The following is a 71,092-nucleotide window of genomic DNA, read 5'->3' on the forward strand; positions in this document are numbered from 1 at the left end:
TGTCAATCAGGCCCAAGTGCCCTCACTAGTGTGTACCATGATATAATTTTTATCATACAATACGAGATCAAATGTTACGTGACAGTTATCGCGACATAATTTTGCCGTAACTTTGTCATTGTATTCAGATGTTTAGTTTATTGTTTTTGCTCTTCGCTGCTCCAATCATTACAACCGTATAATCTATGTTGCTTATAACGCACAGTACACTACGAATAATTATGTATCCTGAACTTTTTTCGCACCGTACGTAGCCAACCACGCTAATCGGAGGTGCAGGAGAAGGACAACAAACTAAACACAAAGAGCAGTTCTAAAGAAATTAGTTTTTCATCTGGATGATTTAAAAGTGCGCAGCTCCCAGTGATTTCCTAATATCGAAAGGAAGAGTGCTCCAGACGGCTATGAAATGATGACATCGCATAACTGTTAAGTCACCAATTACTCAGAAAAACATTTTTCTAAGGCACGCGATTGAATGGGTAATAGCCATGTAATGATATTGTACAAAACGGATGACGTGGTTTTCTGTTATCTCTATATTTTGTGATATATTGTAAAAGCTTCATATCGTGGCAACTGTAGTACACTAACCGTTTAGGTATCCATTGCCAGTATGATTTAATAATCGATTTTTGGGTAATGATCTGAAACAATTTGTGTCATTAAGAGCCTCCATCTAGCCAAGCAAATTAAATGGTCACGTTTCAAACGTTTAACAACGCGCCAATTATAATTGTTTCAGCACACTTACTGGAAGAGTTAAAGAACAATCCTAGCAACTGAATTTAGCAGGAATGATACTAAAGATTCGCTTCAAACAAAACATCAACCATCTTAAGGACATCCAGGAAGTCGGAATCAAATGCTGGAAGTCAGAATCAAGTTGAAATTACTTCCTGAATGACTTCCAAGAAGCTAGAATGACTTCCCGGATTTTATTCTCACCTGGAATTTTGACATCGTTTCGAACAAAATGGCCCTCATCCAATTGTCTGATTTGATTGTGACAACTGGTCTTAAAACTATCCATTGAGATGCAACAACAATCGGTGCATTGAACGCTTGTGGAAGTGGCAATTTAGTTTTTGTCTACGACGTGTTTGCAAAAGGGTCTTTTGTAATGCAAGTCTTGCCATTATTTATTGCGTAGCCTAACCCAACAAAATGAAATTCACTAATAGGGTTTTTCCCCTTTTTTCTGGCAACAAAACTAACACCTTTAGCAAGGAATCATGTTTACATTAACCACAATACTTGCAGTCAAATGCAAACAAAAAACAATACTCTGATAATGTATGCATTGTCCTTGAAACTGATTGGTCCACACCAGAGACAGCCAAAAGGCATCATCTGGTCGAACACCATATGAGACTAGGCTCTAAAGAAAGCTGTCTCTGGTGTGGACTAATCAATTTCAAGGACAATGCATAAATTATCAGAGTATTGTTATTTGTTTGCATTTGACTGCAAGTATTGTGGTTAATGTAAACATGATTCCTTGCAAAAGGTGTCAGTTTTGTTGCCAGAAAAAAAAGGGGAAAACCCTTATTAGTATATATTGGTACTGGCAAAGGAGGTCCCATGATGTAAAAAATGAAATTCGTCAGCGGTAGAAGATGAGTACGGATGCCTCCAACAACTTCTTGGAGCAGCTCCAGCTGATCTGCGTCCCGTAGCCGTCCCAGTCGAAGGCGGAGAAGTCGCCGCACTGTCTCGGAGACTGCTGGGGAACGTATCCTGCACCGCCGATGCAGTACTGCAGAGAGACAAGCACGGATTAGAGTTCTCGGCTGAAGCAAAGTCACACATCGACATGGCTGAGAAATTGGGGAAGAGCGGAGTCTGAGATCGGCGTTTATGTACGGTGAACCTCTCGGTTATACGGTTAAACACTCGGTTATCCGTGAGCAGGTTTTCTGGGTTGTACCATGTTTGAAAAATGTGTAAGAACCATGTATGCAGATATCGGTTCGGTTATTATCTGCGCTTCACTCATTGAGGGTCGGTGACTCAGCGTCTACGTTTCTTTAAATAAATGTAAACCGTTAATTTCGTGTGTGAAGTGTTTTTAATGGAGGCAGTTGTAACTATTTATTTGCCATCCACTGCAGCAAGCCTGCCTTTTGTTGTCACTCGTTAAATGTCAAATGACGTGTGTGCTACCCAAAATATTCAGAATTTTAGGACACATGCATAAAATTTGGTAACAAAAAAAATAAAAGTTATCTGCCTTCTTCTTTAATATGCCATTTTTTGGGGGATTGCAACAGATTACAAATTTGATGTTGAGATTTCATATCCATTTGACTGCTTCAGGAATAGCCACCTGGATTTGTTTCAGATCGCTGTTGAATGATCCGATTGGACAATTGTTCACGACACGTTACATGGTCTGAGGTATCCAGTTCTCTGTGATCAGAGAGATATATATACATTTTTGTGTGCCCTTAACAGTTTTTCGTGAGTGGCCATACTCATCACCCACTCCTAAGGCTTCGTCTAAGTAGACTCGATTATCCGCGTGCGGTTTATCCAATTTCTGGATTAACTGTGCACCTGAGATTTTGACGTAAATTAAAAACTCATGGATTCTCCCTTAAGCACGAATTAATCATCTAAAAACAGGCCCACTCTGTCTACTTGACGGACCTGTTCTCCACCTGAGGACGGCTGCTTGCGTTGTGGCCGAAACGTCGTGAGAATTATTTTACTATGTTTTATTTTTATTATTTTATTATTTCCCTGTGTTATTCTTGGAAATGTTTTTTACAAGCCACGTGCTTAAACCGAACAAATATGTGCTCCGGTTAGTCCGAAATCCACGTGATCGCCTCTACAGTACAGTAGTAGCATATATTTACAACAGTGGGCGGAGTTTGATTGATGTTGATTGGCGTGGCTCTGCTATCTACTTAGTGAGCTGAGTCTTCTGCGATCGTTAGTATTCATTATAAGTTGAAAGAGTAACAGTAGAAATCGTCAGTTGTGCTTAATTTTGAGTGCTTTATCCGATCATGTATTTGTGAGTGTTAATTTGTGAAACTGTGCGTGTGTTTGTGTATGGACTTTTGTAATTAAACAGGTGAAGGAGAGAATGTATTGCTCATTTTTGGTTCATTAGCATACCAAATTTCATAATTTATACATATACTCGTGTTTTTTTTGCAAAGAGATCCTCGTTAAATAGTTCTATTTTGGATTATCCGCGGCCATCCTTGCCGTCGTTAGCGTGGATAATTAATCGAGTCTCCTGTATGTGCAATTGCTATACAGCAGAGGTGGTGGAGACCCTTTTCTTTACTACAGAATAGGACTTTCCACCGCCTCAGTTGATCCAACCGCACATTAACACGCAACTTAGTGTTATCCAATAACAATGCAAACAAAAAAACTGAAATAGGGCTCGCGTTCACAGACGGACTGAGTGAGCGCTGGCAAAACTCACAGAACGCAAAGTGCTGCCAGTTGGGGCATTTACGTTACCAACGACAAAACCAAAGAGTACGTTACCAGTGATGGATGCGTGCCTTTCACAGGCCTATTTTTGAGGTGTTTATGGCCCTATCAAATGAGGTGACGGGGGGGGTTAGTTTCCCCGGGCTCTGCTTTACCGTATGGGGCGAGTGTAACATGACATCACTCTCAACACCGTGTGTCGGATGGTGCAAATGCTCCTCTCACATGCTCGGTGTTGCACTTGAGAGCCATGACCCCGGAGCAGAGGGCGAATGGGGCTTTCTCCGTGTTGAACACTCGGAACTGCACAAACCCTGGCCGTGTTTCACCTGTAGTGGGGGGGGGGGGTGAATCGTTGTTCGGTCGATCTACTGCTGGATGAAGGAGTCCTCAGTCACCCGCCCATATTTCTACGACGCAATAATCCACCTCGAACCTGATTTCATATTCTCTACAGTCGAACCCCCTCTCAACCACGGTACTTGGTTCCACGAAAGCGGTCGCTAAGCGATTTGGTAATTAAACGAGAATAGGAGATGCACGTTAAAGGCTTAATTCGTTCAGATCGCATCGAAAGTTATCATTTTTCACCGAATTTTTTTTAATTTTAGCTATTTAAACAATGGATATCAATACATAAAGATACCAACAACATTATAAACACATAGTATTAACATTAACACGGTTAATCAATGCATTAATTCATATTTACTGTACCTACAACAGCCCGTCGTTAACAAGGGAATGGTCGGTAAGTAAACACATTGGGCTCTATGGAGGCACTACACATTACACTTCTATATACACTCCACTACTATACACTACACATTGGGCTGTATGGAGGCCTGTCGTTAAGTGATTAGTCGTTAACAGGGGTGGTCGTTGAGAGGGGTATTTCCTCAGTGGATCACCCCTCGTTCATCCCAAGACCCCCTAATCTCTCCCCATTATAACCACGACCATTACTGTTCTTCCTTCACATTCTCTCTCCATGGCGACCACTCATTCTCCGTCCATCCAATGCGTTCATCGTCATTTGCTCTCGTATAAAACAAGGTTTCACTTAATTCACGCATCACCGGTCCGCCCATCACTTCCTCTCGTCTTATTGTATTCACCTCGTCTTCACCATTACGTTCATACATACGGTTGTTAGTACTCAAGGCGCTAAAAAAATATGACAAGACGAGATGCTCCATTCCTTGCCTATTACTCAGTCTTCATTCGTGACCATCGCTCTGCCGAACTAAAGTTCCGCGATTCTGTTAATTAAGTACGACCGATCGTTCACAAGTCGTATGATTAAAAATAATAACAGTCTATCTTATTGGTTCTTTCGGCAAAGTCACGTAGAATGGAAATAATAAAGTAATAAAATAAAACATAATAAAACTTCTTTTATTTTATTATTTTATTTTATTATGTTTTGTTTTATTTTATTATTTTATTATTTCCATTCTACGTGACTTTGCCGAAAGAACCAAGAAGATGAACCCCTGCAGTCACGAAAGCTTTAAATCGAAAAATAACAGTCTAATTGCGGTTCGTTCATAAGTATGGATATTCGTAAGCGAGACTTTCGTATCTCGGGGATTGCCTATGTTCACACTAGCAGCATGGAAAATGGAGGCTTGCTGTAGACCTGCTAAGCGTGATATACTGTACATATTGTTGTGTTTTACAGACATTACAAGTAAATGTGGTGCCATCAATGTGAAGTCCCTCCTCTCTTCATTTCGAACGTGCAACATGTTTCGTGCGTGAACCCAATTTTGACGAGTTAAACGCTCGGTAAAAGTCACTCACCTATACAGTTAGGGCAGATGAGTGAGTTGACAACATTGTTGCTTCCAAAATCGTAAACTATTGGGTAAAAAGGTCCATTATTGATTTGACAGGTGCCTGAACCGAACGTCAATGGGTAGAAATTCTGAAATATAAACAGTGCAAACAATTAGATTTTAACAAGGGCGAGACTACTGTCCCTGCAGATTTGTGTGAAAAATAGATTTTTGGTATAACAAACCTTAAACCCTCACCCCAACCTTAACTCTAAGGCCTATCCCCTAACCCGTAAACCTAAACCCAACCCCTATCCATTTCCCTGAATGTTACCTGTAAGCATGAATCTCTTACTTTATGCATGAGTTAAAATGTATTGTAGAGACATTGGCGCATTTGACCATGTTTTTTTAACAACAACAACAACAAAGATCAAATTTACGTAACTGTTCAGCTATTACAGCATTTAGAAGCGTTTTAAAACGTGCTATTAATTACTAGTTACAAAGCAACACTAAATAATTTAACAGTGGGCAATACATGGATTGCGTTCCGTCCGCGAATCGCGAAGATACTTTTTTGTGAATCTCGGGGAAAAACAAAATTAGATCATGAGCATGACGTCACAGTGGCATCCAGAGTGCTGCTTGGTCGTGATTGGCTGAGGGCAGGTGGGTGACTGGGTGGTACTTTCGGCCCCCTTCCTCCAGACACACGTACGCGGACACGTGACTTGCAGGTGAGCGTGTGTGTGTGTATTGGCACTGTGTGTTGGTACATATGGGGAGCGGTAGTGTAGTGGTTATCGCACTGCGCTACGGAACCCGGCGACCCGGGTTCCCGCTCACGGCTGACACCAGTGGCGATTTTCTGAACCAGTTCTGGGCCTTGCCAAGGTCAACTCAGCCTCAAATGAGTACCTTGTGATGTGTGTAAACATCGCCACTTGGAAGAGAAAGGCGGCCGGGCCTGGTGCTGGCCACCCACCCATGTGTGTGCTGTTCCGGCCTTCATAGGTGCTTGCTAACAGCACTTGCCCCAACAGTATGTTAAGGATATACAGGGGATCTTTGTCTTTGTGTACACCCGGAGCTCAGATACATGCTGCACATGTAACCCCCCCTGCCCCCTCGCCCGAAATCCACAACTGCCCAAAACATCATGGGCAATCGCACACGAGCGCATGGGGCCATGTATGTGTAATGACTAGTGGCCACGGGAGGTAATGACAGAGGAGTCAGTTGTGAGTGCGAAGGGACTGGTGGCCACGGGAGGTAATGACAGAGGAGTCAGTTGTGAGTGTGAAGGGACTGGTGGCCACGGGAGATAATGACAGGGGAGTCAGCAGACAGTGTGGATGCACTAGTGGCCACGCGAAGTCATGACAGGGGTGTCCGCTGTGAGTGCGAAGGGACTGGTGGCTACGGGAATGATCGAGAAGGGAGCGGGGTCAAGTGACGGAAGAGGACGGTGGAGTCTGCTGGTGAAGCGAGCGTCCAGAGTCAGCGAGAATGGTCGAGAAGGGGGGCGTGGCCTCGGTCCGTATATAAGGGAGATGCGCGGGAGACTCGGGGATGTTGCAGTGGGGGTCTCCGCCTGTGTCAAGTGAACGTGACTTCACTAAAGTTCCATCTCAAGAAAAGTGTGTCAAGTTGTCATGGTATATGTATGTATGTTGAACTTCTTTCACACCGTACATACCTTGTATAAGGAGTAAAGGTTCCCCCCGAGGGGTTCCAGAAAGCCGACTTCCGTGTGGTAGCGCAGGATCGCCGACTGCTTCCACTGGTGCAAAGGTGTCCCATTTGGGACGTGCCATATCGCGATATCGTCCGAGTCAAGGTCATAGTATCCCTCGTTCTGAACGCACACATGTGCGCGCCACACAAAAACGGCATTAGACGGATAAAAAATAAACATTTGGGAGGCTTAATCTGCATACAGGGGCTCCTCTACTTAAGAACATTCAACTTTCAGAATTACAAACAAACCTGTCCAGTCGTCTGTTCGGATGGAGAGTCGTTCAACCGCTGAGCATTAGATGGCGATGGTGGCATCTACATCTGCAGAATGCGAAGAACCAGTGGAATCTACATCTACAGGAGATTATTAAACGTTTGAAGCCATTCTCCGTGTTTGGTGTACATGCCGTTCAACGTGTTTGGAATCGACGGGGCTAAAGTTGGACTTACGAACAAATCGACTTACAAACAGACCTCTGGAACCTAACTCGTTCGTAAGTAGAGGAGTCCCTGTACATTGTGAGCTGCCAGCCACTCTCTCTTTAAGTCCCGCCCACTTTCACATAGTCACACCCACTCCCCCCACTAGCCCCTCCCCCACAGTGAGTAGCTCTGCCACTGACCGCCCCGTCCCCACCTGCTGTTCAGATAGCCACTTTCATGGCTCCGCCCATTACTGAGATAGCCACGCCTAGTAGTCAGCGTTTCCCCCTCCCCTCTTTGTGTATGCTGTCGACCATGTGGTTAGAACAAAAAAAATCAACTGAGAAAAAAGTTTAACCTATGACAAAATTATTTTGGGTTTCTTTTTCTTTGCAAACGCTTCAGTACACCAGGACACACCGTCCGATTATCAGATCGTCCAGGGAAAAAATAATACAACGATGTTATTATTGTTGTGTTTTTCTAATGCGCCTGGACCCATCCGAGTGGCAGCTGAGCCTGTCATCAAAACTACAATCTCGAGGAGAAAAACTAAAACAAATATCGGTGACAAATACACCAACTTAAAAAATTCCGCTCCACTACGATCGTTTTAAATGGACAATATCATAAATTCCATATTCCCATGGTAGTTGCCAGTCACTCTATATCACAACCACTGTTAACTTTCCATACTGCGGTATTTATTGTATTGACCCCGAGTAGGACAAAGGGCATGTGGACACTCAACGAGGATTTGAACTTGTGTGTTCTGTGCTGTTAATTGTAAATTAATCATTGTGCAGCATCAATGGGGTGTCGTTGGAATTAAACATAGAGGGTCTGTGGCACAATTATTTGTGTATTAAAGTCACTCCGTCCATTTGAGTCAGTAATTCCTGGGGTTGGTCACAGACACTGACATTGGGTTAACAACTCGGTGGTTATAGGAGGCCTCAGGCATACTCTCATGTGATACAGCACACAGATATATCTACTTTGAATGTGGGTGCTGTAACACTGGATCTGTGGCACAATTTTCAGATTACTAAAGTCACCCAGTCCATTTGGGTCAGCAATTCCTGTGGTTGATCACAGACACTGACCTCGGGTTAATAGATCGGTGGCTACAGTAGGCCTGGGGTATAATCTCATGTGATACAGCACGCTGATAAATTTGCTTTGAATGTGTGACATAACGTTGAACATTTTCAAGAAATAGATTAAACTTACGGACTAGGCAGGACATTGCTGCGCCTGTAGGGTCCTGGAAAGGCGTCGGCGTGAAAGCGTGTCCAAAGTGGCTCGTAATTAAATATTGGCAGGAATCCCGGGACTGGGTTATTAGACCGCTTTACATTCCCGTTACAAGTCAGTTACACTTGTTCATAGGCCCCGGCTGGGACAGATTGCCTTGGATCAAGCTTAATCGACTGGAATATGGCTACGGTCGATTTGGTAGCTACTGCGTAGCTGTCCAACAAAACAGCTGTCCACATTAGCGAGGGAATTTTTCCCCTTACAGCGGCGGCCAGAGTGTTTGATTTAACTCGACGGCGTGGCAATAAAAGGTGGTCGAGTGATTTTGATTGTGCGTGTGTGCGGTGGCTTGGGGAATAGCAACTTAAATGTCGATATTCAAGTTTGAAAGCCAAGCGATGGCCATTGGTGTCCCTCCTCCTGCTGCTGCTGCTTCAGTTGTATTTGCAAAGTTGGCAGGAGTTGACAATGTGGTCCACGTCTGGCAATGCGCTCTCCGTTTGAAAATGCGTCCTGCGGCTTGCAATGCGCTCTGCTCTTTACAAATGCGCTCTCGGGCATAGAATGTGCTCTAGGGTTTGGTCAGTATTCATATTATTGGTTCTTTCAGTAAAGTCACGTAGAAGGGAAATAATAAAATAATACAAATTTTACATAATAAAATTCTCACGACGTTTCGGCCACAACGCAAGCAGCCGTCCTCAGGTGAAGAACAGAGCTGTCGGAAAGACCGCGTCCTAATGGTTTGGTCAGTGTTTCCTCTGCTGTACCACCTTTAAAGACGATGAACGGATCCGGGATGAAGGGTCATGCCGGAATCTCATTGAGTCATGATTCTCCATTTGTTTTCGGAGAGCCGTGACACCAAACGGCTTCATCAGTGGCATCCAACAATAGAAACGAGTCCGGGACGTCGCCGTAGGACGTCCGTTTGATGCCTTTGCTGGCAAACGCAAGAACGGCGAGCAGAACTGACCTTATTCTTATGTTTTTTCGGTAAAATCACGTAGGTAAAAAAATTAAAATAAATAAAAGTAAAATAAAATTAAAATAAAATAAAAATCACGACGTTTCGGAGGCAACACAAGCTTCCGTCTTCAGGTGGAACCGTCACAGCACGATTGCTGTATCAAGTAAATGAGAGATTCCAAGAGATACTACCCCGTATATATACTGGTTGAGGGGGGGGTGAGCCAGGACAGGCCCCCTTTTTATTATTATGGTCGTGATTTTTATTTTATTTTTTATTTTATTTTACTTTTATTAATTTAAATTTTTCACCTACGTGACTTTACCGAAAAAAACTAAGAATATGAATCCTTGCAGTCACGAAAGCTTTAAATCGAAATAGAACTGACCTTGTAATCGGTGTCGGTGGCGGAAAGGATCTTGTTGAAGACATTGAGGTTGGTCCAGTTCTCGTCACCATCCACGAAGATCGGCAACGGGTTGCTGCCTTGCTGGCTGGACCAGCGGTCTCCGATGGCGCACTTGGCCGCGATGTTGTTCTCGTGGACGCTGGCGACCAGGGTCCAGCCCCCTCCCTTGGTGTGCATGTCGCAGAACGCCTGGTAGAGCTTGCCTTCCTTCGTCTGCAGCGAGTAGATGCCATCTGTGCGTGAATACAATGCGCATCGGGAGAGAGAGATCGTGACCAGGGGCAAGGAGTGCAACCATGGGGGGGGGGGCCCGGGGGGTTATGTGGCAGCAGCGTTATGCGACGCACACATGACCCCAGTTGGCTACAGATAAACAAGTTACACACATTTTATGAAAATTAAGAATAGAAGTTTCCATGATAGAGCTGCTCACCCCAAGCTATAAATGCTCTGACAGTGCCTTGTCTTTGTGCTGTTCTCCTCTGCGTTGTTCCCCGCTCTAACACTGCTGGTGAGACAAGGCCATGAACGAGGCTGTCTCTGGGGTAGGCCAATCAGTTTCAAAGACAATACTATCAGAGCATGTGTGTTTGCATATTCACCACAAGTACGTGTGGTTACTAATAGGGTTTTCCCCCTTTTTTCTGGCAACAAAACTGACACCTTTACATTAACCACAATACTTGCAGTCAAATGCAAACAAAAAACAATACTCTGATAATTTATGCATTGTCTTTGAAACTGATTAGTCCACACCAGAGACAGCTTTCTTTAGAGCCTAGTCTCATATGGTGTTCGACCAGATGACGCCAAAAGGCGCACAGTTCAAAGACAACGCACTACCAGAGTAATGAGAGCTCGGGTTGATCAGCTACATCATGGGACCAGAAAAAAGGGGAAAAACCCCTATCAGTATATTTTGGTACTGGCAAAGGAGGTCCCATGATGTACGTGTGGTTAATTAAGACTTGATTCCTTGCAAAAGGTTTCTATTTGGTGTTTGAACATCTGAACCACCTGTGTTATTGCCAGAAAGGATAAAACTTATTATTATTCTTTTGCATGTGTAGTAGAGTTCACGACTCTTGGACGCCGGAGTTGGAGGCACACGGGTTTATTCACACAGCACGGTTGTGGCATACAACACTAGAGGGGGTGTCGGCCCCCTCACCCGGCTAGCTGGGGATACACGCGCTAGCTACTCCTAGCCTGCCTCCTAGTCCTCCACTAACGGGCTAGGGGAGGCTATCTGGCCCGACACTGGTAAGTCGGGCCCGGTACCCAGAGTCCCAGACCAGCGCTGACAAGAGCACCGGCTCTGGATCTCGGGACCACGCCGCTGGCTCGGTCCTGTTCGGCCCTGATAAGGACGGCGAACCAGGGGAGTCCAGGGCTCTAGCTAAGACGTCTTCAGTCTTCACTGGTTAGCTTAACAGGTTCCCTGAGCCCTCCGATACATCCCCTTTTATACCCAACCCCCCGCTGAGGGGTGGGGCCCCGGGGGATCATAACTCCGAATCAGCCCCCCCCCCAGGGTGCCTGGCGCGGACGTCGTAGAGAGCACCTCCCCGTGCACTCACGTAGCCCCGCCCACTGTGTTTGTTTGCCATAAGCTGCCATGCATAACGGGCTCTCTCTCTAACACCCCTACACATGCATTGATTCTGGCAAAAAAGGTCCCATGATAAGTAAAAAATATATATATACACGTGTTTTGAATTGTTTTTTTAAATATAGGAGAACAATACAATTTAGTTATAGCCTATATATTTATTGCAAGGAGTTAAACAAAGAAAAAAACCGTAGGGATTTCAGTTCAAGTGAGTCGGGAGAAAGAAGGGGTCGGCGAGCACAGTCGTATCTTGCATAGCCACCAACTTGCATAGCCACCCACTTGCATAGCCACCCACCCCCGTTGCAATAAGTCGTTGTGCCCCCTGTGCAGGTGCTTCCGATAGCATCGATGTGCAGAAGGCCTGGGACGAGGAATGAGTTGGCAAAGAGGACAAGAAAGGGAGCCCCAACCATTCGCGGGGAGAATGCCAGGACATGGAATTGTTACCGAACAGAACAGCCACGTCCTCGACGCCGAAGATAAATGGATGTGATGTTTTTCAGGATTACCTTTGGTTGTGCCTGTCGTCTCTTTTATCTCCAGGCAGGATCTCGGGTACTTTTTGCAGCACGCATCCGCTAGATTTTTGGCACAGCTGGTCCAGTCGTATGAATTGTCGCATGTCTTCTTGGTAATCGTAATGCCTGCAGACACACCTCATGCAGTTTAATACGTAGGCTTTCGCGACCAATATTATTAATAATAACAAAGCACCAAATAGGTTACTACTCCAGCCTACCGGTGTGTTGGAGAAGTAGTCACTATTTGGCGCTGTGTTTACGTGACAAATCCCTTACTAATTGGCTGTGTCGGATGGTGGAGGGTTTCGACACATTCATACTTACGCGATCTAAGTTAAAAACATTTACACCTCATGCAACCCGATTTCATACTCAAGCATTCTGATTCCACTAGTCAGACCACTCTTATGTTCTATTAGAAACTCGCTGATCATTTTTAAACCGACAATTCTCGTTTTCTGAGTTCGGAGAGTAGTGAGGCAGTGGTTAGTGCGCTACATTATGATCCCGATCACTTTCAATCCTGGCCGCGGCTAACAAGTGCTGATTTTACATCAAAATCAATCCAGCTCCCCACACCCCCCCCCCCCCCCCCATTTTTGTATTCAGCTCTCCCCGGCCGATGTGGTTACTGTGGTGAGAAACCACATTAGCCAATCAACCCCCATGACCAACAAGGCAAGTGAGAATGCACGATTTAATGCCATGAACCTCTTGGGCGACAGAACATCGATCGATCCCCTGGTCTCTCCGGGCCCAACAGCTCAATACTTTGTTCTCCTGCCCACTTTGTGGCCCAAGCGTGGTGAGATTCTGCAGTGGCGAAATGTTAACTAACTCGCCTGGTACACAGGAGGTCGTGGGTTTAATCCCGACCCGAACGCCTGCTGCTGCTGTATATTTGGAGTTTGTATATTTCACGCCGTGGTCACGTGGGATTTTTCTCTGGGTCCTCCCGTTTCCCCCCCCACATTTAAACACACGGGTTTAGAGCATTCGGTAGCTATACATTTCCACGTGCTAATCCACTTTGTTGAGCTATCATTTGTGGCCAGGTCGCTTCTGAAAAAAGAACTGTATAGCTCAGTGGGCCTTACATGGTAAAAAAAAAATAATAAAGTTTAGTGGAGTACAACACGCGGAATTATAGCGAATCGTTGGAGCGTGCTGACCTACCACCGTCGTCAGAAGCACTGAAGAAGTTTGGGTACTTGACCGGTCCCCTCACCGGGGTGACACCATTGGTGGGGATTATTTCGACGGCAAGGCCGCTAATGGCTTGAGTGACGTTGTCCGCCCGTGTCCATCTGCCACCGACAGCCGCAGCTGGAAGACCGCACGGACGTGCGCCGCATGATCCGTGAGCACGATTGGCGGCGACGTACGGTCAGATTCGCGTCCGGCACTGTTAGTCCGACCCCCTCCGTCTAGCAACCATTGTTTAAAAAACAAAGAGGGCAGTCAGGGCCAGTCCTCGAAAATATGGTTGGCTGTCGGACAGCGCTGTTAGGTTTAAGGACATCAGTGTATGAACTTCACCGCTTACGCTGTCAAATCCGGGGGAAATGATCAAGCATGCACTTAGAGAGACTCACACTGTTTTAAAGTGGGCTGGGGGAATTGACATCACTCCGTCAAAGATCTTAAGGGGGGCGAGGGAGAATGCTTCTATACACAAAAGTGGGGGGGGGGGGGAATGTGTGGAAATTATATTTGTGAATACTGTTACAAATCAGCACTGTTATGACTTGCCCACAATTATCCTTCCACATTTGGGAAGCCGACAGTTGGTTAAATTAGGAATGTTTCCTTTCAACCGTGATGTGTTTCTTGCGCGTGAAGGCTCAAAATATGCCAAGTAGCCAAGCAAAGTTGTAACAGTGTTATTATTTTTCGATTTAAAGCTTTCGTGACTGCAGGGATTCATATTCTTGGTTCTTTCAGTAAAGTCACGTAGAAGGGAAATAATAAAATAATAAAAATAAAACATAATAAAATAAAATTCTCACGACGTTTCGGCCACAACACAAGCAGCCGTCCTCAGGTGAAGACAGAAGAGAGAGCTGTCATTGGAGCGCTGTCTTTCAGACAGCTCTGTTTCTTCACCTGAGGACGGTTGCTTGTGTTGTGACCGAAACGTCGTGAGAATTTTATTTTATCATGTTTTATTTTTATTATTTTATTATTTCCCTTCTACGTGACTTTACCGAAAGAACCAAGAAGATGAGTGTTATTATTCACAATTGATTTTGGGTTAGGACACGCACTGACTGGGCCATCCCCCTCCACAGCGAAACAAATGGAAATTTCCATGGCTACAATCGTTGAACAAACGTGCCAATTATTATTTTTTTCAGCTCACCAGTAAGTTGAACAACCATTTTCACAACTCTTTGTTTTTTTCGGTAAAGTCACGTAAGGTAAAAATTATAAAATAAATGAAATCACGACGTTTCTGAGGCAACACAAGCTTCCGTCTTCAGGTGGAAACGTCACAGCAAAATGACTGTATCAGTAATTTTAAACTTCTGATACAGTCATTTTGCTGTATCAGTAATTTTGCTGTATCAGTAATTTTGCTGTGACGGTTCCACCTGAAGACGGAAGCTTGTGTTGCCTCCGAAACGTCGTGATTTCATTTATTTTTATTTTTTTACCTACGTGACTTTGCCGAAACAACCAAAGAGTATGAATCCTGCAGTCACGAAAACATCAAATCTAGAACCATTTTCACAATCCGATTTCGTAATTAAGCTGCTCCACAAAGTACAAATTCAGCCGAAGCTATTCCAACTTTGGCCGCATTTGTGGGTTGTCGTTTAGATGCAATAAATAAGCCGAAACAATTAAATAATGGACGAAGCAAATCGGAATATATCGATGCTCAAACGCTGAATGCAAAGTTCAAATTCTTGTACATACATAGTTGTGAACCATTGCAAAATATATCGTATTAAACTTCACTTTAAGAACAGCATTAAAATGTCAGCATCACAAGTAAAACATTCCCGTGAAATGGAGGCCCAGATGAAATAATACGTTACGGAGAAATATATCTTTGAGTGCAATTCCAAAAGTTGTGAAATTAACTGCTTCAGTGACTACGGCTTTATGTCAAATAAAAAAAACCCATCAAGAATATTACCCTCAACGCTCAATGCACGCGGACTTGTTCTTGTCGATGTTTTCGAGTGCCTTTTCTAACCGTGCATTATTAACTTGACGTGAGTCGATGAACTTTGCCTCTCGTGTTGGCAGCGCGCGACTTTGGAGTTCTCTTCCCGATCGCGTCTGAGGTTTTGCTCCCCATGGTGGCGACGTTCAAATCACGGCCAAAGGCGGCCGGCCCAGTTCTATAACACTGGTCAACACACTTTTTCTGGCATAAGGTATTCCAACGGTTTTAATGTTAGTTTGGGGTGCTGATTCCAAATCTGGCATCAGTTTTTGTCTATCACATCAGGTTTTTGAGATATCAAATATTGCATTTTCAATAAAAACTGCAGAATAAAAATATTACATAAATGTGGATATCTACATAAAATGATATTATAAACACACTATCCTAAAAATACAGCACCATATTTTAACACCAAAGCAGTCACTGACTCGCAACAACTTGCAATCATAAGTGACAGAGTTAATTTCGGGTAAAATCAATTAAAATGGGGTATGCCGATAGCATAAAATGAGATGTGATAGAGCAAATCTGAGATCAGATTTGGAATCAGCACCCTGAAATTAGTCTAAAACAGCTGCAAAAGTACAGGCCAGAAAAAAAATTGTTGACCAGTGTAATTTAGCCTCCTGATTATATTTTAGCATCTTAATTATTTTACCGTTTTTTATAATGCTGTGTCTTCTCCTTATATAAGTGGATTATTATTTTGTTCACATTTGGCTTTTGTAAATGTTTAGTTTGATCTTAACTCGTGTGAAGTGGCATTGAACCTTGCGCTTCGAAAGTGTGCTCTACAAATAGAGATAAAAAAACCATTATTACCTCGGAAGCGGACATTGTCGTAAAGACGTGAATTACAAAACTAAGAAATCGACGAGTTCATTCATTTAAAAAAATCGAGAAACTTACACACAAGTGCCGCGCTGGTGGTGAGAAACAACAGCAACGCTCCCAGAGTCCCCATCGCCACGTGGAATCCGCAGCTCGTACGGGACGCCGGCTCCACTCGTGGTCCAGATGCGTCCCTCCTTAAATAAGAACCGCTCGCTGCCAAACTCGCAGAGCTAACGCGACATCATCTGTCGAGCGCACGAGGGGCAGCTCTGTAGACTGGACATTTTGGCAGCCTTCCTCTGCAAACAGTGGCTCGGTTTTATTTTTTTGGGCGGGGGGAGGGTGGTAAGCGCCGTCGCATTTCAAGCTCTCTCCTGCAAGATGTTCCAACGGGGGTGGGGGGGAGGTGCCTCATGTCACTTGATGGAGCTCTGGTTCAAGAGAGGTCCTTGACGAATGCGGTGCAAAGATGATGGTGAAGGCCTGGGGGTGGTTTTCGGTGGGCAAAGAGCGCGGGTGTTTCATCCAGCGCAGCGGCTGCGGGTTCTGGCAGAGGTCAAGAAGCGATGGCTGCACTTCTCATGTAGTTGGCGTTTTACTTTACAGCTTCTTTATCAATCCGCTGCTGGATGAAGCCCCCCCCCCCAGCACTCCCTCTTGCCATACTGAGCCACGCTGGTCATTGTGTGCTGAAGTGGGGGGGGGCCGAAGGGCCAGCTCGAATATCAAAATTTCATCTCTGTGAAATTAACAAAAATATCGGCTCGATTGTCATATTTAGCTAACTTTGCTCGAGTACGATTCCCCGACTAACGTCGAGTGAATCATTTCATCAGCGTCGTTTCAAGACAATGCAACAACTCCGAAACCGGTTTCGACTCCGCAGTGTCTCGTCAGCGGTCTGGTTCGCCTAAATGAGCGCTGGGGTAATGCCGATCTTGCGGGTATCGGAGATATGGGGGGAGAGGATGACCAACTCTTTACGATATGGGGTCCCCAGATTGCATTCGTGACCGATGGCCCACTACACTTGCGTTGGTGCTATGGGGCGTGAAGATGTTGTTATCGCAATGCCAGAGGTTTGAAGCAAACACGCCAGGGTGGTCCGCTCCTGCCCAGGCTGCCGTGACTTTACTGCGGGTCGCAGTCACCCCGCATCTCTCGGACGCGCTGATAATGTCTGTTATCATTACAGACTCTTATCATTCTTGATTAAACATGTTTTGCTCAGACAAATGTATTCAATCGATGGTGTTTGTTTCGAATAGATAATTGTCTGGCGATGTTTCTGTTTTTTAGACGTAGAATTGCGCTCCAGTGGTTTTTCTTTCAATTGCCTTCCAGTCGGCACGCTCCGACAGTGGAGCAATGGTTTGTAATCCAGAGGTCACCTGCTCGATCTGATCGCACGGCGTGGCAGTTGAAACAACGGGGGAGAGTTGCTTCACGACGTTTCACACGTCGTAGGCTTTCGCGACCAATATCATCCATAATATAGGGTTTTTTTTCGGTTAGATCGCGTAAATAATATACATGTGTCGTTAAACCCGCCACCACCCGACACAGCCAATTAGGTTTGTCACGTAAACAGAACGTGCCAATTCGTGACTAGTACAGCACACCGGTGTGTTGGAGAGCAAAGCCACAACATTTACAATCTGAGTAACGAATTGGCATATTCTGTTTACGTGACAAACCTTACTAATTAGCTTTGTCGGGTGGTGGCGGGTTTATTGGCACATATATATTTAAGCGATCTAACCAAAAAAAACCCTAGATTATACACACAAAGTGCCTGCCACAAATTAACCCCAATTTTTTGCTGATCTCGTCAAGTAGCATAAACCATCACGCGAACTCCCGTCATCCTGCCAGCGGCTTCTAGCGAACCATCGAACCAAGACCTTCACCGCATCGCGTGGAACTTTCAGATGCGCTTCTGTGGCCGTCTGGAACGCGCTCTTCCTTCCGATACTAGGACTCTACTGGAGCTATGCACTTTTAAATCGAGGTTGAAAGCTAATTTCTTTAGAACTGCGTTTTTGTCTTCGGTTCATTGTCATTCCCCCACACCTCCGATTATCACGGTTGGCTACGTACGGTGCGAAAGAAGTTCAACACTCCTGAGAAACCAAATATTTCGGCAGTGACAGCTCAGTAAGATGACGTCATCCCCGCCGAGCCCACCTACCCAGCGGCATTTTATGATTTTAACTTTAATATAAATGCGTCTATTGAGTAATACTGTTTTGATTGTTGAAGGGTCTGTCTGTTATTCAGTCCATTCGGCCACTATTCCTATGCCTAATAAAAAAAAAAAACTGGTCTTCAGAAAATATTTCTAAATGTAGTTTACCACCAAGCATTGAACCCCTTCACGATCTGTCGTGCAGTGGGCTTTGATTCTTAAGAGCATTCATGAGGGCATTTAGCCCCCCCCCCCCCTCCATTGTTTCCCTACAGTGGCATCAGAGCTTAAGAAGACACCGGGGGCTTGTCGAGTTTATTGAAACGGTTTATTGAAACATGCGGTTTAAGACAGCAGGTCTTCATTGCACTATAATCCTCAATGTGTGTGTTGTGCTGGTGGTCACCCCCACCCATCCCCCTTTCACATCCTCTCTGGCATTATCTACCTGAATTTTCTTGTTAATAATAAAATACTTTAGTTTTTTATTAAATCTCATCAGGCCCATGGTGTTAAGTGCAATCTACAATTCCTATTGACCACCTCTCTCTATGTGCTATGAAGAAAGGCCGCTGCTGCCCACGTGATTAGCCGATGTCGTATCCCCTCCCCCCCCCCTTGAGATCCACGGAGAGCTATCGGTCAACGCGTCGAGGTGTTCGTCACCCAGCCCATGGTGAACGCGACTTTGATGTTTCAACTTCGATGTGTTTTATACGTGGTCGTCATCGGAGGGCAGTGCATCAAAATCCATTGGACTGTATATCTATCCTGGCCATGTGTATGACCCACCACTCCCTCACCTTTACCAACCCGTACTGACCAGCGTGATGAAGTATGGCCAATTAATGCCCATGACGCACACGGCGAAGGGATACCCTCATCTAGCAGTGCAATGTCAAAAGGGTTGCACATGCCCATGAACAAATGGCAGTCTTCCTGTTAACCGTGCAGTAATGTCTATTAGACAGAGGTTCTTTGCAAGCCATCTGGCTACCATGAGAGGTTCGTTCATGAGGCTATTCACATATACAAACACAGAGACAATTTCAACCGAGAAGATGGATTCTGGCTTAGTAATCATTGGAAGGATTTGATAAACCATTTCGGGTCTTAATTGATTGTGTTCACGCTTACGGCGACTTTCAGACCGCAGTCCATGTTCTGCTCCCCCCTCCTCTTTTCCGAACATAGATGGACTCGTCCATCTGGCAAACTGCCAAATCGCTGTCCGTGGTGCTGACGTGAGAAAAATCGTCACTTTTTTCAAATTTTCTTGCTGTGGATTTCACACCTGATGATGATTGCATGTGTTGCAGTCGAAACGTCGTGATAATTTTTATTTTTTATATTTATATTATTTTATTATCTCCCTTCTACGTGACTTTCCAGAAAGAACCAAGAATATAATGTCTATTACTTAACTAAACTTTTTTTTATTTTACCATGTCAGGGCCCACTGAGCTATAGAGTTATTTTTCAAGAGCGACCTGCCACAAATGATAGCTCAGCAAAGTGGCTTATCATGTGCAAATGTATAGCAGCCAACTACTCTAAAGGCATGGTATTTAATGTGTGGGGGGGAAACGGGAGGACCTGGATAACAATCCACGCGGCCACGAGGGAAGAGAGACACGCAAACTCCAAATATACAGCAGGCGTTGGGTTCTGGATGAAACCCATGACCTCCTGTATACCAGGCGAGGTCGTTAACATCTCCCCGCCACCGTGGCGCCCTCATTATACAAATGTCTTTATTGTAAATAAAAAATACAGGTTCGTTAATAACACTGACTTTAAAATAAATAAAATACATATTCAATAGGCAACGTTTCGGCCGGTAATCCTTCATCAGAGCATATTGCCAAACAAGTGTACTATACAAGTGTATTAGAAATTGTTTTATCTATGAAGACCACAGTCTTGTTCTTGGCTTTTTGTTGTTGATCATGCAGCAGCAGCATCAGCAGCGTCACCAATTAATGTGTTTAACCCTGACATCACGACCATTTATGAACGACGAGGGGTCATTCAGTAAAATCCGTTCATTCAGCAAACCCCCAGGATACGCGGGAAATATAGCGATGAGAGAAGTGGTATCGTTTAATAATATATCAATTTTATTCGCGCACATTTGCAACGTAAGCAACATAAACAGGTGGCAATGCTGTCACATAATGCTGAACCAGTGCCCCTTTCTGACAAATATCCCCCGAATAGCCTTAACAGACTGTGGGGCAAGTGCTGTTAGCGAGCACCTGTGAAGGCCAGCACGGCACACGAAGGGGTGGATGGCCAGTATCATGCCCAGTCGCCTTTGTCTCCCCAGCGGCGATGTATATACGCACCGCACCGGGTACTCATTTTCCTTAACCTAGGGAAGACCTAGGACCGGTTCAGATAATCGTCACTGGTGTCGGCCGTGAGCGGGAATCGAACTCGGGTCGCCGGGTTCGTAGCGCAGCGCGCTAACCGCTACACCACCGCTGCACGACACACACGTGCGTATTAAGCATCGTCCATCTCACACGTCAGTGGCACTGTCAATTATTTTTACATTTGATCCTCAGAGCCGCGGCAGGCCTCAGCACAGGCAAAGGAAGACGTGATACAAGAAACAACTAATATTATAAATACACCAGTTGTGTTTTTTGTGTAAGTTTCCATTATTTGCAAGCGAGGAAATGGTGAATCGATTTTTTTTATTATGGTTTACAATTTAACGTTTACAAATTGGCCGTAATTTTGCAAATAATGATGGCAATGTTACGAAGTCAAATCCTTCCCGAGTAACTTTCTGAAATTCCCCTTTGAGAGAACAAAGCAAACAAAAAAGCTCACCACCTTCATCACTGACGATGCCTTTCCACAGAAACATTTAGCACACAGACGAGGTTAACACTACAGGCAATGGCCATTCTTCAGCCGAGCTGAGTGACCTTGGCCGAGGTGACCTCGGGTGACCTCGGGTGACCTCTGCCAGCACGACCTCGACGGCCCACTCAGCGCAGGCCAGCACCGGGCAAGACCAAATGACCCTTCCGTCAAGGAAAGACCACGTGCGCCCGTCGTGGTGCGCAAACTCCAGCAGCAAATTGCGCTCACTCCGGGCGGCGGTCGACATCGTTCGAAGTGAGAGACTGCGACCCTCGTGATCCGCGGTGCATGGGCAGCAAGGGAAGTTTGTGCAAATGCTGTGGCAAGAGTTCGCACGCTAGGCGCAACGGCCGCTCGCTCGCTGGTTGTGCACGACGAATGAAGACCTTTGACGTGACTGACTTGGAGACGGAACTTCTTGGAGGCCATTCTTTAATGAAACACCGAGCACAATGGTACACACTTTCTACTGTTGCACAACGCTCCGTCTCTCGCCTACAACACGACGCTAGCCGTCTGACACCGACGGCGCTGAGCTAAGACAGCCAACTCCTGCCAGCAGCGCAATTATCAAGTGGACGACGACAGCGAGGAAGGCGACAGGAGCGACGACGACGAGGACGGGGGATCCTACTCCAAACGACGGCCCCGATCCCCCGCTCGGGGTCCCCTTTTACCCCGCCAGCGTGGCCTCGCTCCGCCCCGGCCACGCCCCCCTTCTGGAACCTACGAGCGGGGCTCTCGACGCCCCCCCCCGTCACCTTTACCCTCGATCCCTCTCGGGTCTGCCACGTGGCCTGCTGTCAATCAGCACTGCTTCCCTCTGCAGGTCCCCTTCTCTGCCAGCAGCCAGCGCTATGCTACGTAGTGACCAATTCTATGTCACTACACGTTGACTGATTTGCCTACAGAGTCCGCTGCCCCCCACCCCCACCACCCCCACGTAGCCCACAAAGGCCGTTGGGGCAATGTGCTTCTATACCACCGCGACACACGACGCAGTGTGTCCAGCACCATGCCCGGCCGTCTTTGTCTCCCTGGTGCTGATGTTTTAACACGTCAGCATCGGGTACTCGTTGAGGCCCGTGGTCAGTTCAGATATTCAGATGTGAGCGGGAGTGCAAGACGGTAAGCAGTCTTCACGCGGCCCACTCTGTCGGGTGAGAAATCACGACGATTGCCGTCAACGCGGCGACCGAGCATCGATCGTCGATCCCACGGTTCTCCGGAGCGACAACGCAGTGGGGTCGGCGGGTCCGTAGAGGATTGCGCTGACCACGGCACAAACACGCGCACACGCGCACACACACTCACTCATCCTGGGCAGCCATAAGGGTCATGATGACCCGACGCCGTGACCCCGGTCATCGTTGCAGCAGCAGCGGTGGATTTTGGCTGGCCATTAAACAAAGACGGTGGCGGTAACCGCATCGCGCGACGCTTTCAGATGCGCTTCTGCGGCCGTCTGGAACGCTCTTCCTTTCCGATATTAAGAAGCCACTGGGAGCTGCGCACTTTTAAATCGTCTGGATTGAAAACTGACTTCTTGAGAACTGCTTTTGGTGTTGAGTTTGTCGTCCTTCTCTCCCGCACCTCCGATTAGCAGGGTTGGCTACGTACGGTGCGAAAGAAGTTCAACGTATATGCTTAAGTCCTGCGCAATCATCCTATACGTATATCCGGTACACCGGTGTCGACATCAGACAGTCGTTGACGTTGCCGGGCACTACGCGTTGCCCGCAAGGTTAGCCGATGGTACGCCTGTGTTCAAAGGCGGCTTTGAAGAGAAAGTCGCAGAGTTTCGTTGATTCAAGCTTGGGCACCACTGTGAACGGAGATCCTTTATTTATTTCCATTTTTAAGAGGAGTTGCTATTGAGATAAGCTTTATTTATTAATTCATAACGGCGAGGTAAACATTTAATTGCCATTGTCATGGCTGTGTGCAGTTTTAAATAAAACAAAATCTGTTTTTTTTTCCTTTGCTAAATAATGTGACTGCCTCCAAAGTTTGCAATGTTCAAACCCAGGGTTAAGGCAAGACTGCAGTTTTCACCTCGATGACCAGGACAGTCCAGATGTTAACTATCTCGCCTGGTAAGCAGGAGGTCGTGGGCTCGATCGCGACCCTGACGCCTCTATATTTGGAGTTTGCGTGTCTCTCTTCCCAAGGTTGCGTGGATTTTCCTCCGCGTCCTCCAGTTTTTCCCTCCACATTTAGAATCAACGTGCGTTTCGAGTATTTGGCTTCTGCTAAAAATGTCCACGTGATAAGCCAATTCGTTGAGCTATCATTTGTGGCCAGGTAGCTTCTGAAAAAGATAACTACATAACTCAGTGGGCTTTACCTGGTAAAATAAAAAATATATAGATCAGTTTTAAATCTGTATTCGGGTGGCAGGATTGGATTCACAACCGAGATCTCGTACTGGTACTGTGTTAAACTTTATTACAGTTTACTAGACATTTCTGGTAGACCGAGACTTAGAAGTATGCCCTGCTTCGATAGACAGTGGAAATAGTGGTTATGTGTGTATGTATGTTGACCTTCTGCGCTAATTGAAGGACACAAATTTACGCAGGAGGGGGCGATGTTGCTTCTCCGTAATTTCAAGTGAGAAATTTGCAGGTATTTCATTGAGCTTTGGGATGCATAATTGGTTTAACACGTCGGCTTTCGCGACCAATATCATCCATAATACAGTTTTGTTCGCGATCTAACCCCAAAAACCTGTATTATGGACAAGTTACATTGCAAATTTGTTTGTTTTTTTAGCTGTGGGAAGAAACCCGAAGACTTCGAAAGAAACCCATGCCAGTACAAGGGGAGAACATGCAAACTCCAAATACAGAGAGGCACCAGAGTCAGGATTCCAACCCAGGAACTCCTCACTGTGAGGCCACAAGTGTAACCACTGTGCCACCCAATGACTCATCGTAAACCTGCTGAGAGAATGCCTCTCTGTCCTCTGGCCTCGAAGATATTAAGGAACTGTGGAACGGACAGTAGAGATGACCGCGAGCAGAGAGAAAGAGGAGCGGGGTAGGAAGGCAGACCCCAAAGATAAATGGGACAAATTTCACGCGCAAAAAATATGGGGGTCACGTGCGAGTGACGGCACACACCCCCTTGACTCTGGCCAATGGCATGGCACTGCGACCGATGGGAGGGCACGATCGGGCCTCCCGCCGGGTCAGCGGTAAAATATGAACACGGCGGCTTCGAGCAAACTCTTGGAGGCGCTCCATTCGACGTGCGTCCCGATGCCGCTCCAGTCGAAGGCGCTGAAGTCACCGCACTGTCTCGGAGTCTGCTCTGGGACGTAGCCCGCGCCGCCGATGCAGTACTGCAGACACGGGAGAGGCGGCAACGCGGGTCAAGAGTGCCGGCCTCTGTCTCGCCTCTCCAGGAAAGTCAGCCTCGCTCATAGGCTGATAGCAACGCATCATCGTTACCACGAGTCCTCTTTTTTTAAATCAGAAAACCGGTCACATGGCACAGATCCCAATTCTAGATTTGAAGCTGGCGTGACTGTAAGGATTCATACTCTTAGGTTTTTTTCGGTAAAGTCACGTAGATAAAAAAATAAATAATAATATTAGAAATAAAATAATAAATCACGACGTTTCGGAGGCAACACAAGTCTCCCTCCCCGCCACCCCCCGCCACTCCCCAGCAATCACATTCAGATAAGCCCCCCCCTCCCCCCCCCTGACTTGTATTTAAGGGCTTGTCTCTTGGATTTTTCTTCACTTGTGTTGCCTCCGAAACGTCGTGATTTATGATTGTATTTCTATTATTATTTATTTTATTTTTATTATATATTTTTATTTTTTACCTACGTGGCTTTACCGAAAAAACCTAAGAGTACATATCCCAATGACGCCATTACTCGTGACGTCGTCTCGTGACGTCACGCGCCTTGTGACGTCGTTACCTGTACTCAAGAGCCACCGTCGTTCATTGTCAGCCACTATCCAATCCTCCCCGGATGAAAGCCTCCCCGCGACTCCACCATCCCTCGCCCTCCTGCGACGTGACAATCCGCCTAGCAGCTGCACAGCTGTTTTCATCGCCCAAATGTCCGTCTTCGGACGTGCTCCAAAGCACCCTTGCCTCCCTTGCCTGCCACTCCCTTTGCCATTCTCACCCAATCACCGTCGGTCCCTTCCAACGGCGACGTATCCGGCCCCCAACCCACTCACGTTTATGAACGGTGGCAACGGTGTTGACGTCCTTCAACAGCATACAGACAGTCTCCGGGTTACGGAAGGGTTAGGTTTCCAAGAAACGATCCGTAGCCCGAATTTTCCGTATGTCGATAACTTTACAATTTTCCCCCATAACCAACGATAAAACCCCATAGCCAAGTGCTAGCACTTGTTCGCTTTCCGGACATTATTGCAATGCAATTAAGGGTGACACTACACCGAAAGTTACGAGACGATGTGGCGGGTATACGCACGGTAACAATGTAACAGCGTGACTGTGAGTAGGTAAAGCGGCTATCTACCACCACCTTGGGGAAGATGCTGTTCGCCTTACGCCTCGCTCCGCGGTACTACTTGTGCTTACGTAACGAACGCAAAAATGTCTGCATGTTGACTTTTTTTTACATGATTTATGGGAGCATTTTCGGGTCTTATGCAACCTGGGGGTGGGGCACCTCTGATTTGCAGATCCAATGGCCCAATCGTTACACTACACAACTATGGCTGTCCGCCTGATGATGCTGGTTGTTGTATTTTGCCGGCGAAACGTCACGGTGCTCGAAGTGTAAATGTTGTAGTGGGTTTACTCTCCAACACACAACTGGTTAGTGCTGAACTAGTAACTACACTATACACTACACTATACCCTACACTATACACTACACTATAATTGTAAATGTTGTAGTGGGTTTACCCTCCAACACACAACCGCTTAGTGCTGAACTAGTAACTACACTATACACTACACTATACACTACACTACTATACACTACACTACTATACACTACACTATACACTACACTATAATTGTAAATGTTGTAGTTGGTTTACCCTCCAACTCACAACCGGTTAGTGCTGAACGAGTAACAAATTGGTGCGTTTTGTTCACGTGACGAACCTTACAAATTGGCTGTGTCGGGTGGTGGTGGCGGGTTTAACGGCACATTTATATTTATGCGATCTAACCACCCAAAAAAACCCCCCTCTATTATGGATAATATCGGTCGTGAAAGCCTACTACGTGTTAAACTGACTACACGAGATGTTCTGCATGGCACACGTGGTATAAATAACACGTGTGTAACGATGATGATCGAGTCTAACGTAAGTACTCACGTGTTCAGTGTTGCAATTGTCAAGCACCCTGAGGCCTGAGCAGAGGGCGAATGGTGCCCTCTCGTTGTTGAAGACCCTCAAGTGAACATAACCTTGAAGCGTCCCACCTGCAAAGAACACCGCTGCATGTGAGCTGAGGAACATCAACTACACAGCGTGTCTCAAATTGATGGACCCAAGTTCAAAGCAGTATATTTCACGATGTCAACATGTTGCAATTACACAAAAAGTTGCAAACGGTTTAATGAGTTATCAAGTTTTACAAACCATTTTATCATTTCTCTATGTGCCCTCCACCTGCTGTACGGACAACATCGAGACGATAGTTGAATTCGTCCCAAACGCCTCTCTTCTCACGTTTTCCTCTGAGGTGCGTGGTCACCCTGTGCTCTTCCCCTTACATCAACAGCAGCCTGCTTCCTCAAATTGTCGGTACCAACGACGAATGCTCTGACATTGGCGGATCAATGCCAAAACGCCGTTGAAACGCACGCTGCACCGCAATTACGGATTCAGTCTTGCTGAACTGCAGAACGCAAAACGCCCCTTGTGTGTTGCGGGGTCACCGTCTCGCGAGTGACTGAGGCTAGGGGCTGTTTGTGCGCTGGGAGAGGCATCTCGCGGTCATCATTTGAAACTCTATACCCCGCCCTCTCTATGCCCCGCCCTCTCTATGCCCCGCCCTCTCTATGCCCCGCCCTCTCTATGCCCCGCCCTTTCAAGTGGTAAGAGTTTCATTCATGGGCGGTTCGTGGTTGCAGAGATACTGTATAGCGATTTTAAATCGTGTCCATCTTTTTAAACACCCTGTAATTATAACAAAACTAAAAAAAAAATAGATTTGAACCAGAATAAACTCCTCCTCGTTCGAGAGACAAATATCATGGCACCATCTCTTCCTGGATTTGACATCCCTCCTTCTACTCCTCGAAGACACTTGTGGAGCCATCAACCGAATCACAATGTCCTTCGTGAATGGAAAATTAAAGACAAGCCTATGATTAAAACTATTAAAATTAACCTAAAACTGTATATATTTTTTTTATTTTACCAGGTAAGGCGCATGGACCTATATAGCACTTTTTCAGAAGCGACCTGGCCACGAATGATAGCTCAACGAAGTGGCTGATTACTGCGTGGAAATGTACATCAGCCAGATAGCCTCAAGGCACGTTTCTAAATGTGGAGGGAAGACAACCGGAGGACCCGGAGGAGAATCCACGCGACCACAGGGAGAGAGAGAGAGACTCAAACTCCACATATACGGCAGGCATCGTAGTCGGGATCGGACCCACAACCTCCTTGCATAGCGGACGAGGGACTTAGATGGAGAGTGGCGGTTGGTGAGTAAACATATTTGGGGTGGTATCGAAGCTCACGGGAGTATGGGAGACGTGACAAGTGGGTAGGTGGGAGAGAGGGAGGTAGGGTGGGGGGCACAACGAGGAGGGGTGGGATTTGTGCGGTATTATTTGAGCAGAATATTTATGCTGGAGGAATCCGATGAGCTATACAACTTTTCATAGACGTTCAGTCAGTGTCCGGGTCAGAAAGTTACAACAATAACAAAGAATAATGATAAAACACGACAGGGAAATACTGAGAGTGATGGTGAGAAAAAATATATATTACATAGAAATCGGGGGGAACGTAGACATAGAGTATGGAGAGGGGGGGGGGTAGAAGGAGAGCGGGGGTAGAGAGAGAGGGGGTAGAGAGAGAGGGGGGGTAGAGAGAGAGGGGGGGTAGAGAGGGGGGGGTAGAGAGAGAGAGAGGAAAGGGGTAAGAAGGAGGAGAGCGTGAAATCTTTTGTGAAATTTTTCATTTGAAAAGGAGGGGGGGGGGCACATAAAGCAACGCATTGAAAAAAAAAAACGAAATGATGAACGAAGCAAAGTGCCAACTACACCGAGCATCTTCTTGTTTCCTCTGATCGTAAAGAATAAAAAGAGAGACAGGGGGAGAGATGGGGGGGGTTGGGAGGGGAGGGATGTGGATGAGATAGATTGGAGGAAAGTTGGGAGGGGGGATGGAGGGAGGGAGGGAGGGGGAGGGAGGTTCTGAAGAGGACACACGGATAGAGAAACGGAATGGACGGCGAGAAATCTAGACACACTGGGGATGTTGCAGCACAGGGAAGGGCAAGAGAAATGTGGAAGGGAGTCAGGGCTGCGTACAAGGTTTGTTTTTAAGCGAGACGTGTAAATGATTTGTCCGGAGCCGAAACGTAGGAATGCATTTTACCCAGACAAGCTGGGCAGACTTGAGAGGCGACGCTGATGGTGTTCCCAAAGTCGTAAACGATTGGGATGGCTGGCCCATTGCTTGCTGGACAGGTCCCTGAACCGTATACTAATGGGTAGAAGATCTGCAACAACATCAACAATCAACGTAGAAATGTTAGGCACACACGGAATAATTCCTGTTGTCGACAAGATTAAAAGTTTCAGATTGTATTGAATTTATATAGATACAAATTTCTCTACGTGAATACAAAACAAACTGTGTGTAAACCGGAAGGAGAGGGTAGGTGTTCACTAACTATCACAAATTTTCGCAAAAAATGTGAGCATAAGGTCGCTTTACCAAAATGAATTTACAACAGAGGTCGCAACCGGGTACCCAATACCCGTACCCTACCCGATACCCGGCTACCCGTACCCGGCTGGGTACGGGTACGGGTAGCCGTTTGCGACCCTGGTGCGGCCGGGTACGGGTACGGGTAAGGAATCAAAACCCGTTTGCGACCTCTGATTTACAATAACGTACTGGATTCTGAAATGATGCGAATTTGAAACAAAAGTGACTCGTTGTTGTTGATCGCAAGGGGAGAGGTCGGAGTTCACTCGTTTTCACAAACGTTCACTACAAGTGCGAGCAAAAGTCATCAAAGTGAAACGGCGCTGAGTTCAAATTAAAAGCGGATTCTGCTTCTTTATTTAAATTTCCATTCGCTGTGCAAAAATTAAAATATTGTCACGCACAAATGAACTGCATAGATAATTGATTATTATTCTGTAATGTCGTGAAAAACAAAGAGATAAAATTCAAAAAAACAGGCACGCACTTTGATCTCATCAAAAGCGGCGCTGTGATCTTTTTGGAGGAAATGTATTAATCTTGTAACAACAAACCAATAATTAAGTTACAATTTTAATAAGAAGTCTTTCGTGGCATTTAGGCACTCCCCCCTCCCTTCCCCTTCTCCTACAGGGGCATCGAAGCTTAGGAAGACGCCGGAGGCTTGTTTAAGCTTATTGAAACGGTTTATTGGAACATGCTATTTAGACAGGTTTGGATTGCACTGTAATCCGTAATGTGTGCCGTAATGTGTGTTTGTGCTGGTGGTCAACCCCCTGTCATATCCTCTCTGTGGCGTTTTGTACCTGAATCGTCTTGTTAATGAACCAAAACATACTTTTAACCCAATGTTTTTGTGGACGAGTGAGAGCGAGAGAGAGAGAAGTTCGCCAGCGAAATTTGAGGACATTTAAGCAAACGTGACGAGTCAGCCTAGAGACTAGAGACCGCTTGCAGCGGCGAAGAAAATCCGAGGCCACTGCGACAACTTCCGTGAAGCGATCGGTGGCCGCAGTGAAAATCGGTGCCGAAGGGGATTTGTGCTCTGCAGGCGAACCACGCGGTGGTGACCGGACGGGAGCGCGTGTTTTGGCGCTTCTGTCGCGAAGGCGCGCGGTTTGAGCCCAGCGTCCGCCTTGGTAAATACTGCGGGTGTAAGAACCTTTAAAAAAAAGTTGTTTTAAATGCCATCTGCTTCGCAGTGGGACATACAATATCCCGTCATGTAACGCTAAACTATAAACTGTAAAACTATGAACTTTTTTTTTATTTTACCGCGTAAGGCCCACTGAGCTTTCTAGCTCTTTTTCAAAAGCGACCTAGCCATCACAAATGATAGCCTAACGAAGTGGCTCATCATCGTGTGGGGAGTTATAGCAGTCGAATACTCTAAACGCACGTTGGTTCTAAAGGTGGATGGGAAAACCGGAGGACCCAGAGAAAAACACCACACGCCCACGGGGAGAGAGACATGCAAACTCCAAATATACAGCAGTCGGGGTCGAACCCACGAACGCCTGTATACCAGGCGAGGTAGTTAACATCTCGCCACCAACAACTCGCAAACGAATAGGCCACGTGTGCCAGCGTCACGGTCCCAAATCTTTGTCAAAATTAAAAATGACTCACAAATTGCATCATTACCATGAGTGCAACGATCTCTAAAATTAATTCGCAATATCGCCCTCCCCCCGTCTGCCATCCTATTGGCCGTCTGCGAAACATAGCACATCCTGAGAGCCTTGGTACGTTAAAGAGCGAGTGACACCTGGCGTCGTATGTACGTTGAAATTATTTCGCACCTGTGGATAACCACAAGCTGCTGAGCTTGTGGCTATCCACAGCGACAAGCGAGTGCCCTGTTCAGCTCGGAGCATTGGGTGTCGGGGAAAGCCAGCCTATGAGTAACTCTTTTTATATATAGATTGAAAACTAATTTCGTTCAAACTGCGTTTCGTTGGTTAGTTTGTTTAGTGCCTGCTCACGCCGCTGTCTGAGGAATGGCACTACCAAGGAACTTAAGCTACCACCGCTCGAAACTCTGGTCATCGTAAACCATCATCACGTCAACTCTGGCCATCATAAACGATCGTCTCGCAAACTCCGGTCATCATCCTCGCAGCAGAGCGGATTTTGGCTGTCCATCGAACAGAGATGGTCACCGCATCGCACGGCGCTTTCAGATGTGCTTCTGCGGCCGTCTGGAACGCTCTCCCTTACGATATTCGGAAGCCACTGGAACTTTGACTTTTAAATCATCTCGATTGAAAACTCAATTCTTTAAAACTTCTATTAGTGTTTAGTTGTCCTTCCCCCACGCAACTCTGATTAGCATGGTTGGTTACGTACGGCGTGAAAGAACTCAACATGTATACATATCCACACTCCAGCCCCCGTGTCGGGGTCCTACTACAACGGTCTGGGTGCTGCTAACCCAACAGAATACCGGACGGCCGCAAGAGTGCTGCCTACCTTGTAGAGGAAGTAGAGATTGCCTCCCAAGGCGGTGAGAAACTCCGACGCGGTGTGGTAGCGGAAGATCGATGAGATCTTCCACTGGGCCAGCGGCGTCCCGTTGGGGACGTGCCACACGGAGATGTCTTCCGCGTCCACGTCGAAGTAGCCTGGGTTCTGCTCACGCACGGCAACACCACGACAGGGGAGCACGATTTTGAAAAAGAGATCGCTGGGCAGCGACCTCCTAGAGGTGGACGATATTTCTTGTTGGGCGGGCCAAGCTGACGACGACGTGCGTGGCTGGTGGCGTGTACATCATCAGTTTTACGTGTACGTCATCAGAACCGAATCAGTAGAAAACTAAAATTTAAAAAAAACTGTGCCACACACCCTCCTGCATGGCCTTGTGGGAGCCTCAGCACGTCTGCAGGTTAGAAGACGTCTTCAGGTCGGAAGACGTACCCGAGGCTCCCACAAGGCCGTGCGAGAGGGCACCTGGCACAGTTTAGCGCCAGCTATCGTAAAGCATGGCAGTTGTGTCTCCGCGGTTCTCTGCTGTGAGTAACAACGTCTTTAACAGCAGCGGCACTTGCGACTCTAAATGAAAATTAACGCTGAATCACTCATGCGTTACCGAGATTCCGCGGTGAATGGGGTGGGAACCCACCGCCCTGCAACTTGCAGACATCTCAGAGCGGGTAAACTCGACACCCATTATAAGCAGAGAAATGCTAAAAACGGGGCCGATCGGACTAAATTGGCCGCGACCGTCGGTGACGCCACCACCGGTGAACCGAGGCAGCGGACCTTGTAGTCGTCGTCAGTGGCAGACTCTATCCGCCCGAAGGTGTTCAGGTTGGCCCAGCTTCTGTCCCCATCTACGAAGCCGACGGCGGGGTTGCTGCCTTGCTGGCTGGACCAGCGGTCTCCAATGGCACACTTGGCCGCGATGTTGTTCTCGTGGACGCTGGCGACCAGGGTCCAGCCCCCTCCGTTGGTGTTCATGTCGCAGAACGCCTGGTAGAACTGCCCGCTCTTCGTCTGCAGGCAGTAGATCCCGTCTGTGCGTGCGTGCGTGCAGCAGTGGGGCGGTGTAAGCGTGTCAGCGCACTGCACTAGGAACCCGGCTACCCGAGTTCGATTCCCGCTCACGGCAACCAACACCAGTCACTATTATCTCAACCGGTCCTGGGCCTCTTTTAGGTCGACTCAGTCTCAAATTAGTACCTGGTGCGGTGTGTAAACATCGCCGACGGGGAGACAAAGGCGGCCGGGCGTGGTGCTGGCCACCCACCCCCTCGCGTGCCGTGCCGGTCTTCATAGGTGCTCGCTAGCAGCACTTGCCCCAACAGTCTGTTAAGGCTACACGGGGGATCTTTGTCTTGCGACAGTGTTAATGTCTTCCGCGGGTTTTCTTTGTTTCCAGTCACGTGGTGGTGACGCGGCCGAGCCGTGCCGCGTTACCCACTCTTTGGGAGAAGTTCGTGGTTCGATGCAGCGGCCGCCCTGGTTAATACTAAAACTCAACTATTTTATTTTACCAGGTAATGCCCAATGAGCTATATAGCTCTTTTTTCAGAAGCAACCTGGCTATCACAAATTATAGCTCAATGAGGTGCCTTATTATTGCGTGGACATTTACAGCAGCCAAATACTCTAAACGAATGACGTTGATTCTAAATGTGGAGGAGGAAAAACGGAAGACTTGGAAACAATCCACGTGACCACGGGAAGAGAGAGACATGCAAACTCCAAATCTACAGGTGTCAGAGTCGGGATCGAACAAGCGACCTCCTACTCTTAGGTGATTTCGGTAAAGTCACGTAGATAGTAAAATAAATAATAGATCACGACGTTTCGATCGCAAAAACAAGCGATCGTCCCCAGGTGAGAGAAAGAAACATGCCTCTGTGACGAGACATTAGATAGAAGGGAAGGGGGGGAGGCCGCAAATGGGCGAGAGGGTGGAGATAACATTCAAAGAGGGCTTGGGTGAGAGAGAGAAATGAAATGTGACACAGAGGCACTTTCTCTCTCTCACCTGAGGACGAGTGCTTGTTGCTGCGATCGAAACGTCGTGAATTATTATTTATTTTCCTATCTACGTGCCTTTACCGAAATAACCTAAGACTATGAAATCGTGCAGTCACGAAAGCTGATAATCAAAAGCGACCTCCTGTGTACCATGCGACGTCGTTAACATCTCGCCACCGTACTAAGGTGTGCATGAACCGTAAAGATACCACGACGCGCAGTCCACTTCACCCCATCGCGATATGTACAGAGACACGTGGAGATACATCAAAGACAAGCAACAGCAGTGCGACTGTGGCCACGTAACCCAAACAGTGGGGAAAAAGAGAGTTAGCCCAATGCAGTTTAACACTTAGGCTTTCGCGACCAATATTATTCATAATCAACGTTTTTGGGTTTAGATCGCGTTATTTATAAATGTGTCGTAACCCTCCACCACCCGACACGGCCAATCAGTAAAAAAAAAGTGTCACGTTGACTTTTTGTCTTTTGTCAACGTGACACTTTTTTACTGGTTGGCCGTGTCGGGTGGTGGAGGGTTACGACACATTTATAAATAACGCGATCTAAACCCAAAAAGTTGATTATGAAGCCCAATGCAGTCTGCGCTCTCCGTTCAACGGAGGAAGAGGAGCACATCTCTAGGAACTCTCTTTTCGTGAAGCCTTCTCGTGGCTTCTATCGTCAGCAGCAGCAACAGCGGCAGACTTCGACGCATCGAGAAGAGTCGCGGCGACGAGCAGAGGTCGTCGCGCGGTGGCTGCGAGGTCCGTACCTTCCTTCGTTTTCGTCTTCAATTTAATTTCCTTGCAGGAGCGCGGCAACTGCTTGGTTTCTTCCTCGTGCTTGCAGCCACATTTCGACTCGCTTTCCTTCGCGTCCGAGCACGACTTGGTGCAACTACCTGCAGACACGACAGAGGCGAATTTAGCCGTTCTGACAAACACGCGGTTATATATTTAGCACGCGCTAGGCTTTCGCGACCGATGTGATGGCTCATAATTGATTTGGTTTTGTTCTTTTAGGTGAGATCGCGTGAATAAGATGTGTGTCGTGAAACCCTCCTCCACCCGGCAGTCATAAGCTGAAGCAGGACTAAATCAGCCATGTACGTTTTGTTCATTAACATTACCACTTTATTAATTAGCTGTGTTAGGTTGAGGAGGGTCACACGACATAATAACATTTTATTTACGCGATCTGACCTAAAAAATGTTTTTTTTTTATATATATAAAGAAAAAAATTCTGACATCACATTATTATAATGTGTGATTGATGATTGTGAGGTTAGGCCACATAACCATCTCATAAATGTGTTATCATTAATACGCTTATTTGGGTGGTTGAACCTTTCATTGTGAGCGTAGCAGCCGTAGCTGCAGTGCATGTGTGTATGTACGTTGAACTTCTTTCTTACCGTACGTAGCCAACCGTGCTCATTGGAGGTGCAGGGAGAAGGACGACAAACTTAACACAAAAAAAGCAGTTCTAAAGAAATGAGGTTTCAATCTCGATTATTTAAAAGTGAATAGCCCCAGTGGCCTAATATCGGAAGAAAGAGCATTCCAGAAGGCCACAGAAGCGCATCTGCAAGCGCGCGATGCCGGTAACACAAAAGCCGCCGCTTGCGAGAATGAGCGGAGTTCGCGTGATGATGAGGGAGGGGGCATTTGAGAAACTTGCCACCGTCCTTTCAACTGCCGCGCATGGAGACGGCATCGAACTCGCATCCTACGGATCGCAAGTCTCGCGTGATGCCACTGTGGCAGCATCCCCTGCTCCCATGAGAACCGGAGGGTCAAGCCAAAAGGGTCTCTCGGCTCAAGCAAGCAACGGGACAGCGCTCATCTCTATCAGTGGGCTGCAACCAATGTTGCAAATTACACGTTCACATTTTGGGAGGCCAAGATTGACCTGAAGGTTTTTACGATTTCTACTGTGTAAGCTCTCCGGTTTTTGGTTTTCTGGGTTGTACCACGTGTCGTTCGGCCACGGTGCCCGACGTTTCGCTCCCGCGTGCTGGGACCTTCCTGAACAATCGGAATTTAGGACCTGAAACGAAACGTCGGACGCCGTGCCAAAACGCGCAACGTGTCAACGACCCGGACAAAAAAAAGCGCTTCGGAAGGCGCGATAACCAAAACGAGCGACTTGGCGGGGAAGTTACTCACACGTAGCCGCGACACTGTTGCAGAAGAGCAGCAGCAGCAGCGGTAGCAGCAGCAACAGCAGCAGTCTCGAAGCTTCCATGGTCTCAAGTCGTCCCACGGCTCTGTGATGAGATGCACTCGCCCCTCTGCGCATCCACCGAGTGTCCCTCTCTCTTTAAATAAGCGTCAGATGCCACCCGCTAAGACCATCCCTGGGGGTGGGGGGGGTGTCAGACGCAACGGGGACGTGCCATCGTCAGCGGGCGCCGTGCCAGCCAGGAGGCGCTCGCCCGCCCGCTCTCTCGCGGTTAAACAGTCAACGTGTGTATGTTGGCGATCCCTCGAATTAACTTGTGGGGTGTTTTTTGTTGTTGTTGCAAGGCATTCGTCTGCCCGTGGCGGGTTGTGGTGGAGTGGCGAGCGCGCTCGCACCGTGGACAAAACAAACTCGAGGTTGATTCCAGGCCACGGTCAACTTTGTCTGGATCCCACCACCTCGCACTTTCCAATAATTTGCACTGACCAGGTGGAATAATCACCACGGTGGCTAGGAGATGTTAACTACCTCGCCTGGTATGGAGGAGGTCGTGGGTTCGATCCCGACCCTGGCGCCTGCTGTATATTTGGAGTTTGCGTGTCTCTCTCTCATCATTATCACGGTGGCTAGGAGATGTTAACTACCTCGCCTCGTATACAGGAAGTTGTGGGTCCGATCCCGACCCTGGCTCCTGCTGTATATATTTGGAGTTTGCGTGTCTCTCTCTCATCATCATCATCACGGTGGCTAGATGTTCACTACCTCGCCTGGTATGCAGGAGGTCATGGGTTCAAAACCGACCCTGACGCCTGCTGCTGTATATTTGTAGTTTGCGTGTCTTTCTCTCTCCCCATGATCGCGTGGGTTATTGTCCGGTTTTCCCTCCACATTTAGAAACACGCATTTAGAATATTTGGCTGCGAGAAATGTCCACATGATAAGCCTTTTAATTGCTTCTGAACAGCCTTCATGCTGGCTAAGAAGGCTGTCTCTGGTGTAGAACAATCAGTTTGAAAGACAATGCATCTATTATCAGAGCATGTTTTTGTTTGCATGTTCACCACAAATACGTGTGGCTAATGCGGACTTGATTCATTGCAAAAGGTTTCTATTTGATGTTTGAACATCTTAAACACTCCCTGTTTTATTGCCAGAAAGGGTAAAACCTCTTCTTGTTTTTTCAACTAAGCGTTGATTGCACGCAACTGTGGCGATTTAAATATGATGCTTAAGGTTACACCGTCGTCTTCAACGTGAAGTGGATCGGTATGCGAGTGGAAGATAATGAGCTATTTAAAAAACAGGGAGAAGATATTATTTTGGAGACGCAACGACCAGAGTTAATGTTTGAAGGTGTGAGACTTCAACGACCAGAGCATATTGACCGATCCTTTCGTAAGCTAGAAAAGTTGACTCTCAAACTTTTATTGAATTTAGTTTCAACCGAGTAGTTAACTTACCATTGCCTGACCCGGCATACTTCTGAGAAATAAATTTTACGAATAACGAGCATCAATATTTCAACCCAATTGTCAATTTCGTGAGGCATCTCTAACTAGTGATTAACAACTAACAAGCGAATACATTGTTTACGATCAATGAAATCTAGATTTGAAGCTTTCGTGACTGCATGGATTCATATTCTTGGTTCTTTCGGTAAAGTCACGTAGAAGGGAAATAATAAAATATTTATTTTTATTTTGTATTTCCCTTCGACGTGACTTTACCGAAAGAACCAAGAATACGATCAATGAGTTTAGTAACGGTCCTTTTTATCGTTATCAGTAACCATGTGGATTTAAATTGTATCGTAGTTATTTTATATTGGCAAATTCCTACGTGATTATTCAGTCAATGACTCTCGTGGCACGATATAATTTCACTCATTTAAAAATCATCTCACGTAACCGCCAGGGAGAAGAACCACTGCCCTGTGCTTTTGAAATGTCGACGGCAATGATCGTAGACTCTCCAAAAGGGGTTCCAAGTCTTCAAAAGCTCCAAAATACGAGTCGCGTGAACACGTCCCGGTGAGGATTGTGCACTTTGACGGAATCTGCACCGATGATCACAAGAAACGACGGCTCTCAGGTGATGTTGATGAGGATAAGCCCGATCGATAGTTTTTTGACGAGATTCCATCACTTGCCATTGTCGGCGCAACAACACAAAAAGATAACACGCCCGAATACACGATTGCGGTATTTTTAAGACGGGCATCGCCGAAAGCAAACGACATGACGGGTTCAGCTGTACCAAAGACAAAGATCCCCCGTGTAGCCTGAACAGACTGTTGGGGCAAGTGCTGTTAGCACCTATGAAGGGCTACCGGCATGGAACACGAGTAGGTGGGTGGCCAGCACCACGCCCGGCCGCATTTGTCTCCCCAGAAGGCGATGCTCACACACCACGCCAGCTGCTCATTCGAGGGTGAGTCGACCTAGGGGAGGCCCGTGACCGGTTCAGATAATTGGTGGGAGAACTCAGGGCCACGGGGTTCACCAGCGCAGCGTAGCGCCGACCGCTCCACGCCACCGCGAAAGCTCCTCCGCCACAAACATTGACCGGGCTTGCTGGGTGCCAAAACAAGCGGCGCTTGCGACAGATGTTTGACCGAGCCTGCGGTAATCTCACGCAGGGAGGTCTACGGTGACTTTTGCTGGAGGTTAGAGTCACCTCGGGCCCGGCTGCAGCCCGTCGGCCGAACGTTGCTCGAACGTTAGTCCACGTATTGTTGTTGTTGTTGATATTATCTTGAGTCTTGCTGAAACGACTCCGGGAGAAATGTCAGTTTTGCGATGTGGAACGCGTCTCGTGGGATTCGGGTTTGTTGGTGCTTAAAAACAATGCACGCACGCGCACATCGTCATTTCGTTTAACAGCACAGCAGTTCAATGTCGCTGATTTAAGCGAAACGGAATCATCCAACTTCTTGCAACTATCGATCTGGGGGAAAAAAGCACGTGATCATCGGATTAGCCATGGTCAATCGACAGTGGGATGAAGTCATCCCAAAGCCGTCAACCATCTCTCACAAGCCCGTGATATGGCAATGATAATAATGATCATAAGCAATCCATCTAGCACCTGCACACCATAATACAGGTTTTTTTGGGTTAGATCGCGTAAATGTGTCGTTAAACCCGCCACCACCCAACACAGCCAATTAGTAAGGTGTGTGATGTAAACAAAACGTGTCAATTCGTTACTAGTACAGCACTAACCGGTGTGTTGGAGAGCAAATCCACAACATTTACAATCGGAGTACGGCGTTTCGCCAGTAATTACAACTAGCATCATCAGGCGGACAGCCACATCAGTGGATGATATTATGGATGATATTGGTGGCGAAAGCCTACGTGTTGAAGCTGCACACCAGCTGATGCGATCACTCCATCTCCACGGCGGATGCTCCTCGCGAATCGCATTCCTTTCTCTGGCTGCCACCACGACGTGAAGTGTTGAACCACCGACCTTCAATGACATCTCTTCGATCAACGTGTCCCACCGCAGCCCACGGAACTTTGTTTTTTAACAGTTAACATGGCAATCTTCTTGATGGCCTTGTCTCAGCGCCAGTGTTAGACCGGAGAAGGCCAAAAGGCGACCGGCACAAACGCAATGCCAGTATAACATTATTCATAGCTCGGGTTGAGCAGACATAAAGCCAATGCATATACTATCATATCAACTTTGTTTGCATGTTTTGCCACAAGTGTGTGATTAACGCACGTGTGATACCTTGTAATTGGTATCTATTTGGCGTGTGAACATCGTAACACCTCCTGTTGTATTGCCAGAAGGGATAAACGCCTATTCTTTTTTTCAATATTTTGATACTGGATTAAATCGCGTAAATGTGTCGTTAAACCCGCCAACACCCAACACAGCCAATTAGTAAGGTTTGTGACGTAAATAAAACATGTCAATTCGTTATGAGTACAGCACGACGGTGTGTTGGAGAGTAAACCCACAACATTTACAATACGAATTGTAAATTTTGGTGGTGGCAGGTTTAACGACACATTTATTTTAAGCGATCTAACTCAAAAACATCTATTATGGATATTGGTCACGAAAGCCTACGTGTTAAACCAAAGGTCCAGGTTGATTCGTCTTTTATCGTACGTTATCAAAAATAATTATCGAGTAAAACAGCTTCGCTGATTTACAACCAACGGCTCGTTCTGCTTCGACGAAGAGGTCCGAGTGTTTTTAACTTGCCAGGAGCGTTTCTCCGTTCCCGTACTGCAAAAGGGCGAGTGGCGAGTTTAAAAGTGTGCAACGTCCGAAACCACACGCAATATTTCCCGGCGGTATATGATTTAAATTGTTTTTGTTTGCTCTACGGATCTTCAAAGAATTCACCCACCAGGTTGCGAGATTCTATCATGCAGGCATCGGCTCTCCAAGTGCCACAATGTGGTTTTAACCAATAAACTTCCTTTTGGCTTTCATTCTCCTTGATTGACAATATTCACCTGCATTGTGCACCCCCCCCCCCCGTAATCTCATTCTTTCCCAATGGTTTCACAATAGTTCTCTGTGTATCTCATCTTTGGTTTTACATTTTCATTATTTTTTCCAATGCTCTCATTTTATTCAACAGACGATTTGCATTTCATAAAAACACCCGTGTGTATAATTATCGAGAACTAAAAAAACACCCCATTAAGTCACGCGTACACCACGTCAACACTTACAAGGTTTTATTGAACGCTTTCCCGGTCCTCACTGCAAATGCACATTTGATTCCACTCATTCATTTAATGTGTTGATATATTCCAGGATAGGTGGACTTGTTAATTCAGGCAAATATTCTCCACAGCTGCAAAACAAATACGGGGGTTTGTGCTGAAGTATCTAATGTGTGTTCACATCAGATTGCACACACCTTGAGCATAGGGAGGGGGAACTGATGTTAATATATATTTAATAATTGTACCTTCTGAAGCAGTTGCTAAACGTCTTATCATACCAAGGACAGCGTTCGCGGTGGCCACAAAGGGCAACACGTCCTCGCGTGCGCAAGGATCGACCAACTTCGGTCACCTTTCCCGACAACTCTTCCCAAACTTGAGTTGACAGAATTGCTGACAGGTGGCAGAGGTCGAGGGAAGTTGATGAGACGACATCTCCCCCCACCCACCCCTCCAATCACAGGTCAGCCCGCACGCCGAACCCAGGCCCCGTGGGCGGCTCCGTGAGGGACGTGAGGCCTCCTGCCGGCTCGCACGAGAAGCGCTCGTTCCTGAAGAGACACGCGCAACGTTCACACTCTGTGCTGGGCAAAGTTGTCGCGGTTGTTGCCGCTCTACCAGCTCTTTAGATGTTGTACCGTGTGTTCTTCGGCTCCCACACCTCCGATTAGCGCGGTTGGCTGCGTATGGCAGGAAAGAAGTTCAACATACATACGATGGCGGAGGTTTTGTCCGTCTGTATGGACACTAACACTTCTTTCGCACCGTATGTAGCCAACCGTTGCTAATCGGAGGTGCGGGGGAAGGACAATAATCTAAACACAAAAAGCAGTTCTAAAGAAATGAGTTTTCAATCTCGTGCATAGCTCCAGTGGCTTCCTAATATCGAAAGAGAGCGCGTTCCAGACAGCCACAAAAGTGCATCCAATAGCACGCGATGCAGTGGAAAGGTTTTGCTCCACGTGCTAGGAGCTTATGCAGATGAGTTCTTGAACAATCTCAGGTTCAAGCTTCCAGCACGTGTAGTGAAACGTCAGACATCGTGCTGAACGGCATGCCGTACAACCAGAAAACACATTGGAGGGCAACATTTATATTCATTACTACAGCCAGAAGGGTGCTAATACTATTGCTGCTGTGCAAAAATAATGCTATTGCCGAACAGTATTTGGTTTTGGGGTCCACTGAGGTGAAATGGGTGGACCACACAGACACCCACAGGGAAAATGATGGATAGTGTTGACCATAATAGAGGTTTTTGGGTTGGATTGTGTAAATTTCAATAAGCCTACATGTAAAACGGATAATGTTTCACCTGAAGACGACTGCTTGTGTTGCGATCGAAACGTCGTGCTATTGTTATTATTTTGATTATTTTTTCTATCTACGTGGCTTTACGGAAAGATCCAAAGAATATGAATAGGATAATGTTAAGTTGGTACATGTACAGCCTCATCATCAATCCTAGCTGGATGAAGGTTTGCCCATTCCATGCACGTCGCGGGGTCTATTTGACCGTACGTCACCACGCTTATCAGCGGGGGCTGGTTGAGACAGGCAACATAGATGTGTGAGAGTATAAAATGCACATTAGATTTGTTGCACTGCCCCCTGCTGATAGCATATCCCCTGCAGCCCGTAACATCGACAACTGCAAGCAAATAAAACGATAAAAGGTCGTGTATTCGTCAACTAACCGCCACCAACCTGCACCGAGCAGCGAGGTGAAGTCTAGTCAAACAAGCCCCATGACTGATGGACATATGAGGCCTTCATCGGTGGACTCACAAAGGGCTGTAGGTTTTTTTCATATCCCTCTTGCAAGTGATGGGTTGTCACGTGACCAATAAAATTTGAAAGTACCATCCGATTTCAATGTGTCATGCGTGCCAATCCGTTCCGATCGTCACTAAAAATAGAACTGGATTTGATTGTCCATCATATGACCCCCTTTTGAAATCCATAATAGACTCCTTAAACTATTGTCGAAAAAATACGACACGTGATCCACAATGCTACTTAAAAGATAACAATACCAAAACCACTCAAACACGTTTTGTCAATAACACTAACCCCAAAAAGAAAAAGAGCACACACAAGAGGTAACGTCTCGGGCACGAAAGCCTCCAATTCTACTTTAAAAATACGTCTATTAAGATAATGATACACATTTTTATTGAGTTTGTCCATTTTTTTAAAATATATATTTCATTTTCTCTAATCTTCTTTTACTACTCCCAAAAGTTCTAAATCCTGGACACGCAATACCATCACACTCACCTTGGGCCCGGCTTTGGAACTTTCCCAGCCTTCAAATCATCAATGATGTCATCCATATCCTTTGCAGTCAGATCCTCCTGCAATAGATTAGTGCAACATTTCAGCAGCCCCACAGAATTAACCTGAAACCCCTTCAACGTTAGGCATGGGATAAATTATTACAGGGTGGATCTTTTAAAATGTACCCAATTAACGTTTTATTGAATATAGTGTATACTTTTAAAAGACGCGCCCTGCATTAATAGTCATACAGTAATGTCAATTGAGTGCTCCTGAAAGTCACATTAGTACTTTTTTCCCCACTCACAATGCTTCAAATTAATGCCATACATTCCCGTGTACATATCTACAAGAACTATGCTCATTTGAGAAACTATATCACTTTCACTCACAGCCACATCTTACTTAGAATTTGTTTTTTACTGGATATTATTTTTTATTGTCATGCTTTATGATGTAATTGCACTTTGGGGTGGCACAACATGTTAATCAAATATAAATTAACTTAACATACTTCAATTTTGTGTTGTCTTGTCCTTTAAATCAGGGGTTTAGAACCATTTAATTCCCGAGGGCCAAGTAGGACATCCAAACGCGTTTCGTTGGGGCCGCACAATTAGCACACACCTCAGTCGCTTCTGTCACTGCGAGAGGGCCCTTCAAAGTTTTAAATGTACTTCGCTGAACCAGGTGAGAACTCAAAGACACCAGGATAGTATCATTTGCAAGAGTGTCCTTGCAGTGGAAAAACGTGGCCATTTAGTGTGGCTAAGATGCCCACAGTGATTGATGAATATCGTTCACGGACCATTAAAAAAAATTAACCAGCATATGCCTCATGTGACCGCTAGCCACGTGACGTGAACTCACAGACCAGATCTGGTCCTTTGGCTGCAGGTTCCTCACCCCTACTTTAGAATTTTCCCACGCACCGCTGCAAAGGTGAAAAGACCGCACAAACTTAAGGAGGCGTCACTGTACGTACGCGTGTGTGTTGAACTTATTTCGCCACCGTACGTAGCCAACCGTGCTAATCGGAGGTGCGCGGGTGGGGGGGGAGAAGGACGACAAACTAAACACAACAACTGCTCACTTACGAAGTAGTTATCGTTGATCTGCACCATGGGGGCATTCACGCATGCGCCCAGACATTCAACCTCGGTGATGGTGAACATCTTGTCCGGCGTCGTCTCTCCCAGCTTAATCCCTGAAAGCATTCAGAGCGAAGATGAAGAAACGCACGGAGCCAGGAACGACAGCGCTGCTCAAGAGACGCACTAATTGGCATGGGTTACTTATATCTACAGTAGACTCTCGTTATCCGCGTGCGGTCTATCCGAAATTGCGGATTAACCGCACACCTGAGATTTTGACGTAAATTAATAGCTCATGATTTTTTCCTTTAGCCTAAATTAATCATCTAAAACAGTTACACCTGTTAATCTTGGAAATGTTTATTACAATTAACGTGCTTAAACCGAACAAATATGTGCTCCGGTTAATCCGAAATCCACGTGATCGCCTTTACAGTACAGTAGTTGCATATCTTTGCAACAGTGGGCGGAGTTTGATTGATGTTGATTGGCGTGGCTCTGCTATCACCCACTTAGTGGGCCGAGTCTTCTGCGCGGGAGCAGGAAAGGATTTTGAAACCTGTTTAAGTGAATTATTGTTTTTTTGTATGGACATTTGTAATAAAACAAGACCAATATATTCTTTACTACAAATGTTGTTTTGTTCATTAACGAAATTTTCTTAATATAAATAATATCTACCTATATTAGTGGTTTTGGCATAGAGATCTGCAGAAAATGGTTATATTTTTTAATTGTTTGCGATTTTTAATTATCCGCGGCCGTCCAACCCGTAATTTTTGTGGATAATCGAGAGCATACTGTGTATATAAAATGCTTTCCAGCACACGTTTGCATTCGGAATAATTAAATGAGCAGTATGGAAGCTGATGCGTAGCTGCCAGGGCTTAAAACACGTTTGAAAACTTACAAGTAATACTTTTTTGCTTTGGTTTGTGTCTTAAGTTTTGGGCAACCCTTTAACCGATATTGCCAGTTTTCAATAGTCCCGAACAGCAACACAACATTATCCTACAGATCGGTGCATTTCGGAATCATCTTAACGAGAATTATAGTTTTCGGGTTCAAGGTGCAATGCTGCAAAAATGTATTTGGATGCACAGTCGTATACAAACTGTCAAACCCATAACTGATTATGTCTCAATGCAACACAATGTATATGTAGATGTTTCAAATAACAGCAATTAAATTATATAACAACATTACATAACTTAGAGAATGGTAAACACAACTTACCGGTTATTTTCAATACTTAAAAGTGTGTAATTATTTTTTCTATTTTACTCAGGAAAGAATCGCCGAGCCCAGTCATTAGGCGCAGCGTAAAGTAGTAACATCTCTCCTCAATTCACTCCACTGCCCAATAAATCAATGCAGCTGGGCGCTCTTGAGCACCGTGCTCGATCGTCTGCAATGCAGCATGTAAACCATCGCCTTGCGAACTCCAATAACCCTCGCAGCAGCAGCAGCGGCTTTTGGCTGGTCACCGAACAAAGATGGGTCACCGTATCTCACACTTTCAGATGCGGTTCTGCTACCGTTAGGAATGCGCTCTTCCTTCCGATATTAGGAAGCCACTGGAGCTATGCATTTTTAAATCATCTACATTTAAAACGAATATATTGAGAATAGCTTTTGTGTTTAGTTTGTTGTCCTTCCCTCACACCTCTGATTAGTACGGTTGGCTACGTACGGTGCAAAAGAAGTTCAACATAATACATCCTACACAATAATCCTATACGTACGACTGGTACGCCAGTGTCGACATCACAGTCGCTCACGTTGCCAGGCGCTACGCATTGCCCGCAAGGTTAGCCGACGGTGCATCTGAGGGTTTGCGTGTATGTTCGTTTGTTTTTTCTCGTACCCAGCTTCTTCTTGAGGGCCTCCACGATGCTGTCCGAGTTGCACAGCATGCAGGGAGTGGTGGTGCACACCTGGATGTGGTACTTCCCCATGGGCTGGCGATTGTACATGGTGTAGAAGGTGGCCACCTCATACACGCGCATCTTGGGTATCTTGAGGATCTCTGCCACCTAACGGCCACACCACAAGGGGATCTCAACTCAACATTCCAAAGAACGATCACGATTTGCAGCCATTTGTCAAACCACCGCTGCACGAGGCTCTCCCCCACGCCACGTGGGTTTGTCTCTGGAGGTCGTTTAATCATTTGCCGAGTTGCGGAGCAGCTATGCACGCCTGTAATCCAGCACTGTTGAGGTGAGGGTTGGTGGATCGTGCAAATGTTGTGAAACTTCCTACCCGTGGGCGTCGAGGTGTCACCAATACCCTGGATTACCAGGTGAAGGCAGTACAGCAAAATTCCGACTTATATCTGTTTGTCCCTCCCCATATAGCAGTTTTGTCAACTCACAAGCGTGGGTTTTCTCAGGGTACTCGCCACTGATGTTAACCGTGACCGGGAATTGAACTCAGGTAACCGGGTAGAGTGCAATGTGGCTAAAGAGGGCACACATACACTGATGACAACAGAAATATAAGCTGATGCATGGACTGTATTGCGAGCATGAACAAATGATTTCATCAGTAATTTGATGTTCCATTCATGGTTAATAAATGACAAATGACAGTTAAATTTTTAAACAAGTGCATCTTTATGCGAATAGGTTTTCCCCTTTTTTCTGGTGTGGACCAATCAGTTTCAAAGACAATGCAAATATTATCAGAGTATGTTTATTGTTAACATTCTGACCACAAGTATTACGGTTAATGCACACACGATTCCTTGTACAAGGTTTCAGTTTGGTGTTTTAACATCTTAACACCTGTTTTGTTGCCAGAAAAAAGGGGAAAACCTATTCTCATATTTTGGTACTGTCAAAGGAGGTCCCATGATGCATCTTTATACTTCAAACTTATATTGATCCATCTTACTTTTTTGTTTCAAAATACAACACGTAAGAAGAAGGCAAAGCTCAATCTTACAATATTTCATCAATGTATTACAGAATGCGCATGCCACTGGAATGAAACTCTCCTGTCGGTGTCTTCAGCCAGCCGTAACTAAAGCGAGACAAACCTGACATGCCTACCTTGTTCATCGCGGAGATGGGCAGCCAACCATGCTGCCTCTGGGCCAGGTCGAGAACTGGGATGACAGCAGCTGCCTTGTGCTCAGCAGGGTAATTGCCAACGATCACCTCAATTCGCTGCACGACACAATTACATAAACACTTTATACGTCAAGAAAAATGGTACGGTTACAACTGTGACTATTTTGAGAATCGGTCGGCCATTAACATGGTTGTACACGCAATTTGGTGGCCATGCCACGAGACTGAACCAACGGTGACAATCACTCGTTTGAATGTCTAGAAATAACCTTTTGTATGAGAGCTCCTACTCATTTCTATCCTGCACTCACGTTTCTGTCCGATGCGTTTCTCATCATTGACAGCAAGTGTTAGAAGTTGATTCTAAGTAATATGTGTATTTCAGATACATTTCTATAAAATACTAAATTATGGGCCCATTAACCATCCACTTCCCCCCCTCCCCCACTCCTACCCCCGTGATTACATGAATTTGTATGACTTGATTAAAAACCCAAATACTTTTTTATTTAGTTTGTATTGTCCTCTTGTTTTCTGTATCGTTAATTGCATCTCATTTGTTTCGTTTCATACAATTATTCGAAATGTAACATGAGCATATCACTTTTAGAAATCAGAAGCCATTCTTAAACGCAGGATTTGATTCACTGATCGTTACATGCGTACAATACAGCAAATATTTGTGAATATTTTTCTCCATCGTAATTCCATTCCATTTGTATAATCTCATATGGCAACAGAAAAAAAACAACTGCAAATCCTTAAGAGCAATCAGTGCACCACCTTGTGTCTGAACGGCCCAAAAAGATGACAATGCAAAACTATTTCAGAAATATTTTCAATGGGTCTGTTCAGCCACACTCATGAAATGCATTTTACATGTTAAACCATTTGTTTTTCAATCAAAGCAAGACTTTAACCTATTTAACCTAAACTATTTTTCTTTCATCAGGTAAGGCCCACCGATCTATACAGATCTTTTTCCCAAGCAACCTAGCCACAATGATAGATATCCCAATGAAGTGGCTTACCATGTGGAAATTTATAGCAGTTGCCAAATATTCAAAACCAGTAGTTCTTAGCCTAGGGTGCACGCATCCCCTGGGGGTGCAAGAGGCCCTTTCTGAGAACCAATGGGGTGCAGGCTGCAGTAAAGGTGAAAAACCACCACTCTAAACGCGCGTTTCTAAATTTGGAGGGAAAACTGGAGGGCCCGGAGAAAAATCCACGCGACTACGGGGGGAGGGGGGTGGCGGGGGAAGAGACATGCAAACTCCAAATATGCAAACTCCAAATATACAGGTGTCAGGGTCGGGATCAAACCCATGCACTCCTGTTTACCAGGTGAGGTAGTTAACATCTCGCCACCGTGGCACAACTCAGAGCAGCCACCAATTAACTTGGTTCACCTTGTAGTTTTCAGAGGTGAAGTCAAAGGGCGTGTTGAGGTTGTTCTCGGCGGAGTCCCTGTGCTGGATGGATAACAATTAAGTGGAAATCACATGTTAGCATTATGTCAACGACGTTAATAAAACACAAATCCTAGCAACTGCACTGTGTACAAAATGCATAAAAGACACTGCACTGTGCCACAATTCTGATGAAAAACATTAACTTCTACCTGAATATAACAACAGAGTATTGAGAGCTCGGGGTAAGCATTTACACTATGAGACATCTCCTTTACCAGTGGCTATTACTATATTTTGCCACTGGTAAAGGAGATGTCTCATAGAGTAATGGTCGACCTGATGCAACCACGAGGCTTGGTTTGTTGTCCTTCACCCACACCGCCGATTAGCACAGTTGGTTCGGTAGGGTGCGAAAGAAGTTCAACATACACTACATAAATCGTGGCTGACACCTCGGCCTCTTCCACTCACGAGATTCACAAACGTAAAACTAGTGGCCACTGAGAAACAGGTATCAACGTTGGCATGATACATTTTCATTTATATTGCAAGAGTGTCATCGATATGTGGTTGTGCATTTTTGCATAGCAATTGTACACCACTGCCAATGGAAACCTTTCTATTTTATTTAAAGAGAAAATTGTTAGACGTTTCTTGACACCGAATTCCAGCGAATGCATTTGCGGCCATCGCACTGCAGCGTTTCGCTCACCACGAAGAGACTTCCGCCACTCTGGACAGCAGCCGAGCGGCAGATCCCTCGCACCTGCTGGATCTGCCCACCACATACACAGCGCGGGAGTTAAGATCCAACTCCCCGAGGCATCGGGGGTTATTGGGCGAGATTGGTGGCCCACATAACACAAAAACACACAAAATGCAAAACAAATATAAATCCCGGTTTTTTTTGTTTACATGACATAGAATGGAGATGAAGGCGTAGAACACGTGCAATGTTTTTTATTGGTTCGTAAATTAATCGGTTTACTTGCCGAAATACGTGAGGTTACAGAGCAATTGTGACACGGACCCTGACGAGTGAGGTGCAGCTAATCATGAATTTGACAACCGTGCGTGTGAAAGGTGAGACTAATGAGCATGGTTATCCTGCAACCCTGACAAACCACCCAAAGGTATTCATCATTGTGATATTTATTTGCATTTGCTTACGTTCCAAAATTATATTCCAAATGGGGCCTCTGATCAAATCAGCAGGAATGCGCCCGAACCCGTCAATTCTCGGAAGCTAAGCAAGTTTGAGCCTGGATTTTGCTTGGATGGGTGGCCCACACATCACACAGGTGTCAAATTCTGGGGCTACGCTGTGGGCAATAAACGGCAGTGCGTTAAATCATATGTTGTACTGTACTGTGAGTCTATACTTTCATGTCTATGCTCTCCACTGCCAACCCGCAGACCAGCATGAAGTATGGTCAAATCACTCCTACAATCTGTGCACACATCGTGGGGAGGATCTAATCCAGAAGTGTTAATTAAAGGCTTTCAAAAATAATGTGAACGATTTACACAACAGAATGCATCATCACCTGCCCCTACCGGACATCTGTGAAAAAGAGCTTTATTGCTCATCGGATTCCTCCAGTGTAAATGAAGACTGCGATTCTAATTTCTGAGCAGATTTACAAAAGGCTGTATCGTACATGCACACAGTCCAATTGTACTCCCGGTAGCGTATCATACGATGACGAGATATAATTTAGGAAATCTGTCAATGAGTCGTGTGAAATGTCTGAATGGTCCCAGTGTGTGTGTGGTGGTGGAACGGTGGCGCAGTGGTTAGCGCACTCCGCTACGCACCCGGGGCGACCCGAGTTTCAATTCGAGACCACGGCTAACAACAGTGTCGAGTGAAATCGATAACCGAGCCGTAACGACCAGCGTGGTGAAGTATGGACGTCGATTACACAAGACCTACAGGGCGTGGGCAGGTCTTCATCAACCAGTGTATTGACGAGTGGCACATTAATCTTATTTGTATTTGAGTATCGTATCACTGGGCAGTCTAACCAAAGCGACGCTTGTGTGTTCAATCAGCGCAGCACTCAAAGAGTGTCAATTCCACATTTACATGGGCGGGTGCCAGTCCATCCAATATTATGAGCTAAGACGCCCAATGTTACACTCGTTATAGACACATATATACGTGTGAATTAATGCTTTTACAATGCGTGATATTGTAGTAGTAGTCGTAGTTATTGTAGTCAGTTTTATGATTATCAGTAGTAAGTTAATATTGTACACTGTTAAAGCTGTCTTCACTGTCCCGGTCACCCTGTCAACAGCAAGGTCAAACAACACAACGCATTTCAGTCACCGTTCGCGCTGCCAGACACCGCGCGGAGAACGCCGCCAATGGCATCTTGACGGCCGTGGGCGGTATTCGTTGTATGATAAAAGAAAACTAAAAAGTTGTTTAAATCTTCTTCGCTGAAGTTGTCACTTAAACGCCGCCCGCTCTAGCTGAGCGCGCAGGCCGCAGGGGGAGGGAGGGGTCCTCGCGGGGGTCCTCGTGGTCGCCCTCCTTTAGGCGCCCTGCGCGCTTCTCAGCTGCGCCTGCGCGCCTGCCTCGCGCTCTTCACGCGCTTATGATCGCATTTGTGAACGCTTTATGATATGCTAATTTTATCATAATTGAGTACCTTTTTTTATAAATCACATAGCTTTTGAGCTAATTATAAACTATTTTTAAAGTATGTGAATGGTTGCCGTGGCAACGGTCTGTGTGTGTGTCTGTGCGGACAGCTGTCAAAGGTGATGCTGCTCACTCCGTGTTCCAATCGCTAACATTATTTTTTTTAAAGCCTTTTAAGTTAACAAAGTACAACTTTTACACATTCACATTCAAAACACACACCGCGGTGTCCGCTATTGCCGTTCGAAGTGTCACTTTTGGCCAGTGTGGCATTTAAATATCCCTGTAAGTATACAATACTCAATCTTGATTTGTTTTTTTCGGTAAAGTCACGTCGGTAGTGTGCAGCTCGCATGAGTTGGGGTAAAGTGTGGGTGCTGCCTGCCAACATCTCCCAGAATGGGCGCCGCGGTAGCTAGGAGATGTTGACTATCTCGCCTGGTATGCAGGAGGTCGTGGATTTGATACCGACCCTGACGCCTGCTGCTGTATATTTGGAGTTTGTGTCTCTCTCTCATCACTCTCTCATCATCATCACGGTGGCCAGGAGATGTTGACTACCTAGCCTGGTATATAGGAGGTCGTGGGTTCGATCCCGACCCTGACGCCTGCTGTATATATTTGGAGTGTGTATCTTTCTCATCATCATCACGGTGGCTAGGAGATGTTGACTACCTCGCCTGGTATACAGGAGGTCGTGGGTTCGATCCCGACCCTGACGCCTGCTGGAAATTTGTAGTTTGCGTGTTCGTTCTCCCCGTGGTCGCGTGGATTCTTCTCCGGGCCCTCCGGTTTTTCTCTCCACATTCAGAATCAACATCACGCGTTTAGAATATTTGGCTGCTGCTATAAATTTCAATACGACAAGCCGCTTCATTTAGCTGTAATTTATGACCAGGTCGCTTCTGAAAAAGAGCTGTATAGCTCAGGGGGCTTTACCTGGTAAAATACAAATAAATTGTTTTGTTTTATAACCTCTAGAGTGCATAACTCCAAGTGGTTACCTTATATCGGAAGAGCGTTCCAGACGGCCACAGAAGCGCATCTGAAAGCGTGCGATGCGGTGACCGTTTTTGTTCGATGGCCAGCCAAATCCGCTGCTGCGAGGATTACCGGAATTCGCGTGATGGCTTATGCTCCTTAACGAGATGAGCAAGAAGGTATTGTGGTTCATTTGTGGCAAACATTTTGTGTAAAGAATGCAACCTTATTATATATTATTTTGGCAAACGAAAGCTAATGTAGCTCGGCGACCACTTGAAGGACATGGCCGGATCTGGCTGTCTCCGTCACGACACGTGCCAAAGAATGTTGTACACCCTGCAGCTTGGTAATCGTTTTTGCCAGACGTCCCGTAGAGTAGTGAGCTACAATAATCGAGCCTTGTCGATACTGTGCTGCACGAGGTGAGCTGGGAAAGCCAGGCAAGTGCAAGTCTGAATATGACTTCTTCCTTTTGGTCTTATACAAAGGCAATTCAAGTATACAAGCATTCATAGCTCGGTTTGAGCGGTTATAAAGACAATACATCTATTATCAGAGCATGTTTGTTTGCATGTTTTGCCACAAGTACGTGTGGTGAATGCAGTCTTGATGCCTTGGCGTTTGAACATCTTGACACCTGTTTTATTACCATGAAGGGTAAAAAAAAAAAGCTACTCTTATTATTGTCATACTTTGATACCGACAAAAAAAATGTCCCATAGATGCAAATGTGAAGGATCCACGAGGCTTTCAACTCTGCACTGTGCGGCAGCAGCACTCATGCAGTGGATCTGTAGCAAGGACCGCCAGCGCTGCATGATCAGCCTGAGGCCACCGCCACCGCACGGCCGTTGCTCGAAAACTCGTCGGCAAGCGTCGGAGCCGCGCGCCCTCCTGGTTGACTCCGGGGAGCTGGTCGACCTGCCGGGCTGTCACCGCGACACTCGCGTGCGGCAGGTGAAGGAGCTCCTGGAGATCACAGCCGGAATCCCGAGTGACCTCCAGCGGCTGAGCTACCTGGACGAAGGTGATTGATACTGCGCGTATCAAAGGAGAGAATTCGTGGTGGCACGGTGGCTCGGAAGACTGACATTGTTTATCTGCTTACCCACCTACGCGTATACCCACTTAATCTACCTCCTCGTTCATCACTACCCACTCATCCCTATTTGCAGCCGTTTTTTCTCATTCCTCACAGGAGACCTGGCAGATGAGGCCACCCTGTGCTCCCTGGACACGGTGGCAGGGGCAACGCTGGGCGTGCGCGTGTGGCAGCATGACGGCTGGCACCGGCTGGTGGCGGCTGCCCTCCGGGGAGACCCAGAGGTAGGAATCCACTTCCGTGGTGCGTCACCACCTGATGCACCTCGATCTTACCCGTGGACAAAGAAGAGGCGTCAATGAGGCAGTTAAGCTCTAATTATAATAACAACCAATCTCTAGCCCTACCTCGAAGCCTAACTAGCACGAATCCTACAACTGACACGAACTTGAACCCTATCCCATCCCTTATCACTTTACCCAGCCGCCATTAAAATTTTTGTACGGTTTTTTTTCTGAACCCGCGTAAAACGAGAAAAAATTTTACTGGACCAAGTCAGGGGTGGTGTGCCCTGGTATATATATAACAAACAAAACCATTGAGACAACCAAATGTCACAAGCTAATTCTTTGACGCACAATCCAATGCTATAGTAGTCTAGTTACTGCACTATACAGAACGGAATTGGGACTGCCTGGCACGTGACATTCCTGTGCAGCATGGAAAGGCAGCCAGCAGAAAGTCAGCATTGCTTTGCATGATGCGAGAAAAAAATTCCTTTGGGAGTGCGAATTATTTTTTTCTTTCGGTCCCCCATAAAAAAATAAACACCCCAGTTATGCGTGGGGACTGCATCCACCGACGTAAAATTCCGACGACACACTCGATAGCGGCACCCGCGTTTCTTTGAATACCAGCTCACTCGGCCTGCGCGCACACATTCCCCCCCCCTAATCGCCTCCCGGCCCTAGGTGCTGCGTCTGGGAGTGACGGACGACCTCAGCTACGGCGACTTCCGCACCCCGCAAGCCGCTCGTCTGGCAGCCGCCGACCTCTCGGCGTGGCGCTCTCGGCGCGCGTTCGTGGCGCTCTTCGCCGCCGCGCACCGTAACCACGCCGGCCTCGTGGGGCTCTTGCTCCGGCACGGTGAATGTCACACGCCGGCGGGGGGAGGTACAGCAAAAACCCGCGACTCCCATTCGCGCAGTTGGCTACGTACGGTGCGACAGAAAGTTCAACATACGTACGTACGTACAAGCCGCCACGCTCTGGGAAGCATAATGAGACCTGTCAAGGTGGCAAGATGATATCTCCCTCGCCTGATATCCAGGAGGTTATGGGTTCATTCCTGACCCAGACTTGTGTTTATTTGGAGTCCGCATGTTCTCTCGCCCGGTGGTCGTGTGGACTTTTCTTTGGGTCCTCCCGTTTTGCCCTCCACATATAGAAACATGCGTTGAGATTAGTTGGCCAGTATAAATATTCCACGTATGATATAAGCCACTTTGATGCGTGGCCAGGTCGCCTCTGAAAAAGAGCCAATAGCTCAGTGGGCGTTACCTGGTAATTAGTAGAAATAGTTTTTCTGAGAGGTTAACACAAACTCTGCTAGTATATCAAACATCTACATGTACAGGCTGTTGTCAATCCACTGCTGGATGAGGGCCTCCTTATGCCTTGTGGCTTGTGGAGATAATTGGACCATTCTTCCCTCTGCTGGTCTGTATGGATTGGTGAGGTGGGGTGCATAGACATTGAAGCATGGTACTTTAAAACTGTATTGTGATGCATTGCCTTCTATTGAAAACGTATATATATATGTGGACATAGCAGCGAGATAGGCAATGACATGGCCAAGCGGTAGCCCATTCGCCGCTTTTTGACTCGCGGTTGGAATCCAGCGGCCGCCCTGATTATTACGGGGGGTGTAATAACCATAATATGCACCTCGTGCCTTTGAATGGATGTTAAAGATCCTGTGATGCAACTCGCAAGAGTATGCCATTGCGTCAGGGTCCACATTATCCTCAATCGAAAATGACACGCAATGAATTAATCAATTGGGATTATCCGTAACAACCATTGCCCCCCCCCCCCTGGCCCGATTGCAGGCCAGGTGCTGAGTCATCTTGTGCCCACAGAAACATCTGTCACTTGGAGTGCCCTATTAATGTTTGAGATATGACGATGATGATGATGATGATTTGAAGGTCTGTGAGACGCTATATCAAACAAAAATAACTATAATCATTCCACAAATGCCCTTCGCCCGTCACTCCCCATCGTGCATGCAGGCGCAAGCGCGAGTGCCACCACCCCTTGCGGCCGCACGGCGCTGCACGCGGCGGCCGCCAGCGGCAGCCTCGAGGCCTTGCACAAGCTCCTGCGGCACGGCGCCCCCGCGGACGCACGCGATGCCGCGGGGCTGACGGCGCTGGAGCTCGCGCGCCGCTGGGCCCCCCGCAGCGCCGGCGCGGACCACGCGATCTTCCGCTTCGCGTGGCACGAACGGGCGCAGGCGATGCGGCCGCCACCGACGTGGCTCGACCCCGAGGAGCTCATGGCGCACCAGCGCTTCGACTCGGTGCTGCGCACCACCTTGGACGGACGGCGGGCGCAGAGGTACCAGGCCTGCCTGCCGCCAGTGTGTCCCGCCAGGGGGCCGGCGGGACAGGGACGGGGTCGCGGGGGCAGGAGGATGGGGAGGCCCACGGGGAAGAGTTCACGTCGGTGAGAAGAGCTATCGTGGGCAGGCGCGGCGAGCGTGGCTGTAACTGCACCGACTGTGTGTGGGTGTGCGTACGTTGGACTTCTTTCGCACCATACGTAGCCAACCGTGCTTATCGGCGGTGCAGGGGAAGCAGAGCAACCTAAACACAAACAGCAGTTCTCAAGAAATTAGTTTTCAATCTATATTTAAAAGTGAATTGATCCAGTCAGTGGCTTCCTAATGGCGGAAAGGAAGAGCTTTCAGATGCGCAGAAGTACATCTGAAAGCACGTGATGCAGTGACGGTGTCTCTGATTTGGCAGTGCGGTCAGCTGCACCACAACACAATTTGGAATGACACGTGGCCGCAGGTTTGCCCACCACTAGTGTAGGCCGTTAAACTCCCAAACACAGAGAAAACCCTCTTTAGAAAGGACCCTGCCAGAACATTGCAATGCAGAACGCGGCTGACCGATTTGGGCTTGAGACTTATTAAGGCCTATCAGAATGGCATATTATTGTTATACAGGTGATACATAAAATGTACCTTTCACGATTATAGAATAATTATAATGAGACAGCAGTTGGAGCTGGAGTGATACAACATGCACGTATCTCTCTTACTTTATTTTATTTTTAAAGCATGTTGTTATGTTTTGTAACTTGCGCTTGTACACACACTTGTTCGAATGATTTGTTTTCCAATTCGTTGCATTCCTCCAAACCCACAAAGCATTGTGGCGAGATGTAATTGTTTTGGGAAGTTCTGTTGTATGTTGTTAAAGATCCCTGGGGCTTTTTGGTTTGAAACAACCTGCGTATCTAAGGAACGTGTTTTCAACATTTTAAGTATGATTACCCCTTTCAAAATGCTGTCTAATGACAACTCTATAACAATCTATGATACATGTATGGACACCCTGTACGATCTAATGTTCTCAAAATGTTCGTGATATTTTTGTTTAAGAACTCAAAAGGCGCGTTACCCTTTCTCCCACAGTTTATAATCTGACAGACCAATGTGTTACAGTGGTTTGTAGATGATTGAATGAGACGACTGGCATCTCATTCGGCACACCAACACATACCTGTCAACCCCTTATCAGTGCCTACCTTATTACAGACCAATTTATGCCCTTATAAATCTCAACGTTCATCCTGCAAAGTCCCATCACAAGGGAGAAACACAAACATACTTTGAGCCTTCACATGGACACTCCCCACACCACAGAGACCTCACCAGTTTCGATCAATCTGTCTGGAATCTTGGATAATGTATCACGTGCCCCTTGTGGAGGTGGTGATACAAGTCACTTTGGGCAAGACACTGTCCCATGCTTCGACGTCAGGGGTCGCTATGCGTCTACTATAACAGCGATCGTGACGATCACGTCTCAGTGGTTCTGCTGGGCAGTAGCGGAGCAAGCATGGGGGACACGAGGTGCCTTTGCAACCCCCACCGCCCCCTAGTGGCCAAAGCTACGAGTTGGGGCCCCCGGTGTTAAATGTAAGAGACTGTGAGAGTAATGATGAGCGACTGGGCGAGACAAATCAAATATTGGGGGCCCCCACCTGACCGATTGACGCACCCCGAGCTGGTAATGTAGTCACGACGCCACTGATAATGTAGTTACATCGCCACTGATAATGTAGTTACTACGCCACTGATAGTGTAGTCACTACACCACTGATAATGTAGTTACATCGCCACTGATAATGTAGTTACTACGCCACTGATAATGTAGTTACTACACCACTGATAATGTAGTTACTACACTACTGATAATGTAGTTACATCGCCACTGATAATGTAGTTACTACACTACTGATAATGTAGTTACTACGCCACTGATAATGTAGTTACTACGCCACTGATAATGTAGTTACTACACCACTGATAATGTAGTTACTACACTACTGATAATGTAGTTACATCGCCACTGATAATGTAGTTACTACACTACTGATAATGTAGTTACTACGCCACTGATAATGTAGTTACTACGCCACTGATAATGTAGTTACTACGCCACTGATAATGTAGTTACTACACTACTGATAATGTAGTTACTACGCCACTGATAATGTAGTTACTACGCCACTGATAATGTAGTTACTACACTACTGATAATGTAGTTACTACGCCACTGATAATGTAGTTACTACGCCACTGATAATGCAGTTACTACACCACTGATAATGTCGTTACTACGCCACTGATAATGTAGTTACTACGCCACTGATGATGTAGTTACTACGCCACTGATAATGTAGTTACTACGCCACTGATAATGCAGTTACTACACCACTGATAATGTCGTTACTACGCCACTGATAATGTAGTTACTACACCACTGATGATGTAGTTACTACGCCACTGATAATGTAGTTACTACGCCACTGATAATGTAGTTACTACGCCACTGATAATGTAGTTACTACACCACTGATAATGTAGTTACTACGCCACTGATAATGTAGTTACATCGCCACTGATAATGTAGTTACTACACCACTGATAATGTAGTTACTACGCCACTGATAATGTAGTTACATCGCCACTGATAATGTAGTTACTACACCACTGATAATGTAGTTACTACGCCACTGATAATGTAGTTACATCGCCACTGATAATGTAGTTACTACACCACTGATAATGTAGTTACTACACTACTGATAGTGTAGTTACTACGCCACTGATAATGTAGTTACTACGCCACTGATAATGTAGTTACTACACTACTAATAATGGAGTTACTACGTCACTGATAATGTAGTTACTACACCACTGATAATGTAGTTACTACACTACTGATAATGTAGTTACTACGCCACTGATAATGTAGTTACTACACCACTGATAATGTAGTTACTACATCACTGATAATGTAGTTACTACGCCACTGATAATGTAGTTACTACACCACTGATAATGTAGTTACTACATCACTGATAATGTAGTTACTACACCACTGATAATGTAGTTACTACATCACTGATAATGTAGTTACTACGCCACTGATAATGTAGTTACTACGCCACTGATAGTGTAGTCACTACACCACTGATAATGTAGTTACTACGCCACTGATAATGTAGTTACTACGCCACTGATAATGTAGTTACTACACCACTGATAATGTAGTTACTACACTACTGATAATGTAGTTACTACGCCACTGATAATGTAGTTACTACACCACTGATAATGCAGTTACTACACCACTGATGATGTAGTTACTACACCACTGATAATGTAGTTACTACACCACTGATAATGTAGTTACTACGCCACTGATAATGTAGTTACTACACCACTGATAATGTAGTTACTACACCACTGATAATGTAGTTACTACACCACTGATAATGCAGTTACTACACCACTGATGATGTAGTTACTACACCACTGATAATGTAGTTACTACACCACTGATGATGTAGTTACTACACCACTGATAATGTAGTTACTACGCCACTGATAATGTCATTACTTCGCCACTGATAATGTCGTTACTACACCACTGATAATGTAGTTACTACGCCACTGATAATGTAGTTACTACGCCACTGATAATGTCGTTACTACACCGCTGGTGCTGGATAGACAACCTCATCACATCGTAACAGCACTGCAGGGACTTTCAGGACTTTCAGGACCGTGATCGCACAAAGCAACTCGTGGTAACGGCTCGAGTGGCTCAGCGGTAAAGCCAGCCGCTCGCCATCGGAAGGTTGCGAGTTCAAAATCCCGGTCGATAAAAATGATCTACCAATTTTGTGGGGAATTTGGCGGAGGTGGATTTGTGGAGAGTCTCCGGCACGTCAACCATACGAATGTGCCATTTCCACCGCTTGATCAGGGCTGTAACAACAAAGAGCTTCAATGCTAATTTAAGCAATAAAGCACTTTTGAATAAAAACACATTTTGGTGTACATGGTCATTCATGGTATTATTTGATTTGGGATCGATTGGCCTGTAGTAGTTAGGTCTTCAACAGCACAGCCAATCCAAGAATAATTTATATTTCACGTTAAATATTGTGTATCATCACAGCCTGTGCAGCGTTTGGTGGATTCTCACGCGATGGGAAATATGTCTCGGCTCGTAACTTTATGAATGCGACTGGTTACAATTTTGATGTTCGTAATTACAGGCGCATGCACGAAGATATGGCACTTGAAATCGTTTTTTTTTTTCAAAAGAATTCCGGAAAGAAAAAATACTTCATTCTGGTGTCATAATGTGTTGCATCTCATTACATAACAACAAGACGAAAAGACAAAGATCCCCCGTATAGCCTTAACAGACTAATGGGGCAAGTTCTGTTAGCAAGCACCTTTGAAGGCCGGCATGGCACACGAGGGGGTGGGTGGCCAGCAACCACGCCCGGCCGCCTTTGTCTCCCCAGTGGCGGTGTTTACACATTGCACCAGGTACTCATTTAAGGTTGAGTCGACCTAGGGGAGGCCCAGGACCGGTTACAATCGTCACTGGTGATGGCCATGAGCAGGAATCGAACCCGGGTGACCAGGTTCGTAGCGCAGCACGCTAACACACACACACAACACACTCTTAACACCAATATATATATTTTTTAATGCCAACATTTTAATGGCATCAAGGAGTGCTGCCTTAATGAATCCCAGACATCAGTAATGACATTTGACTGGTTTCGGCATTTTAGAAGTTTTCGAACTCTTTCCGCAGCGAACTCTACTCCCCACTAACTCCGGGGAAGGAAAACCCAATGTTTCATGGGCTGTATGCAAACCGCAACTTCATTTCAAAGGGTCTGCGGTCACATAAAGCCTACCGATTCGAAAGGGCCCCACAAATAATATGTATCCATCACTGCAAACATCCGAGCCACACTCAGGGGAACCTTTTCAACCTGGCAACAACCTTCTTCACGTGAACTCGGTCATCCTCCCAGCAGCTTTTGGGCCGTCTGGAATGCTCTTCCTTCTCGTGTTAGAACGTCACTTGGAGCTATGCACTTTAAAATTATCAAGTTGGAAAACTAATTTCTTTAAAACTCCTTTTGGTGTTCAGTTTGTTGTCCTTCCCCCGACACACTCCCATTAGCAACGGTTGGCTACGTACGGTGCGAAAGAAGTTCAACATAAATGCACAGAGGATGGCCAGCGCACCTTTCAGTGTTTAAGTCTAAACATTCCAACACGTTGGTGTTTACACAACTGCATCTTAGCAACACGTGGGTGAGTACATTCTTCATTTGTATTCTTAATTGTATTGCACTCCGGGCCTCCTGCAGTGAGTAAAGTGGCCGAGGTGTGTGTGTTTAAATGTATTGCCGTCAAAGGTATCCAAAAGATAAGGATCAGCCCTGCTGGAAACTCTTCACCAAAATACACAACGAGCAAAAGGCTGTAGAATCACAAGGGGAAGTGAAATACAACCAACTGGAAAAAACCTGCAATGTTATTGACCACATTTGAGGTCATTGCCACACATTTTCCATACACTAAGATTTGACTGTGGTGTCTTCTAGGCTTTGCTATGTTTTGGTTATATTATGATGCAACGTAATTTTCCAAGCCGTTATTGGTAACGCAGAACGCCACCAAGAGATAGCATTGTAATGCTGAACGCCACACTTCAATGTTGTGAGTCCAACCCTGTGCTGGTTTTTACAAGGTCCTGGGTGTTGCTGTGAAAGCAGTGACATGTGACCACACAGACAAAGATCACCCTTAAAGCCTGAATAAACGTTAGCGGTAAGTTCTGCTCGTGAGCACCTAATGAAAGCCGGCACTATACACGATGAGGTGGGTGGCCAGCACCACGCCCGACTGCCTTTGTTCCCGCAGTGCCAATGTTTACACACTGCACCAGGTACTCATTTAAAGCTGAGTCAACCTAGGCGCGGCCCATGACCGGTTCAGATAATCGTTACGGGTGTTGGTGGCCGTGAGTGGGAATCGAACTTGGGTCGCCGGGTTCGTAGCGCAGCGAATTAACCACTGCACCACTGCTCCCCACGTTACACGTGATCAAAACGCACACACTTGACCAGTTGGACATTTTTCAGGACCCGTGACATACCCACAACTCAAAGAGCAATTTTTTTTTGAGGCAGCATTCCAACACGTAGTCCATATTTTTGCTCAAGTTTGTGTTGTATTCAAAATGCAAACACCACATGGCATTTGCTAAAACCGTCAAGCGAGAGTTTGGTAGGCATATTAATAATATAATGCACACATTCTAATGGGACAATAAAACATAGTATATGTACAACAGCCAAAGCGAACCATGGCAAACACAAACATACTGAACACAATTTACAAAAGGTTCATTACGCACTTGTAAAATAACCTTTTGCAAGCGTGGAAAAATTTCGCCGCACATATGATGCCGGCTTCCCCACAAACAAACCTCATCTATTTACCCACGCGTTAGTTTGTTTCACAATTCTCTCACTCCCGCAGCAAACCTGACTGCCAACAAACAAAACAAGACTCCGTTCACTGCCCCAATCAACGAGCAACACGCAGTCCGATGACGCCAGAGCTCTCTCGTGTCCGAGCGAAAAATGTCTCGCAAAAGCTGAATATTCACGGGGCATCGGTAGGACAACTCCGTGCCGCATATCTCAATTTGAGAAAGCCACAACGCCGCTCACGTGAATGCAGGTGTCGGTTGCAGCTAGTCACGCGTTTTCAACAAACGTCAATGGAGTGCAATATTCAATGTTTTTACGAAAAATCTGCCAAGACTCCTATGAGATATAACTGTGCTTTTCAGAGGGCCGAGTATATGACCGGTGTGTCCAAGGCATATACTTTGAGTGGGCTTTGAGACACTAAAAAGATTCATTCAACTGTGGGTAGGTATAGATATTTTAATATTGATAAGGGAATGTCACGTGCCAAGCGTGTTGTTTTTTTACTATTCCAGTATAGTCTTCATAAAGTAAATCACATCGCAAGCTGTACATGGGCTTAGGTTGGTCTTCGTGGAAATAACAGCATTTGGTTGAAGAGAATGGATACAGCGGGTTACATCCCAAACCCCTAAATTAACCAAATGCGCATTTTCTTGTATGCAGCCGCGCGTACCGTAGCTCCTTCATAGTTTGGCAGAGGGTGTTCACGTCAACGGTGGCCCCGTTACACACGCAGTGCATGCGCTTATTGCCCCGCAATGTTTCTCTTTCTGAGCCCGCCACCCGCCACCTCCCACGATCCACAAACTTGTGGGGAGGAGGAGGAGGCGGGGGTGATGGCCTTTAGTGCCATGTGTGTTACAAATGTGAGGTCCGGGTTTTAAAAAAAACACATTTTTGTAACTTCTACCCACATTTTTTGCATTCCAAGTTGGCTAGTGGGCTGCACGGCCACAAACGTGTTTTTCGGAGCCACTTCGAACATGCCTGTATGTACACAAAGACAAAGATCCCCCGTATAGTCTGAACAGACTGTTGGGGCAAGTGCTGTACCTGTGAAGGCCGGCACGGCACACGAGGTGGTTGGTGGCCAGCACCACGGGCGGCCGCCTTTGTCTCCCCAATGGCGATGTTTACTACACACCGCACCGGGTACTCATTTGAGGCCGAGTCGACCTAGGGGAGGCCCAGGACCGGTTAAGACAATCGTCACCGGTGTTAGCCGTGAGCTGGAATGGAACCCGGGTCGCCAGGTTCGAAGCGAAGCGCGCTAACCGCTACACCACCGCTCCCCGCTACGCACACGCGCACACACACGTGGGTTTGTGCGACACGCGCTTAAATCACAAGGCTTGCCACGAGTGTTTCTCGCGATCCTTAAGCCCGCCGAGCGTTTCTGTTCGTGTCGTAGCAACCCAAGTACAACAGCGACTCGTCACACGCGCGTCCGGATCTACATGGAGTCGTGACCAGCACCCAGTTGTGATGTACGAATAACATTCAGAAGAATAAATATTTACGTTTCCACTGCTAAGGTTGGCCGGAATTTCATCACACACGGTTGTGCGCATGATGAGTCACGTGAAGAAACACAACTCGCTTATTCAAGGACACATTGAGTGACCCCCCCCCCCCTTTAAAGTTGCTCATTTTCTGTCTGCCACTCCGTTCATCGTCTGTGACGTTACGCACACTCACAGGCGGCTCTACCTCTACGGCCTTGATGTGCCGTCGAAGAACCGTTGCCCGAAACGTCGTCCACTATATACGTTCCTTTCAACGCAGTGTCATCGATGAATGCGTTGAAGTTTTTGTTGTTGTTGTTTATTCGTTGTGCGATAATACACCGCGTGTCAACACGGTATCGGGAAAAAAATCAAACGTTTCACTTTACATAGGCTGGGTTCATGTTTTTGTTTTGACAGTTCAGTATCAACAAACACTTCCCTCTGCACGACCAACAGTTTCATTTCGCTCGCGTTTTTGGAACCTCGGTAACGTTGGCACGTCCACATGGGGAGTCACGGCGTCTCGGACAACAGCCGTCGACTCATCCCCTCTTGTTCCATTTGACAAAGACTGCCCCCCCCCCGCCTGCCTGTCCCCCCACAACAGGGCAAAGCAACAATAAGAGCAGGCTTAATGCGGCCAGCCAGCGCTGTTATCAATGCATCTCCACGCCTGAACTCCACTCTCAGCGATTAAATGACCAAAGCCAGCCGCAAGACTGTAACACTATTTAAACTATTTTCTTTTCTTTTTTACCAGGTGTAAGTCCCACTGAGCTAAGTAGCTCTTTGCTGGAAGCAACTTGGTCATCACCAATGATAGCTTCAGCGAAGCGGCTCATCGTCACGCGGAAATACATCGCAGCCAAATGTTCTAAACGCGTGATGTTGATTCTCAACGTGGAGGGGAAACACCGGAGGACCCGGAGCAAAATCCACGCGACCATGGGGAGAAAAAAACGCAAACTCCAAATGTACAGCAGCAGCAGGCGTCAGGGTCAGGATCGAACCCACGACCTCCTGTGTACCGGGCGAGGGAGTTAGCCTCAAACCAAAAGGTCACCCTGGAATTGGGGCAGGGAGGATCAGTTTAGATTTTTAAAAAAATTTTAGAACTGCTTTTCGTATTTATTCATAATAAAAAAGGGTTTGTTTTTTGGTTAGAGTAAATATAACTGTGTCGTTAGCCCACCACCATCCGACACAGCCAATTAGTGAGGTTTGTCAAGTAAACGAAACGTGTCAAATTAGGTACAACAAGCTGCTGGAGTGGTCACTAATTGGGCTCGTTTTGCTTACGTGACAAACCTTACTGATTGGCAGTGTCGGGTGGCGGTGTGTTAACGACGCATTTATATTGACGCGATCTCACGTGAAAACAAAAAAACCTTTATAACATCAGTTCCGAAAGCGTACGTGTTAAACTTTGTGTTTCATTTGTTGTCTTGCCCCCGCACCTCCGGCTAGCGCGGTTGGCTACGTACGGTGCGAAAGAAGTTCAACATAAATACACGCAGGATGGCCAGCGCACCTTTCAGTGTTTAAGTCTAAACATTCCAACACGTTGGTGTTAAAACAACTGCATCTTAGCAACACGTGGGTGCCATAGTGGTTGTTTTGTCAGGAGCGGGTGCGTAGATGGGTGGAGGCGCGCTTGCCGATCTCGGTCAACAATGACCGTGACCAGCTCACGTGCCGAGTCGTCTCCAGCCATCACGTGACAGCCTCCAGTTCCCTTGCTAAGTCATCTCCAGCCATCACGTGACAGCCTCCAGTTCACTTGCCGAGTCGTCTCCAGCCATCACGTGACAGCCTCCAGTTCACTTGCCGAGTTGTCTCCAGCCATCACGTGACAGCCTCCAGTTCACTTGCCGAGTTGTCTCCAGCCATCACGTGACAGCTTCCAGTTCACTTGCCGAGTCGTCTCCAGCTATCACGTGACAGCCTCCAGTTCACTTGATGAGTCGTCTCCAGCCATCACGTGACAGCTTCCAGTTCACTTGCCGAGTCGTCTCCAGCTATCACGTGATAGCCTCCAGTTCACTTGCCGAGTCGTCTCCAGCCATCACGTGACAGCCTCCAGCTCACTTGCCGAGTCGTCTCCAGCTATCACGTGACAGCCTCCAGTTCACTTGCCGAGTCGTCTCCAGCCATCACGTGACAGCCTCCAGTTCACTCGCCGAGTCGTCTCCAGCCATCACGTGACAGCCTCCAGTTCACTTGCCGAGTCGTCTCCAGCCATCACGTGACAGCCTCCAGTTCACTTGCCGAGTCGTCTCCAGCCATCACGTGATAGCCTCCAGTTCACTTGCCGAGTCGTCTCCAGCCATCACGTGATAGCCTCCAGTTCACTCGCCGAGTCGTCTCCAGCCATCACGTGACAGCCTCCAGTTCACTTGCCGAGTCGTCTCCAGCCATCACGTGTCAGCCACCATCCACTTTATAAATCACTTAGAAAATCTTAAGCACATAGACCGTGTTCCAAATCTGCATTGGGCAAACAACTTGGTTCTGCATTTCAGCATCATCATCATTAGCCACTGTCTGGATAAAGGTCACCTATTACCATGGTACCCCCTCTCCAGCGAACCCCCTCTCCCACGTACCCCCTCTCCAGCGTACCCCCTCTCTTTGTACCCCCAGCACCTTCGCACCCCTCCTGCTCCGGCTTGTTGACCCCGGTGCAGTTGCACCGCCTGCACCCTCGACAGCGGAGTCACCGCACGCCACCGCCGCCGCACTACCCACCTCCTTCCTGCACGCCCACGTGACCCCCATCTCACCGCTCCATCTCCGCGGCCGTCTGCCCTCCCGGGCGCATTCTCTCTCTCCGTTGAGCCATCACGTCAGAGCGGTCTTGCCCATCAGCCATGATGCCCCTTGCAGTAGATGCAAGTCTTCTCAATCCCTCATTTTTTTATATTTGTTTGTTTAAACAGTGAAGATGAAGATTCTGATTTACATTTAACAAGTGGGGGGGGGGGAGATGATTTTCTTTTTTTACATTAAGTACAAAAAGAGAGTTTTAAAAAAACACGTCGCTTTGGTCTTGAGCGTGGTAGAGAGGAGACCGTTCCGCTTCTCTTCCGTCCCCCGTCCGCTACTTTCCCGGGTACGGTGGAGGAGGGTAGCCAGGCCCGGGGCCCGTGCTTTGGGCCGCGTAGGGAGGCGGCAGGTCGGCTCCCACTGCCGGACTGTACGGACTGTACGGCGGTGGCGGGGGGAAGCCTGCACAGGCCGGACACAGGGTCATGGGTAAGGAAGGGGCAAGTCAGGGACGGGAGGGGTTCTGCCAAAGATCCGCCCCGGGTAGCCTGGGACAGGCTGTTGGGGCGAGTGCCGTTAGCGAGCGGCGCCGACGAGGCACCGGCACGGCACGCGAGGGGGGTGGGTGGCCAGCAACCACGCCCGGCCGCCTTTGTCTCCCCCCAGTGGCGATGTTTTTTTTACACACACCGCACCAGGTACTCAGAGGCCGAATCGACCCTAGGGCAGGCCCAGGACCGGTTCAGATAATCGTCGCCTGGCGTTGGCCGCGAGCGGGAATCGAGCCCGGGTCACCGGCTCCGTCGCATCGCGCGCTCACCGGCTCCGTCGCATCGCGCGCTCACCGGCTCCGTCGCATCGCGCGCTCACCGGCTCCGTCGCATCGCGCGCTCACCGGCTCCGTCGCATCGCGCGCTCACCGGCTCCGTCGCATCGCGCGCTCACCGCTACGTTCACCGCTCACCGCTACGTTCACCGCTCACCGCTACGTTCACCGCTCACCGCTACGTTCACCGCTCACCGCTACGTTCACCGCTCACCGCTACGTTCACCGCTCACCGCTACGTTCACCGCTCACCGCTACGTTCACCGCTCACCGCTACGTTCACCGCTCACCGCTACGTTCACCGCTCACCGCTACGTTCACCGCTCACCGCTACGTTCACCGCTCACCGCTACGCTCACCGCTACGCTCACCGCTCACCGCTACGCTCACCGCTACGCTACCGCTCCCCCAGGGAGACGGACGGGAGTGGGGAACTCCCAGGGCACGTGCACGGAGAGAGCAGCTTTGCAACACCAGCTGCGTAGCCCCACACACCGCACCGCCACCGCACACAGACGCGAGCAAACGCCAACAGTGCAAAGGGGATCTCTGGTGAGGTTCCAGCGGGAGCGGAAGGGCTTATGGCCATGGGTTGTAAGGCCAAGACGACGGGACAGGGGTTACTTGATTAGTTGGGGTTTGGAGTAATGGTGCAGTTTGCTTGACTAACGTGGTTAGGGGTAGGGGTAGCGTTTACTTGGCTATTGTGGTTGGGGCTCTCTGTCCTCTATGCGCTGTGAAGAAGGCCCATTGCCCAACACGCTGCCTATCATACGCCTTTTCTTTTTAAGGCAGTGTTGTTGCCGAATGAGTCGGGTATTTTTTTTTCTTTGTTATTGGACGGTTGAGTAATTTGTTTACGTTGGGAGTAGTGCTGAACCCTACTTGGGGTAGGCGTTTGGTTGGCTGGGGAAGTAAATATTCGGGCTACAGATTGGTTGTATGGCGTGGCTGTGGGTATGGGCAGGGTGAGCGACTGGGCCGGTTTGTTAGTTTGTTGTGGTTAGGGGTAGCTGCCGAGGAGCATTTAATAATTAAACCAGCGCACGCGTGCGCCGGATCGTGAAAGGTGCGAATGAGCACTGTTAATCGCCAATGAGGATAATCCGCCCGTAGATAAACGAGAGTCACCTGCAGAAGCAACCCAACAGAATTTCGTATAATTCGTCTTCAACTGGCCGTCGACGGAGCAGCTGATGATTAGAGCGAGCGTGTGCCTTCGAAACATTCCATTAACTCTTTAACAAGCACGCTTTATCCGCAGCCCAGATGACCTGGCTCCAAATTGCCAAAGCGTCGCTAAATTCCACGCGGTCTGCGCAAGACCCATCCGTTGCGACTTGCCTTCCCATAAAATTTAAAATGAGAAAAAAAACGCGATCTTTATTTATTATTTGTTTCATTTACTCCGTCGATTTTTTTTTGCGCGTCCTAAATATTCGCTGCGCACGGTCGCACTTAATCTTGCCCGGTCGATGTTAGCCGCCGAGGTCGTGACGGACTTAACTCATTCCTGTTGCTCCGTGCCCCCTGTATCCTTTCCAGTCCTGCTGCGACGTGCACCCGATGCCTACTTAATATTCGCTCCGATATCGGCACGTAAATTAAACACCGACGGACCGACCGACGCGCCGACCCGCCGACCCACCGTACTTACTATAACCCTCGCCGGCCGCCACGGTGACGGTGCTGAGCGCGTTGGAGCGCGACGGCGTCGCCATGCCCACCCTGCGCTGGCTCGACTTGAGGCAGGAGCAGATGCACACGGCCACGGCCGCGATGATCCCCAGCAGGAAGACGAGGCCCAGCACGATGCCGGCGATCGCCGCCCCCCTGCACAGCGCACGCAACCACACGGACGCGACGCGCGAGACGCTCCGCTGGACGTCTGCGAAAAAGAACTTTGTCGCTCGTCGGATTTCCTCCAGTGTCATGTTAATGTTTCCGGTTGCGATTCTGAAATGCTCGGGGGATTTGTCACGCCCTGCATTGTTTGTTGCCCCCCCCCAACCCACCCCCCACACCTTTCTAGCAAATGATATTGATCCGGCTGCTCGGTCATACAAAAGACGTGGATCTGAAAAACGAAGTTCGACTGGCTGGAGGAGTTTATTCACAAACTCGTCTAACGACAAAAATGCGATTTTACATTTCATATCCGGCCCTCTACACTGCATCGCACCGCCATGCTCTCCTCTCTGCAGTTTGAACTTCTTTCGCACCCTACGTAGGCAACCGTGCTTTGCGGGGGATTAGCTTGGGCAATACTGCAGGGGGTGGAGGGGGGTTATGGGAAAGTGGCGGTGGGGCTAAACGCATTCGGCGGAGACCTGCCCCTGCAGATGGATGCCAACTCTGAGTGGACCCTTCAGAGCGAGGCTAGAAGAATGAATGAATGGAGGGGACAAGGAGGGGACTGGCGCCGCAGGCGTGCACTCACGTCAGCACGTTGCCCACGTAGGAGAGGTACGAGCAGCAGTAGGCCGTGTCGTCGGAGCTGCAGCAGTACTTCTCCTGGTCGCACACGTCGTAGCACTGCGCCAGCGCCACGTCTGCCAAACACAGGCGCAGCGTGAGCACACCAATTAAAACGCATCGTGAGATGCGGCGCGCGTGTGTGTGTAGATAGTGGGGGAGCGGGAGTGTAGCGGTTAGTGTACGCTGCGCTACAAACACAGCGACCCGAGTTCGATTCCCATTCACGGCTAACACCAGTGACGATTATCAAAACCGGTCCTGGACCTCCACTAGGTCGACTCAGCCTCAAATGACTACCTGGTGCGATGTGTAAACTTCGCCACTGTTGATAACGCAGCCCCGCAGCACTGTGCGTGAGCACTATCCAGGCACAATCCCGTTTTCGCCGCGAGATCCGATGAGATAGCGGGTGTGCGTTCCGTGCGATTTGGTCGCGGGAGAAAAAAACGCATTAACATGCGAATACAATTTTTTTTTTGGACAGGAACGCGTTTGCAGTGGTGTACAGGTAGACATTAAAAACACCCTTCTATACACTTTCGATTCATACGGTTCGTAAATGTGACCGCGTCTCAAGGACCGCTGTGCAAATTAAGGAAAACGCGCGCATCTAAATAGTCTGAAGAAGAGGGGGGGGGGGGTCCCTCCGTTTGGAGGGGCGCGGAATGCCAGACGGCAGAGAGGTACAGTTGAGATAGATACAAACGAGATGACTTCACGGCAGAAGCGTGTATGGAGACGCTTAAAAAAAAAGGGACAGAGGCGATCATAGGCGAAGAAGATAAATTCTCAAGGCCGCACTTGACCAGGGCAAGGGGTTTCAGCCACGTACACTGTCAGAGGGAGGGAAAAACACATTCACACATCCTAAACTGTCTTGTATACTGGATACACCGCACTGCCAAAGAGGCTTCATTTGGGAAATAACCCTTAAAAATTGAAATTAATAAAAGTAAAAATAAAAATAAAATAAAAATCACGACGTTTCGGAGGCAACACAAGCTTCCGTCTTCAGGTGGAACCGTCACAGCACGCTTGCTGTATCAAAGAATATGAATCCTTGCAGTCACGAAAGCTTCAAATCTAGAATTAAATAACCCTTTCTTGAATACGGAGGGCAGATAACAAGCACAACAACAGCAGCAGCACACGATACACCATGGCTTTGTGCGAGTATCGTCCGAATGCGACCGTTATCTCAAGACGCTGCACAGACAAACACAGTTGGGCGTGTTTACTCTGCAGAGAGACAGGGGGCTGAGTGGGGGAGGCGGACAGTCCGCATGAAGGACGGAAAGT

The 71,092-nt window shown here is 47.1% G+C and overlaps 5 protein-coding genes across 5 annotated transcripts in view; 1 reads left to right on the forward strand and 4 right to left on the reverse strand.

The window, feature by feature from the left end:
• Nucleotides 1–1,570: 1,570 nt before the first annotated feature.
• LOC144735771 (intelectin-1a-like) lies at nt 1,571–16,326 on the reverse strand. Its single transcript, XM_078618282.1, has 8 exons — nt 16,272–16,326; nt 13,358–13,507; nt 12,170–12,304; nt 10,025–10,278; nt 6,943–7,101; nt 5,266–5,389; nt 3,685–3,788; nt 1,571–1,759 (listed from the first exon to the last, which is right to left on the reverse strand). The coding sequence occupies exons 1-8, from the start codon at nt 16,324–16,326 to the stop codon at nt 1,607–1,609; spliced, it is 1,134 nt and encodes a 377-aa protein (XP_078474408.1). The 3' UTR covers nt 1,571–1,606.
• Nucleotides 16,327–23,706: 7,380 nt separating this feature from the next.
• On the reverse strand, nt 23,707–35,945 carry LOC144735761 (intelectin-1a-like). The gene is made up of 7 exons (XM_078618263.1): nt 35,832–35,945; nt 34,435–34,563; nt 32,433–32,686; nt 31,641–31,799; nt 28,833–28,956; nt 26,589–26,695; nt 23,707–24,607 (listed from the first exon to the last, which is right to left on the reverse strand). The coding sequence occupies exons 1-7, from the start codon at nt 35,908–35,910 to the stop codon at nt 24,455–24,457; spliced, it is 1,005 nt and encodes a 334-aa protein (XP_078474389.1). The 5' UTR covers nt 35,911–35,945; the 3' UTR covers nt 23,707–24,454.
• Nucleotides 35,946–40,541: 4,596 nt separating this feature from the next.
• On the reverse strand, nt 40,542–50,956 carry NDUFV2 (NADH:ubiquinone oxidoreductase core subunit V2). Its single transcript, XM_078618439.1, has 8 exons — nt 50,746–50,956; nt 49,123–49,185; nt 48,408–48,470; nt 46,978–47,094; nt 45,789–45,957; nt 43,925–44,034; nt 42,828–42,904; nt 40,542–41,098 (listed from the first exon to the last, which is right to left on the reverse strand). Exons 1-8 carry the CDS (start codon nt 50,788–50,790, stop codon nt 41,005–41,007), a joined length of 738 nt encoding a protein of 245 aa, XP_078474565.1. The 5' UTR covers nt 50,791–50,956; the 3' UTR covers nt 40,542–41,004.
• Nucleotides 50,957–51,169: 213 nt separating this feature from the next.
• ANKRD60 (ankyrin repeat domain 60) lies at nt 51,170–57,560 on the forward strand. The gene is made up of 6 exons (XM_078618328.1): nt 51,170–51,348; nt 52,770–53,074; nt 53,246–53,373; nt 54,061–54,384; nt 54,841–54,853; nt 55,384–57,560. Exons 2-6 carry the CDS (start codon nt 52,828–52,830, stop codon nt 55,821–55,823), a joined length of 1,152 nt encoding a protein of 383 aa, XP_078474454.1. The 5' UTR covers nt 51,170–51,348; nt 52,770–52,827; the 3' UTR covers nt 55,824–57,560.
• Nucleotides 57,561–66,635: 9,075 nt separating this feature from the next.
• The window catches only part of CYYR1 (cysteine and tyrosine rich 1), a 9,482-nt gene continuing 5,025 nt past the window's right edge, over nt 66,636–71,092 (reverse strand). Inside the window, exons 2-4 of the mRNA XM_078618264.1 lie at nt 69,756–69,867; nt 68,973–69,148; nt 66,636–66,951 (exon numbers count right to left, since the gene is read on the reverse strand). Of these exons, the coding sequence (XP_078474390.1) occupies nt 66,824–66,951; nt 68,973–69,148; nt 69,756–69,867 (416 nt within the window). The 3' untranslated portion in view covers nt 66,636–66,823. The remainder of the gene's footprint in view (nt 66,952–68,972; nt 69,149–69,755; nt 69,868–71,092) is intronic.

Source organism: Lampetra planeri, chromosome 57 (assembly GCF_965212315.1).
Source record: "Lampetra planeri chromosome 57, kcLamPlan1.2.h2, whole genome shotgun sequence".
Taxonomy (NCBI): domain Eukaryota; kingdom Metazoa; phylum Chordata; class Hyperoartia; order Petromyzontiformes; family Petromyzontidae; genus Lampetra; species Lampetra planeri.

Bases quoted from the DNA above. Each gene is read 5' to 3' on its own strand.
- ANKRD60 (XM_078618328.1), top strand. From the start codon at position 52,828: ATGCAGTGGATCTGTAGCAAGGACCGCCAGCGCTGCATGATCAGCCTG. The intron at 53,075-53,245 runs GTGATTGATACT...CATTCCTCACAG, and splicing joins GCTGAGCTACCTGGACGAAG to GAGACCTGGCAGATGAGGCC. The intron at 53,374-54,060 runs GTAGGAATCCAC...TCCCGGCCCTAG, and splicing joins CCCTCCGGGGAGACCCAGAG to GTGCTGCGTCTGGGAGTGAC.
- LOC144735771 (XM_078618282.1), bottom strand. From the start codon at position 16,326: ATGGGGACTCTGGGAGCGTTGCTGTTGTTTCTCACCACCAGCGCGGCA. The intron at 10,279-12,169 runs GTAATCCTGAAA...ATTCACGCACAG, and splicing joins GACGACAGGCACAACCAAAG to ATGGCATCTACTCGCTGCAG. The intron at 3,789-5,265 runs GTGAGTGACTTT...CCCCCACTACAG, and splicing joins CATCTGCCCTAACTGTATAG to GTGAAACACGGCCAGGGTTT.
- NDUFV2 (XM_078618439.1), bottom strand. From the start codon at position 50,790: ATGCCATTGGCGGCGTTCTCCGCGCGGTGTCTGGCAGCGCGAACG. The intron at 48,471-49,122 runs GTGAGCGAAACG...TTATCCATCCAG, and splicing joins GTGGCGGAAGTCTCTTCGTG to CACAGGGACTCCGCCGAGAA. The intron at 42,905-43,924 runs GTAAGTGAGCAG...AATCTATTGCAG, and splicing joins AGATCAACGATAACTACTTC to GAGGATCTGACTGCAAAGGA.
- LOC144735761 (XM_078618263.1), bottom strand. From the start codon at position 35,910: ATGGAAGCTTCGAGACTGCTGCTGTTGCTGCTGCTACCGCTGCTGCTG. The intron at 34,564-35,831 runs GTGAGTAACTTC...TCGTGTCTGCAG, and splicing joins CAACAGTGTCGCGGCTACGT to GTAGTTGCACCAAGTCGTGC. The intron at 28,957-31,640 runs GTAGGCAGCACT...ATGTTGTTGCAG, and splicing joins ATCTCTACTTCCTCTACAAG to ATCTTCTACCCATTAGTATA.